The sequence below is a fragment of the Centrocercus urophasianus genome, unplaced genomic scaffold, assembly GCF_019232065.1.
Source record: "Centrocercus urophasianus isolate 14NV4802_14NV808 unplaced genomic scaffold, USGS_Curo_1.0 seq_15, whole genome shotgun sequence".
In the NCBI taxonomy this organism is placed as follows: domain Eukaryota; kingdom Metazoa; phylum Chordata; class Aves; order Galliformes; family Phasianidae; genus Centrocercus; species Centrocercus urophasianus.
In genome coordinates this window covers 13224940-13295923 of record NW_024884697.1, presented here as the reverse complement: position 1 = coordinate 13295923, position 70984 = coordinate 13224940, and the positions used below count along the sequence as shown (strand labels likewise).

Sequence of the window (70984 nt, the reverse complement as noted above, 5' to 3'; positions counted from 1 at the left end):
CCCTGAGCACTGAGCTATAGGTTGGCTGGGTTCTACAGCTGTCCCGCACCTGGTGCTGTTAGATACATTGCGGTCTGAAGTAAAGGCAGTGCAGGCTCATGCTTTGGGTACAGCGTGTTTTTGCATGCACAATAATCCCATGCATAATGCAGTCTTCAGCAGGTCCATAATGTCTCCTTGTAACTCATTAATGCACTATATCCCTTTTTGATGTTAGAGTCAAGTGGCAAAGAATAGAATCCCAGTGTCACCAGAGCACAGAGTCTTGGTGAAGTATTGATGCAGAGGCTGCCAAGTGTCCTTCCTTGCTGCACAGTCCCTTTTCTCTGCTCTTGCAGGTCTGGAGAATGTGACAATCCAGCTGAACCTGGAGGCTGAGTTTCATTTCACTCATCTCATCATGACCTTCAAGGTAAGGATGCTGCAGCCTTACCTGTGGTGTGAGCTCTGCACAAAGCCCCATGCGTCTCCTAAAGACAGGGACAAGAGAGTCGTCACAGTCTTTTGGTATTTGGGACATGGGCTCCGTGTGAGTTGGTTAGCCTGATTTTCAGATCTGTCAACCATTAACTAACTCCTGAAGTTGCTCAGCTATGACTGTGTGGCTTGTGTTGTGCTTAAACATCAAGTGTGTGAGGCTGCAGAAGGAGTTATACAAAATCCAGGTTATTTGTCTCTATGGTGGTTGTGTGTACAGATATTAGCTAGATCATTTAGAAGTGAGGATTTTTCTTTAAAAAAAATTGGCTGTTATCAGCTTTCATTTGGCAAATGGGAAGGTCTTCAGGAAGAAGAAACATCTGTACACAGAGTGTCTTTGTTTCTCGCCAAACAGATGTCTTGGAATGGCAGATTATGTCCTGTACATCCTAAATCACAGGCAAGTGCTAGCAGCAGCCTTCAGCTCAGTTTAGGGGCTGCAGCTCCTGCAAGGCTAAATCCATGCTCTCTACATGTAGACAAATCTCTTAATTTATGCGGAATTGTAGGGGTTGGAGGGAGATCTAGTCTGACCTCCCTGCTATAGCAGGTCCCCTATGGTAGGCTGCACAGAAAAGTGCCCATATGGGTTTTAATGATCTTCAAGGAAGGAGAATCCACAATCTCTCTAGGCAGCTTGTTCAACTACCTCTGCTGGACTCTCTCTAGAACATCCCTGTCTTTCTTGCACTGAGTAGCCCAGAACTGGGCACAGCACTCCAGCTGTGGCCTCAGCAAGGCAGAGCAGGGGGGGAGGATCACCTCCCTTGACCTGCTTGCTGTGCTGCTTTTAACGCACCTCAGGAAATCATTGGCCTTCTTGGCTGCAAGGGCACACTGCTGGCTCATGGCCAACCTGTTGTTCACCCAGGTCCTTTCCTGCAGGGATTGGCTTTCCAGGAGAGGCGGTTAGTTTTTCTTGTGAAATCTGCTTGTTTTTCTGACAAGTGGTGGCTGAGGTGGTCTCTTCTGGTCACACTGCATGTCCCTGGCAGTGAGGGTTCCCTGAGGAGCCCTGGCCTGGTGCTGGTGGTGCTGGGCTCACTGGGTGCTTGGTCAGGAGGAAGGCTAGGGGGAAAAACAATTTTAGTGGTGACTAGTTGTCTTTGTGTGGAAGGCTCTTGAGCTGCATTACCTCTGGTTGGCTTCATTTTCTGTTGGGTGAGATACCAGTTTGTAAGGAGGGTGATATTTTCAGCTAGGAACCAGAAAAAAAATTTGGTTCTAAACATGACTGAGATGTTTTTGTGCTTGGCTCCTTGATGGCTTTCTCTGAATCCATGCTGTTAATGATGCGACTTGTGGCTCTTCTTGATGCAAGTCAGGTATTCATATCTGCGTTCTGAAATGCAATTGATTGAAACATTATTATCACAGGCCCATGAGGTCTCCCTGCAGAAGATGGGAGGAGGTATGGCAAGGCAGAAGACTGTGCTGCTTTTCACAAGCAGTGGAAAAAATCCCTTTGTCTCTGGAGCCCTGCTTTAATCTCTAGTTTTGAGATAGGATTTGAAATCTGAGAAACTTTAAGTTTGGGCACTTAACTGCTTGATCACTGAATGCAGTCTTTTCTAAAGATAGATGATCTTTGATTTGATGTGCGTTGCGTTGAAGATCTGCTTCTGAACAGAAAGTAGGATATCAGCAGTAAAGGGTGAAAGGGCAAATACTCTCTACAGAGAGAGGAGAGATGAAAATCCAGACGTGTTGATTCCTCACAGTTAGAAGTGTTCCATGTAAATGTGAGTAATAGCTAACAAAATACAACCTCCTTTGGTTTTCTCATTACTAGACATTCCGCCCCGCTGCAATGCTGATAGAAAGATCATCTGACTTTGGAAAAACATGGCAAGTATATAGGTATTTTGCATATGACTGTGAGAGCTCATTTCCTGGGATTTCAACTGGACCCATGAAGAAGGTGGACGATATCATCTGTGATTCCCGATACTCCGACATTGAGCCTTCAACTGAGGGAGAGGTCAGATGTTTCTTTTTTCAAACGCTTGTTGCGTAAACGTCTTCCACACAAATTCAGCTTCCCTGAGCCTTCTTTTGTACTGTTTTTCCCCAGGTCATATATCGTGTTTTAGATCCTGCTTTCAGGATTGAAGATCCATACAGTCCAAGAATTCAAAGTATGTATGCACTTATCTTCTAGGCTCATTTGGAAGTATTTCTGTACTTATAGCAGCAATCCACAGTCAATGTCAAACATTAGCCCTCATGATAATTTTGAAGTCATATGAATGCGTTCCTGGTGTGACTTCTTTTCCTGACTCAGTGATCTACTGGGAAATAGCTGTCGGTGTCATCAGCTCATGTGGTCAGTCTTACCACCTTTGTTGTAGTTGGTTCTTTCCGTATTGGTTGAGGAAAAGAGTTTAGTTTAAAGATCCTTCTCTGCAAAATACATGCAATCACCAAGAGAAGCCTTGGAGTGTTATCCTGTAATTGTACAGTTTTCAGAAAGCAAAGAATCGGAACTAGAAATGGACTTTGATCATTTTGTGTTTTGAGATAAAATCAAGGGTGTTGTGATCTATATTTTAGAATTTAGAACATCTGAATCATGAACATCTGAATCATTTGAGTGACTGGCCTTAGTAAATCTGTGTAGCTGGTCCACACAGACATGACCATAAACCAAAAATGCCTGTAGCAGGTGTGTAGAGTCATTGCAAGCAAGGGAAGCGGAGATATGTGCAGACCTGTTGCTTAGTGTGGTCAAAGTTTAACCTCTTTTGGCATTTGGTTTGAGTAGGGAATGGTTGTGCTTGGCCTTAAAGTTGACCTCTAATTTCGTTTTCCTTCTTAGCTTCAGTTCACATCCTTCTGTGCAAAGTTAACTGTAGTAGAAGAAAATATCTGAAGTAGGAGAGCGTCTGCTAGTTGCTAGATTGGTTGAATGTTTTAACCCAAATTTTTAAAAGAGAGAGAGGCTGCTTTCATCAGCTTATTAAATTTGCTGGGAAAGTTGGATGTATAAGAAAGAAGAATATATTTGTGTCTTATTTCCATCTTAGATTTTTATTCAAAAGACTCTTAAAGCTCAAAGTCAGCAGTTGCTTAATATTGATCCCCTCCCTTTCTCCTGCTGTCCACATCTTACACTTGGAACTCCAGAGTGTCTAGAGAGAACCGCTGTCTCATCTGGTGGGGACTGGTGTACGTGCCTTTAATATTTGTGCTCTTGCCTGTGTATGCCTATAGTAAAACAAGCTAGTATTTTTAATTAAGCTTAAACTGGCTTACACAGTATCAGCCTGCAGTAAGTTAGTGTAATTTTTAGAAGTGGGGAGTATGAAGTGATGTGATATGATATGTAGCATGTAAGAGCTGAAATTAAACCTGATCTAATCTGCCCAAAGGAAGTGTGTTTGGGAAGTCACTGCTGGCTTCCTCCCATTCAGTACAGTATCTGGTAAATAACTCCAAAACATGTTTTTCTGGTGTCCCCTGCAGACCTGTTGAAGATCACAAATCTAAGAGTCAAGTTCACCAAGCTGCACACGCTGGGAGATAACCTCCTGGATTCGAGGATGGAGATCAGGGAGAAGTACTATTATGCCATTTACGACATGGTGGTGCGCGGGAACTGCTTCTGCTATGGCCACGCCAGTGAGTGCGCGCCGGTAGAGGGCTTCAACGAAGAAGTGGAAGGAATGGTGAATATTCCCACTTTTCTCCACATAGCTATTCCTGATCGTGGGTTTCAGTTGCAATATGGAAACAGTGAGGTGAAAATGTGATAGGAGAAATTTGAGTTCCTCTCCACTCTTTCCTTACCAACAAGAAAACCATTGAAGTCATTCTTTAACAGCAAAGCTATTATCTGTCCTTACTGACATTAATCAAGCACAGAGAGCTTAGATTCAGTGAAATGTTTTAGCATTCATTTTCTAATGATGTTAAAGAACTGATGGAATTAAAAGGCAGGAAGGTAGAAAGGGAATATTTCTGTAAGGAGCAGGAGATAAGTGTGTGCTGACATCCTTGCCCTAAAATTGAAGGAAAGAGTGGCCTTAGGGAAAGAAAGTTTCATGAATCAAACAAGATCTGCATTTGTATCAGTCCTTATCAGCTGAGAAGCAATTTGCATAGTTGCAGCCCTGATTAATTAACAGCAAGCTCTGCAGGAAAATTCTGATGCCTGCCTTGTGTGCCGTTGTGTGTGTCCCATCCCTTCTTGGTTCTGGGTTTCCCCATGATTTTTGTCTAACGAGCAATAATAGCAGGAGTGTTAATGAGTGAGTTATTAACTAGATGAAAATGTGGAGGCATAGGGGAAAGCTGTGTGCTTGCCTCAGGGGCTGCAGGATATGGGTATTCTCCATTGCTCCTTGTTCTCTGCCAGGGTCTCCACCTGACAGCAGCCCTTTGCCTTAGAATTGTGGCTCCAGTGCTGGTAGTTCCCATCACCAAAGGCAGTGGCTGTCACACCAACACTGTCTGCTCAGTGCTCGTGTGTTGATGACAAAGCCTTGGCCTGATGGATGAGACCCATCCAAAATGTGGTTATCTTTCCTTTGAGAAGGTATGGCAGCAGTGGGCTAGAGCTGACATGCTGATATGACTTGATGCATGTTAATATTTAATTAACAGCTAATAAATAGCTAATTACTAGCTCTAAGAGGCTTCTGTGACTATTTAGGTGGAACTGTGTTCCCCTTGTTTGTGCCTAAAAGCATTTATTCATGCATGAGTTCCAGTAAGTCTAGGACAGGTTTGTTATGAGGGCATTCTTAATGTAAGCAGGCAAGAGATACTTCTGTGGCCCTTCATTTCCACTTACCTGCATTATATGCTTTATAATGCAAAGACTCCAGAAGTATTTCCACTAGTTGTATTTTGAGTGAATTGGAGAAGCCTGTTTTTTTTCTCCACCCTCCCTGAATTGATTATTAAATCAACTATTTTTTCAATTTTATATATATATATATATGTTTTTATTTTAATGACAGGTCCACGGGCACTGCATGTGCAGGCATAATACCAAGGGCTTGAATTGTGAGCAGTGTTTGGATTTCTACCATGACTTACCTTGGCGACCTGCCGAAGGCCGCAATAGTAACGCATGCAAAAGTGAGTTTGGGTCAAACGCAAATCTAAAGCCTGGTGTTGCTCGCTTGTAGCATTATGCATTGTTGTGTGAGCGACTCGTGGAATCTGTGACGGTGTGTAAAGTTCTGCATGTTCTTCAGTTGACTCGTCTCCTCTGAGGCTACTCTCGATGTTCATCTTTGTCACAGAGTGTAATTGCAATGGCCACTCTGCACAGTGCCACTTCGACATGGCCGTGTACATGGCGACAGGGAACACCAGCGGGGGGGTGTGCGACGACTGCCAGCACAACACGGTGGGGCGCAACTGCGAGCAGTGCAAGCCCTTCTACTTCCAGCACCCAGAGAGAGACCTGCGGGACCCCGACGTCTGCGAGCGTAAGGATGGCCCTGTGCCTGGTGGGATGGATGAGGGGTCTGGGTTGTGGTCCTCAGGGCTTGCTGTCGGAGATTTGGGATTTATCATAGCTGCTGCTCTCTTTCCCCCCCCTCCCTTCATCGCAAAGATCTGGAGGGGAGCTTGGAGGTTAGCTTGGAGGAGTTGAGTGAGCCTAGCTTTGTTTTGTTTTCTTCAAGAATCTGCAAATGTATTTGGTGGTTTCATGCTCAACTTGTGTCATCTCTACTCCTTGGGATAACTGTACTCTATGCAGCAGCTGAGTTTATGTTACTCAGTGTGAGACTTGGCCTTTTCTGTTGTAGCAGTCAACAAAATGTGTGCAATGCTTCCTTCTTAGCTTGTAATTGTGACCCAGCTGGCTCCCAAAATGGTGGCATATGTGATCGCTACACAGACTTCTCTACGGGCCTCATTGCTGGCCAGTGCCGCTGTAAATTATTCGTCGAGGGGGAACGTTGTGATCTCTGCAAAGAAGGTTTCTATGGACTCAGTGCCGATGACCCAGCGGGCTGTCAATGTGAGTAAAAACATATGTTCCTTTATGTGGGATCAAAAGCTCTTTGAGGTGCTGCTAGCCCTGGGAGAGGGTAGTTTTGTGGGGTTGTTTTTCTTCTCCTTTGTTTCATGTTTTGCTAAAGAAAAAAATCATTCTTGTAGATCTGCTGCAGCTTGGAGTCCACTCTCTTCTGAAACTCATCTCCCCAGCTGGTCCTGGGGAATACATGCAGTGGAAGTAGCGGAATTGTATTTCTTTTTAAGTCTCTAAGCCAGAGGAGTTTTACTGGGATGGGTGGTAGGCAAAGTGTGCAATTAATCTCTGACCTGGGAAATTAGGGGAAGCTTTAATATAAATGTTTAAATTGGATACTGTAGCTGAAATCCTGTGTTTTGACCTGCCTGTTTGTATTTCCCAATCCAGCTTGTGCATGTAATCCTCTGGGTACCCATCCTGGAGGGAATCCTTGTGATTCAGAGACAGGAAACTGCTATTGTAAGCGCCTGGTGACAGGAAAGCAATGCAATCAGTGCCTGGTAAGTAGATTACTGTAAGAATAATGACGAGACACTGGTGTGAGGGATGCTAGCAGGCAGGCGTCTGGCATGTGGGCTGGTGTCGGGAGCCGTGAAGCTATGTTACAGGGAGGGAGTTGTGTGCTGGGGGTGAGTTGAGGCAGGTGAGAGCATCTGGAAATTAATTCCTGTTACTTCATTGTGTTCAAGGAGTGAGATGTTAGGATAACTGTTGTGGTTCCTTTGCGATAATGTGGGTCTGGGGCAGTTCTGCCTGAGCCCTTGTTGGGGTGAAAGGCAAAATGGACTGAGAAGCAAAATATGAGATTTTCTATACTGGCCATTTCTTAGACAGGGATTAATTGCTACACATACATTTCCATACAATGTTTGTGTGCGCTGGAGTGTTATAGAAACACGCTGTCTAATAAAGGGATATGTTTGTATAAACACTGACAGGCTCTCTTATCTGACAATAAACTATGGAAAAGCTAAACAAGGCTGTCTGTCTGCCTTTCTGCTGAGCAAGCCGTGGAGGAACAGCCCTACAAAGACATAGCCCAGCACAAAGCCCTGCTGGCCCTTATGCTACTCTCTGCTTGGGTGCAGTGAGCTGGGCTGCAGTTCTGAAGCCCTTTGTGGGTCAGTAGCCTGCACCCAAACTGGTTTAAATGATGCGGTAGGAGTGAAGTAAAGGGGATTGAGTCCTTTGGAAGTTATTTTTTAAAGTTTGGTGGAAAAGGATTTTATTTCTCAAGCCTCTGGGCCACTTGGAAGATTGGAGGAGAGCAGATGGAGAAGTTTTGTTGATGGTTGTGGCTTTTCAAGGGGCCAACCAGGAGTGGCTCACATTGTGCGCTGCAGAACGTGGCTGTGGGCTGGATGTGATTACATCAGTGATATCTCTTCCTGCAGCCTGAGCACTGGGGCCTGAGCAATGACATGGATGGATGTCGACCCTGTGACTGCGACCAGGGAGGAGCACTGCATAACAAGTGAGTTCCACCCCCAGTTCTCTCTTTTAATCACTCACCCCAGCGAGGTTTGCCCCATTTGCAATCACAACACCTTCATATTTTCTAGAGGGCAGTGCTTGGGATCATCTTTCTGCTCCTGTGTGCAGAAAGTGGCAGATCTTGATTGCTGCAGGGGGTGGTAGAGGCATCTGTGCTGAGCTGGCTCTTGGTCTGGCCTGCACGTTGGCCCTTTAGCCAGTCTGTCTGTCCATCAGCACCGGAGAAGCATGCCAGCAGTACAGCATGCCAGCAGTACAGTACTGCTGCACTGCTCCTGCAGCACTGCATGGGGCAAGTAGGTCTGCACATGTCCATTGGGAAAGTGGGGGTTGTTCAGAAACTTGGGTTTTGGAGATGCATCCATTAGTAAGAGTATGGGAAGCCCTGGCTTATATACCTGTCAGTGCAGGGATTTCAGGTAATCAGACCAGTACTTTCATCAGAGCAGCTTTCCCTGCATTGGGTGCATGGCTTTTCTACAGTGACATACTTCTGTGCTCTCTTTTATCTTTCCTTCCCTCCACAAACCCTTTGAAATAGTTTGCTTTTGTCTGAAACCACAGCAGTTTCCCAAGGGGGTGGATTGATGCCACTCTCATGGGCTTTTTTCCCTCTGCTGCCTGCAGCACCTGGGCAACCACACCTTGCCCCAAACTCCTTTCCACACAAAGCACAGAGGTTGCAGCTTGGGCATGGGAGTTATTAACATCCCCAGAGGGGAAACTTTCTTGCTCCCCTTCTGGAGCACTTTGGCATCTGAAAGCAAACACTGTTGAAATGTATGTCCATAGTTTCAAAACTGATTTCAGGTACAAACTACTTTCAGTCTTAAAAAAGCCTGGAGATTTTCCATGGAAACACAGAAGGTTTTGATTTCAAAAAGGTTTCTATATTAAATTGAAATGTAAGGAAAGGAACATTTTTATTGGACCAAGAAACTTTCCTATGAAAAAGTATGACCAGACCCCATCAAAAATAAAGAACCCCCAAGTTCTTCATAATGCGGAGCAGACACTGGGAGCAGTGAAGCTACAAAAGGTCATTTTGAAATAAAGCTATACAGAGAAAATGTCTTGTTACAAAGGGAATGGACAGACCTTCTCCATCCCTCCAGCAGTGTCTCAGTCTGTCCCACATCTTTTTGTCCACCCAAATCTGAATAAGCTGTGTGTGGTTCTGCCCTGAGCAGAGCTGCCTATGGGCAGCCTTTTGGGATGTGCTTTGCTAAGTACAAGAGCAGCTCAGCATCCCAGGCATGCAGAGTCGTGCATGTTCTTGCTCTGCCCAAGCCCAGATGAGCAGATAGCTGCATGCATGGCCTGCGAGCCTGGAGTTGAAGGACAGACTTGCCTTTTGGCTGTGTTTGGCTTTGTAAGCAAGCAAAGCAAAGCACTCCCAGAACCGCTGTGTGGCCCCAGGGATCTGTAACATTCAATCCTCTCAATATCTAAACAGAGGAAACCACATGCAAGCTGTCTGTTGGAAATGGTCCTGGCCTGTTCTCACTCCTCGCCTGTACCCAGGAGCACAGCTGGAGTGAACCATGGCTGTGCCTGGGACCAGGCTGATGTTCTGTCAGTGCAGATGAGCCAGCTCAGTCTGTCTTAGCCAAGCTGTGCTGTGCATTCACTGCTTTTCTGTTTTAGCTGCTCAAGTGAATCTGGTCAATGTGAGTGCCGGCCCCACATGTTTGGACGTCAGTGCAACCAAGTGGAGCCTGGATATTACTTCATCTCGCTTGACCACTACATCTACGAGGCTGAGGAAGCCAACCTGGGTCCTGTGAGTAGCAGCTGGAGTGTGCTGGTCTGTGGGAAAGCTCTGTTTCGCAATTTGGGTGTTGGAAAGAGGCTGTTTTATAATGTCAGTGTTGCGCAAAGACACTGTGGAGTTGTGCCAGATGGAGCACTGCCTGCTCCTCCTTGTTTAGTCGTATCGATAAATTATGTAGTGTTTTAGGCAGGAAACTCCCATTTTCCTTTTTTGATCTGTTTCTTTGATCATGACTATATAGTTCATTTTCTGTCTGCACCCTTCTTACCCACTGCATATGCACCCACCTCTCTTTGCCCTCTTACCTCGAGTGTGGTGGAATACCAATGCTGGATTTTCCTCTCGGTATCACTGACACCTGGATGGAGCAGCATACACATTCAAGCACTTTGCTGTGTGATTTAGAGTTCCTGTACATTAGAGAAATTTTTTTAATTAATGACTAAATAAGTGGTTAATTGTGCAAAACATTGATTTGTAAGTGATGTTATGTCCAGTTTGTTTTAGTCACTCGTGAGGTACATCAGGCTCTCTGGCTCCTTCCAATTCCTGAGCACACAGCCTTGCTTTTAATTCATTTACAGAGGCCAGATGATTACATTGATTACTTTTGCCTCCAGCAAGGACAAGGGACTTCTCCTCCTCAGATAATGAGTGCTCTGAGGCACCAGATCCTAGTCTGCCTGGGGCACTGTTTCCTAATTTATTTGTTTCAGGCAGAATGTCAGGTTTCAAGCCAGGGCAGAGCATTTTGCCTGCTAGATATCTGTGCTAGATAGCATCAAGCACAACTTGGCCAGCAGCAGGGTGTGCTTGCTGGCACGTGTTTGGGTGCATTTGTCTTTCCAGCTGGAGGGGCGGTGCTGGAGGTCCCAGGTATTTGGGGCAAGGAGCTCAGCCTGAAGAGCTGCCTCACCAAGCTGGGAAGTGAGCTGTTGCTTGGCTTTGCAAACCTGCAGAACAAACCATTTTAAACAGTGCTGATATTGGGCAAATAAAACTTTGTTATTAATCTGCTGGCAGAATAAGATCTGAATGCTCAGGTACGGCCCCAGCACAAGATGAAACAAAATGGCATGGAGTTTTAGGGGTTTTCAGGCAGTCACAAGTCCCTGTGCACAATCCCTGCACACTCTCACTTATGTTCCTCCTGCAGTCCTTTGTGGGAGCTCCGTCCCTTTGTTCAAAGCCAAAGGGTAATAATTTATAGCTTGGCTCACTTCAAAGGGTGTGAGAATACATGAGGGGGCAAGCTGGAGTGACAGATATATTGACATTTCCTTTCATTTTGTCCCTTTCTACTGAAGCAGCTTTCATACGAATGCTCAGGATGTTGTTTTATAGCAAGAACTATTCATGGATGCAGATATATTTGAAACAGGAAATTTGAACATCACAGCTTTCCCCTTTCTGTTAACTTTTTCCTCTTTCTTGCTTAATATAAAGAGAAACTTAAAAAACTGACATCTCAGACTGAAAGGAGTAGCCAGCATCAACTTGGATGTTTAATGTCTAGAGGTGTTTAGGATCTCTTACTTAGTGACACCTTGTTAATGACAGCTGTGACTTGCTTTCAGATGTTATGCTAGGCAGTGGTTTGGTTTGGCCTGGCCCAATGTAATCAGGAAGCAATTAGCACTCAGACTGGGAGTCAGCAGAGCAGTTCTGTGCCACTGCAGTAAATTCTACTGCTACAAATGTGGTGAGAAAGTTATTACAGCAGTCCAGTTACATCCTGCATTGGTGCAAATCATACATCTGTGTAGGGTGAACTAGATGCTGTAGGTGGTCAGTGAGTTACTCCCAGCAAGATTTTAGATTTTATTTCCCACAGTAACAGGTAAGTGGGTGAAGAGTTGTGCAGAGTTGTTCTATCTTTCTTTCTCTCAATACACAGACGTATGGAAGGTGTCCCTGCCCATGGTAGGGAGTTGGAACTAGATGATCTTTAGGGCCCCTTCCAACTCCAACCATTTTTTGAATGGGTAGGCAGTGGTGTTCGTACACACGTGTTTAAGGGAGAGAGTTCGTATTCTCTGGGATGCAGATGAAGTGGCAATCCAGAAGTAATCCATCCATAGAACTTCATGTCCTCCAGTGGAGCTCACAAAATCCGTGCATTGGTACTAAAAGCTCTCTTTCCTGTTTCTGTAGGGAGTAAACATAATTGAGCGCCAGTCCACACAGGACCGCACACCGTCGTGGACAGGCGTAGGATTTGTGAGGGTCCCTGAGGGGGCATACCTGGAATTCTACATCGACAACATCCCCTACTCCATGGAGTACGACATCGTGATCCGCTACGAGCCCCAGGTGGGTCGCTGCTCTCTGGCACCTGCTTGGTATCCCAGTGTATGGCCAATGGGAGCCCAGGGCTTCCTGGAAGCATCAAGACACGCAGACAAGGATGGCAGCTTAGTTAAGTGTTCGAGATGCACAACAATACAGAAGGATTTTTACTGTCTCTGCTGTTATTTACTTTACAATTTTAAAAAGCGTCATTATTGTGTGTTGAGACAGCTGTTTATAAGCAAATTAAAAATGACAAATCCCCTCAGAACAGATTAGAATATGAATTTGATATCAGTCAGACAGACTTGCAATGAGTAGAAATGCTGTTACACAGCTTAGGAGACAAATTGTCCATCTTGGATGTTGAACACCTGCTGCTAAGAGTTTGTGAATAGTTATTTTTGACTGTGGTGTTTCACAGCAGAGGGAGGTCAAGAGAAATACCCACAATAAAAGATGTTCCTTACCTAAAGTTTGGCAGCAGCTGACTGTGGAGAAAAGCTGACTCAGATCTGGTATACAGATGTGAGGAGAGCAGAGGCTAAACCCCTCCCTCCCACTGATATCATGATTTGAGTTGTGTTTTTTAGGATAGAGGAGGAAGCTGGAGCTCCTGCCTCTCCCTGTCTCAGCCCAAGCCCACTGCCGGCAGATGCCCCAGTGGTGCTGGAGCTTCTGCCTCTTCCTCTCTGCAGCTGTTCCTTGCCTCAGTGCTGGATGCTTCCAGGACTGCTTAACTTTGCTTAACTTTGCTTAACGTTGATCAGCCTTTCTTTTTGACTTCACCAGTTGCCAGATCAGTGGGAAAAAGCTGTGATCACTGTGTCGCGCCCAGGCAAGATTCCCGCAGGTAGCCGGTGTGGCAACACGGTTCCTGATGACGATAATCAGGTTGTCTCATTGCCACCTGGCTCCAGGTTAGTATAACTGAGTAGACCAAAACCAGAAAAAAGGCCAGGTTGCAACTTGACCAAAAGCAGGATGCTGTGAGGCATCTGTATCTTCATACCTTCCCCTGCAGTTTGGAATGAGTTTGTCAAAGTGGTCTCAGTATAGCTGAAATAGAGTTGTCATGTTATCAGCTTGCGTTGGCCTCTATGAAAACGAAATTTAATTTCCAGTGGGTTATAAAAAATGAATTTAGTATTGTGTCTGCAGTCAAAAGCTTTTAAGTTTACTCTTGTTGTCTGAAAAAAAAACGTGTTTGTACAGCCTGCAAGTGGACATCACTGTTACTCTTTACCTTGCCGATAAGTTTTTCTGGTTCTGACTTGCACAAGCTTCCAAAACAGCTCCTTCACATTGTAGCTTTTGTTCTGCTCATTCTTGGCTGCTCGCCATTATCTCAATTGCTTTATGGGGGCCACCTGAGATGCCTTACAGTGCTGGTTGTTTCAAGTGAGAAATGTTTCCTGTTCTCAATCCAGATATGTTGTTCTCCCACGGCCGGTCTGCTTTGAGAAGGGGCTGAACTACACCATCCGCCTGGAGCTGTCCCAGTACTCCTTGGTGGAATCTGAGATGGAGAACCCCTACACACTCATTGACTCTGTAAGCAGAAATTTCCTAGGGGATGCTCTGAAGGAAAAGTGTTTTTAAAATCCTGAAAGTTTGTGTTTCTTTTGGGATGCATCTGTGTAAATTCAGAATGCTACCTTATGAAGTTGTTGCTTAAGGCTGAATCCAGATTTCAAACAGATTTCTTCAGGAACAAAGTGTGTATATTGCCCTTCTGTGTACAAAGGCTTTGGTTGTCTTTTACTGGACCACAGATCCGGACTTTCACAGTGCATCCAACTCTTTCTTCTGAATGAATAGAATTGGTAATAGGAAAACTGTGCCACGAAGAAAGTGCAGTAGTTCTCTATAATTGTTCATTGCTTCCAATTTCTGTCTACCTGTTTGGTTTCTGGGCTAAAAAGCATAATGGGAAGTGGGATACTAGCATGTTTTTGCAGTTTTGGTGGAGGCTATTTATAAAAAATGACACAGTGCCTCTATGAAATACTTCTATAGCTTGTCCTCATGCCGTACTGCAAATCACTGGAAATATTCACCGTGGGAGGCTCAGGTGAAGATGTGGTCACCAACAGCGCTTGGGAAACGTTCCAGAGATACCGGTGTCTGGAAAACAGCAGGAGCGTTGTGAAAACTCCAATGACAGATGTCTGCAAGAACATCATCTTCAGCATTTCTGCGCTATTGCACGAGACTGCCTTGTGTATGTAACTACCTGCTTAATAGAGCAGACTGCACCTGGAAGCTTGATGGTGCTTCCAAGTGTGCACAGGGAGTGTGGGGTGTGTGTCCTGTGCCATGATACTCACTGCCCTTGGTGCTTCTTTTCTTTCTGCCCAGCCTGCCAATGTGACCCCCAGGGCTCACTGAGTTCAGTGTGTGACCCCAACGGAGGACAGTGCCAGTGCCGTCCCAATGTGGTTGGAAGACAGTGCAACAGATGTGCACCCGGCACCTTTGGATTTGGGCCGAGCGGATGCAGGCGTACGTGAGACGTCGTGCCCTGGGCTGGGCTGCTGATGGTAGAGCGCTGGCCACCAAAACGCACCAAAACCCTTTCATGCTCTCCTTGCAGCTTGTGAGTGCCACCTACGAGGCTCATACAACTCATTCTGTGATGCGGAGACGGGCCAGTGCCACTGCTTCCCTGGTGTGTATGGACGGCAGTGTGACCGCTGCCTGCCTGGATTCTGGGGCTTCCCCAGCTGCCAGCCCTGCCACTGCAATGGCCACGCCGATGACTGCAGCCCCTACACCGGGGAGTGTCTGCACTGCCGGGACCACACGGCTGGCCCCAACTGTGAGAGGTACTTGTGGCCTTACAGCAGTCAAAGCCAGCAATGCCTTTGCTGTGAAATGCAGAATATGCGGGGGGAAGTGAGTCCTCATGCCAGAGGAGGAATGGAGGGGGGGACCACACTGCCCATAGCTTCCCATTTCACACCAGGCTTTCCCAATTGAAACCCTCCTGAGAATCGTAGAATCATTAAGGTTGGAAAAGACCTCAAAGATCATCTAGTCCAACTATCAACCCATCACCACCATGCCCACTAAAACGTGTCCTTAATTGCCTCATAGAATTATAGAATGGTTTGGGTTGGAAGGGACCTTTAAGATCTAGTTCCAGCCCCCCCACTTATAGGCAGGTACACCTCCCTCTAGACGAGGCTGCTCACCTTTGAATGCCTCTAGGGTGGGAGCATCCATAACTTCTTTGAGCAACCTGTTCCAGTGTCTCACCACCTTCACAGTAAAGAATTTTATCCTAATATCTTGTCTAAATCTGCCCTCTTCCAATTTAAAGCCATTTCCCCTTAGTTTAAAGCCATCTACCCATTTTTTGAAAACCTCTGGGGATGATGACTCCACTGCCTCCCTGGGCAACCTGTTCCAATATCTCACTACTATTTCTGAGAAGAAATGTCTCCTAATATCCAACCTGAACCTCCCCTAGTGCAACTTGAGGCCATTCCCTCTCATCCTATTCTGTTACCTGAGACCCCCACCTCGCCAGTCTCCTTTCAGCTGTAGAGAGCAATAAGGTCTCCCCTGAGCCTCCTCTTCTCCAGACTGAAGCATCCCAGTTCCCTCAGCCGCTCCCCATCAGACCTCTGCTCCAGCCCCTTCAGTTCTGTTGCCCTTCTCTGGACATGCTCCAAGACCTCAATGTCTTTCTTGTAGTGGAAGCATCTGCCACGCGTCTCCTGTTCTTAGCCTGGCATGAGACAGCTGCTCAGAGTGTGCATGGCACAGGAGGATTGCAAGGGTCTGTTTGCCCTTGGGGTCTTCACCTTCTTTCAGTGTTTGAGCTTAATTTATCCATCCATCTGCCTGTGGTCCCATGTATGCTGTCTACCCCATCACACAGGTGCGAGGCTGGCTACTACGGAGACCCCATCCTGGGCTCAGGTGACCACTGCCGCCCCTGTCCTTGCCCCGACGGCCCTGAGAGTGGACGCCAGTTTGCCAGTGGCTGTTACCAGGACCCGGTCACCCTGCAGGTCGTGTGTGTCTGTAGCACAGGCTATATAGGTAGGCTGCCTGTGTCTTGAGCGCAATCCAGTGAGCGTCTCCCCATCTAACAGCCCTTATTGCCATTTATGGGGCTGTGTGCTCTTGAGCCGTGATGGTAATTCATGTCGTGCTGCTTGTTCAAACAGGCAGTCGCTGTGATGAATGTGCGTCTGGCTTCTTTGGCAGCCCCGACGAGGTCGGTGGTGCCTGCCAGCCCTGCCAGTGCAACAACAACATTGACACCACCGATCCTGAGGCCTGCGACAAGAGGACAGGGACGTGTGTCAAGTGCCTGTACCACACAGAGGGTGAAAACTGCCATCTCTGTAGGCAGGGCTACTATGGGAGTGCCCTGCAGCAGGACTGCAGAAGTGAGTGGGGAGATGTACCAAACAATGACAGAGCTCTTTATAATTGACCAAGACCCTTGTGGGGGGTGGGAAAATGGAATTACCTCCTGCTGGGCTTGTGTGCAGCTGTGTGTTCAGAAAGGGGAGAAGGGGCAGTGGTTGCATGTGCTGAAAGGATAGGGCTTTGGACAGAGGAGCATTCCTTGCCCTCTTGTTAGTGCTCTTTGTTTTCCTCTTATCTGCAGATCATCCCTGGTGGGGTGAGATTTGGCTTTTGTTTACACAAAGATTTCTGCAGATGTGACTGATTAGCAGGAGCCTGCCTCGGAAGCTCTCTCTGCTCCCCTGGTGGCCCAGCACAGCCCTGCCTGCTCCTCTTCATAGCAGGAGTGGGGTGGGTACAGTTTGCTGCTTCTCCCCATCCAGCACAGCACGCAGGTCCTGCTCTGCTGCATGTGTCACTGGTTGCTCTGAGCAGATCTGACTTGCATCAAGCTGATAGGAGCCAGGAAGATCTGGGCCTCGTTTGTAAAGGAAGAGATGAGAAGAGTAGGAGGCTGGAGGCCACAGTGACCCGTTACAGGCCTCCAGCCACAACACATGCACTGGGGCAGTGGCTGTAGAAGTGGCCATCTTGGGACCCAGGGGGGCTGAGGGGTGCACACCGCCCTGCTGTGCCACACACCCAAGCTGGCACCTCTTCTCTTGGCAGAGTGCGTCTGCAACTACCTGGGCACTGTGCGAGAGGACTGCGATGACACAGAGAACTGCCGCTGTGAGGCGGCCACAGGGCAGTGCCGCTGCCTGCCCGGCGTGGTGGGGCAGACCTGCGACCGCTGTGCACCCCACACCTGGAGGCTGGCCAGCGGCACCGGCTGCGAGCCCTGCGACTGCGACGCTGCCCGCTCCCTTGGGCCGGCCTGCAATGAGGTGAGAAGGCTGCAGGGAGCCGTGAGGGGATGTTTTTGCCAAATGCTGGTCCTGGGCTATGAGGTGTTGGAGCCATGGGTCGCCCCGCTTGCATGGCAACCAGGGGCTGTGGGATGAGGTGTGAGGGAGATAGGGGATAAAGTTACCTTAGATAGTTGCAGCATGTTGGCCATCGCCACAGCCTGCTGCCCAAAACCACCAGGAGCTTGGTCAGAGGGCTGGGGCAGCTCTCCTGTGAGAAGCGTCTGAGAGGGCTGGGGCTGTTCAACCTGGAGAGAAGAAAGCTCCGGGGAGACACTATTGTGATCTTTCAGTACTTAAAGAAGGCCTGTGGGGGAGATGGAGAGAGACTTTTTGCCAGGGCCTGTAGTGACAGGGCAGCAGGCAAAGATTTTAAGCTAAAGGATAGAATTAGATTAGACAGAAAGAAGAAATTCTTTACTTAGAGGGTGGTGAGGCCCTGGCACAGCTGCCCAGAGAAGCTATGGGCGCCCCATCCCTGGAGGTGTTCAAGGCCAGGTGGGACGGGGTCCTGGGAAGCCTGGTCTAGGGGAAGTGTTGCTGCCTATGGCAAGTGAGCTGGACTCAGTGATCTTAAAGGTCCCTTCTCTGGCTCTGCTAGTGATGTCCATGTATGCTACAGGTGCTGGGTTGGGGAGGGTAAGAACCTTTGGGCTGTGGTGACGACGCTGAGGCGGCTGTATCCCTGTTTCCGGCAGTTCACAGGGCAGTGCCATTGCATGCCGGGCTTCGGAGGCCGGAGCTGCCGGGAGTGCCAGGAGCACTTCTGGGGCGATCCAAATGTGGAGTGCCAAGGTGAGTCCAGTACCCTGTAGTTTTCCCACCTCAGGAGAGAGGGAGTTTAATGGGGTCCACCTCAATGCTTTGATGCCTTCCTGGCGATGTGGCAGGAGCCTGGGGCGCTATTTATGTGGGTTTTTGTGTGTCTTATTGGACTCTTCCGTAGAAACAGACATCTCTGTTAAGAAAGGAATTATTCTCTGACCTTTACTTTGCAGTGCTGGTAGGTAGACTAGCCTGGTTAGAAAACCCTCGTTTGGGTTTGAAGATTGATCTGGAAGTATGTTTCTTTGTGTTTTGATTTTACTTAGTAGAAGACTCCTGTCCCTGTTTGTGCTGTGTGAGGGAGACTGGCTGACAAAGTAAGGTTTTTGACTTGGGAGATTTTCCTTTTATTTCAGGTTAAAACAGAAGAGAGAGTGGAGACCATATAGCTAGTTAGCTGTAGCTGCATATGCGAAAACAAAGTGCAGTGAAGTCGGTTGTTTAGAAAACTGGATTCTCTCTGTCCTTTCATTATAAACAAGTCTGTTCATTAGCTGAAAAAGAAATTTCAAACATTGTCCAGACCAGAACAAACTTGTATCTCTGATGTGTTCAAATAGGAGTCTTTGCCAGGAGGGTTTGCAATTGATTAAGGTATTTTTTCCTGCAGGGAAGAATGTGTTTGCTGTGGTCTTAATAAATCCTTTACAATAGGGTCACCTCAGCACCCATTATCTGAGCACTTAGGAGGGTCACAGGCACCTGGTTAATGCTGCAGATGAAAGAGCTGGGGAATTGTCCTGGTTCCTGAGTGCATATTAGGTTTCTCTGTTCAGAGGCTGCGTGTGTTCTGGCAGTGCTGGCTGCCTCATGATGCTGCAGAGTAGTGGTTGTCTCCTGGTATCAGCTGTCTCCATCAGAGTTTATTGATGGAGTCCATCTGCATACCTTATCAGCATGATTTTGCTGCATATCAACATTTCTGACCTCTCATCAACTTTCTGCTGCCTTTTGAGCATGTGGAAACCTGCTTTTAACCTTTGTGAAATAGAAAGAGGATGTATTCCTTGGAACCTAATTTTTTCCACGAAAGCACTACAATTTCCTTCAAATCCATTGCCCTGTTTGCTTCCAAGTGATGGCCTCTGAGGGAGCAGAATAACTTCTTAGCCCTTGTTCAGCCCCAGCTGGTGGAACACTGGCAGAAATGCAACCGCTGTGTGGGAAGGTCGCAGCTTTCTGAGATAAGTTGTTTGTAGGAGACCTGAACAACTGTGCTGTTAAAGGAATTACAGAGCAGTGCCCTTAGAAAATAATTTCAGTGAGGCCTGTAGCCAGAATGAAGGTGGAATTGAGGTAGAAGGGGATTTGTGACAAAGATGAGCCCTTGCTCAGTCCAGGCAGCCAGAATGGCCATGTTCTGTACAACATTTGGGAAGAAGACACTAATGTGGACTGAGAGCTGTCAGAGCTCTGAACCGTGAGTGAGTGAGTACTAACAAGCTTCAGTGCAGGCACCAGGCTTATGTGGAGTGTGAGCATGATCTCCACAGTGGGATCCTCCACTGGCCTGGGAAAGTAGCCTCTGCTGAAGGATGGAAATCTCAAGGTACATGGCTCGAGAGGTGGTAATGTGTGACCTCTTCACAAGCTGGCGCCAGTAGATAGCAGATCCTGCTGAGAAATCAGGGCTGTTCTGCCCTGTGACACCCTTCTTTGTAAAGCAGGTGATGGTGAAAGGGGAGATGGGAGAGGCTGGAGGTATCCAGTGCTGCAGTCAGGCAAGAGGTTTTTGCTCTTGGTCTGGGTACTTGGATTTGCAGCCTGTGCTCCCTGTAGTGGATGTAAAGCATCTCCTGGTGTCTCCCCTCTGTCATGCCACTGATGGCAGTAGGGCCAGACCACTGGGTGCATGCCTCCATTTGGGCAGCACTGCAACCCCCCTTTACTAGGTTTGGTGCCACCACCCATGGGGAACACACACTGCAGAGAGCACCCTCAAGTCTGTAGGACTGCTTCTCTGCAAACTCCTTACTCCATACTTCAAAAAAAAGCACAATGATTTTTCGTTTATTTTAACATAACACCTGAAAATAGCATAAGAGAGGTGTAGAAGATGAGGAAAATCCCAGTGCATCTCCCAGCCTTGTGCAGATCCCTGTGAGGAGTGCAGTGAGCAGAAGCTGGGCTGAGGGTTGGAGCCAGCCCATTTGCTCTGGCAGTTGTTTCAGCTGTAGGCTGTGTGCAGCTGTGCAAGTGTGCACGTGAGTGTTTGTGTGCATATAATTCTTGCTAAGGTAGTAAATAGTAGGATTACAAAGATTACAAACGAAACTCAAGTCTCTGGAGAATTCTGCTGGAACTTTTCCAAATATCTGAGCCTTAAACTAGGCAACCTGTTCCAGTGCCTCATCACCCTCGCTGCAAAAGACTTTTTCTTTATATCCAATCTTAACGTACCCTCTTTAAGCTTGAAACCACTTCTTGTTCTGTCACCTCAGATTCTGCTAAAGAGTCTGTCCCCTTCTTTTCTGTAGTTCTCCTTTAGATACTGAAAGGCTGCTCTCAGGTCTCCCTGCAGCCTTCTCTTCTGCAAGCTGAACAGCTCCAGCTCTCAGCCTGTTCCTGTAGGGGAGGTATTCCATCCCTTGGATCATTCCTGTGGCCCTCCTCTGGATGTGGTCCAGCAGGTCCATATCTGTCCTGTACTGAGGGGCAGGATCACCTCCCTTACCCTGCTGGCCATGCTACTTTAGATGCAGCCCAGGATACGGTTGGCTTTCTGGGCACACTGCTGGCTCAGGTCCAGCTGCCATCCACAAGTACCTTCAGGTCTTTTTTGGCAGGGAGATGAGCAGGTATTTCATCTCCTTTTCTCTAAAGGAAGTCAGGTGAACGCTAAAGGAAATACGACTTTGCATTTTTTCAATTTAAATTGACCTGTGGTCAAAATACTGTAATTTATGTTGGTGGTTTGCAGCAAATTGCCCTTTTGGCCCAGTCTGCTAGTGTGCTAAAAGTGTGCACAAGTCTGTTAATTCTGAGCTGGGATCTTATCTTAACATACTGAGAATCATAATGCTGAGGAGTTGGCAATATGCTTGCAGTGTAATTAGAGTCAATAGGCAATGATTCAGAAGAAATTTGCTAGCTCTGCAAAATTTTCAACCTTACAAATTGCTGAATGGTTTTATCATAATGCTTCAGTACCACCAGGAAATGATGCCAGGAAATCACATTTGAACAAACCCATTGTTTTTTTTGCCATGGAGGAGTTGCCATTTCATGCTCTCCATCCCTCACCTCAAGCAGTAACAAAAATATGTCTACAGAAATGATTTCTCATCAGTTTTGTGTAGGATCGCTTATGATACTTGCTTGTTCCTATCATCCTGTTCTAAGGCATTAAACGCCTTGACTTCCCTTTGTCCACCCCTTTCATTATCTATTAGAACATCCTGGCTATAGCAGCAATAAACTGATTCACTGCAGTTGAAATGGAAGTGAATTGCAAATACTTAAATCAGTGGAAAAGGTAGCAGAGCTGCTGTTTGATTTTGGGATTTCTTCTCTATGTTTCTACAAGGCCACGGTGAAATGTGTGAGTGCTAATTTTGTCTTGGAGATCAGGAAAAAAATTACTTGAAATGTGTCCATGAAGATACTATGAAAATTATGGATCCTCTGTGTGTTCAGTGTGCACATATTTGTGAGTAGACGCCATACAGTGTTTTTAGTCAGAAATTGCTTATCAGCAGATCTGAGTGAAGAATTTGGCTAGAAAATTTTCCTGCTAAAAATGTGACTTTGTTTAAATTGGAGAATGCCACAGCAGAATGTATGACTGAGTTAAACACTCCATTAAAGAAAACAATACATCCAGTTCCAAAATGACATTTCAGAACAGAAAGCTATTGTTTGATTTAGTAAATGCTTCTTTGAAAACCCTCAAATCCTTGGCTAGTGATTTCAAAAGCTTCTTTTACTCCCCTCTATTTTCCATGGGAGGTACTTAAGTTTCCTGCTCTGCTTACCAGGGGACAGATTTGATCCGTGCCCAACACTGATCTTCAAAGCAAGCAGCCAGTCTGCATTAACTTTCAGACCTTCACCCCGACCCTCTTCCACTCCTGTCAGCAAAAGGAGAATAGTCAGCTGTTTGTCTTGGAGGCTGTTTCCAACCCAAATTGGTTAGGGCATCTTAATCTCTTGTAATAAACTCTGCATCTGTGTGGTTTTATAGGACAAAATGAATTACTTTTTCCCGTTTCTAGTTGCTGAAGTACTCTAGTAGATACGGCATTTAAAAGGAGTTTACAGGTTTAGTTTGTTTTTCCCTATTCCAAATGAATAACATGAAATAAAGCCATGTAAAGCCATCCATCACTCGCAACTAAATAATACCTAAAAGACACATGCATCCCTAGATGTACCTGTGTGTTCCTCATTTTTCTAGGGAAAAACTTAAGATATCAAAAAAGATAACCAAGCATGTGCTAAAATTAGCTGTGGTGAAGCTACTCAAGTGCTATGTCAGAGTAATGAGAGTGCTGGTTAAGTCAAACTCTCCAGAGCCCAGCTGTACTCTGGAGGGTTTGACTTCACCTGCTGGAGTACGTGAGAAGCGAAACTTCTGTAGCAGAGAGAATCCTTCTCAGGGAGCCATGTAGGAGACAGGCCACACGGTGGCCATATCTGGACATTAATGAGCAAGGTGGTCGAAAAGCAAGATCTGCTGTGGCTACAGGTGATGGTAGGGTATTTTCACCAAAACATAGGCTGGACGTGGTATGCTGGATCATTCTGTCATGGCATTCACTTCATATCTAGGAATTGAGGGGTTTTCTGTTTTGATTTCAGCGATGATGGTGGTCAAATGTCACACGAATCTTTTGGTGGATCAACATGTGGAATAGCCAGGGTCCAGGAGACAGGCTTGTTTAGCTTGGAGAGGAGAAGGCTCCAGGGAGGCCTCATTGTGGCCTTCTAGTATAAATAGGTGTATAAACAGGATGGGGGAATGGCTGTTTATGTGAGTGGATAGCGGTAGGACAAGGGGGAATGGCTTTAAACTGAGACAGGGCAGGTTTAGGTGTTAGACATTAGGAAGAAGTTTTTCACACAGAGGGTGGTGACGCACTGGAACAGGCTGCCCAAGGAGGTTGTGGATGCCCCATCCCTGGAGGCATTCAAGGCCGGATGGATGTGGCTCTGGGCAGCCTGGTCTGGTGGTTGGTGACCCTGCACACAGCAGGGGGTTGGAACTGGATGATCACTGTGGTCCTTTTCAACCCAGGCCATTCTGTGATTCTATGCAAGCGGAGCTGGAGGTGGTAGAGGTACTGTTCCATGGGGCCTTGGAGAGCAGAGCAGCTCTCATGGATTTCTGACTGGCTAAATATCATTAGTAATGCAGTATCTAGAAATAGGGCTCCAATGTCTGATAGAAGTCCCCAGAGTCTGGCTGGTGAGGAACAGAGGTGGTTCCAGCAGTGGCTGGACACTTCACTAAGGCCATCCAGACTCTGAAAGAGTCACTTGGTGAGAATCTCAGAAATGTTGCAGTCAGTGCCACAGTATGAAGCTGTCCATAGGCTGTAGCTGTAGACCATACCACAAATGTAGAAACACATCCAAAATGTACAAAGTGGCAAGAAAATAACATACCAGAATCTCCCTATTCCAGTGCTGAGGGAGATTTTTCTTGTTTCCCTTTACCTGACAGTTTTACTTTTATTTTCAAAGCTGGTGTGGTCCTGTGCATGGATAGTGTACTGGGTAGATGGTAAAAAAGGGGAAGTCCAACGCTTTTGAAAGCTATTTAATACATGTCACAGTCATACAGCTGAACTCAGGCAAAGCCAGCAGTGCCCACTTCTAACCTTGGTGCGGAATCCTAAATGGAGAAGTAGCCCATAGTTGTGTTTCTGTTCACCTTGTACGGTTTTCTTTGTGTCCCACAAAGCTCAGTTTGGACATTTCATAGAATTCAGGAAATGTGATGACCTTCCAAGTGCTGCGCTGTATTTAGAACAAATGACTCTTTGCTATTTATTGTCTCCTTTCCCAACAGGCAGTTGTAGAGTTTGAGCTGTAGCTTTGTGAATGTGTTAGTGCTTAATATCTTCCTCCTCACTCTCAGCTTATTCTGGCTCCAGAGTTTTTGTAATCCACATTACCAGGTAAACATTACTAAAGCTGTATCAACCACCTTTCCTGAACATGCAGGTATTCAGAAGTAGAATTACCAACATTAATTAATTAATTCCTCTTTAAGCGTTTTAAATCCAGATGTAAATACAGTGATCTGATTTTCCAGCAGCACGTATTTGGGTAACTTGATCAGATCCCTGAGAAAAGCCACATGCCGTTTTGCCTCTTTTCTGTGCAGAGGAATGTGGACAATTCATCATTCTACCCAGAGCCTTATTAGCTGTCACAAGGGTTAACTGACCTCCTGCAAACAGGAACTCGCCAGTTTGCCTGCAGGGAAGATATCCCATGGCAGGCTGACTGCTTAAGCACTTTCAATGTAAAGTAAAAACAATCTCTTGTGTCAGGGTATAATTCAAAGAACAAAGGCCCGTTTTGCTCAATTGTGCAGGCAGCAGAAGTTATTTTTGTCTCTTGCCTATCATATTCACATTGTACAAGAAAGTCATTTTGCTGAGGACTGATTTGTTCGGCTGAGGCTCTTTGTGCAGTTCTTGAACTGAAGACCACCACTGTGTTTTGAGTTGGAGCAAACAATGCCCAATCTTGAAAACAGCTTTGTTTTGCCCTTCTTCAAAGGGGTGTGTGCTTGGGGTGCGTGAATTCATTTATGGACCATTTTGAGCCAAGAACCTCCTTCAGGGATGCTTGGTAAATGGATGTTTAAGTGAAGGCTTTTATCAAGTATTGCAGTCCCTGAACTTGTGCTTGACCTGCTCCAGCTTTACAAGTGACATGATGGCAGGTAGATGACCTGTATATTTTCAGAGCCTCTTTTTATTCTTTGTGGCATCCCTTTGCTGAGAGCTTTGCAGGCTGATAGTTTCCTCTGCAATTGAGGAGAGGGAAAGCAGCAGCTCTGCTGCATGGAAACTGCCTCTGCTCTGCGTGCAGAGTGTGCTTTCAGAAATGACCATGCATCAAAAAGTGAGCAGATTAACTCCTCTTCGCACAGGTTAGTGCTGAAGAAGTGCATTTATTCTTCTAAAAGCTTGTTAGAAAGGGTGTTGCCCAAATCTCATCACTTGAATTTATCACTCATCATGTGAATTAATTTGCAGAAAATCAGTTAATGGGCCTGATTCCACCCGGAGGGTGACGAGCAGTGTGCAGCAGGCTGGCAGCACCCATGCTGGAGCAGGCTCCTTTCCTCCCCTTGGGCAGGGCTGCCCACAACAACATATATCATTTTGCATCTCCCTGCTCTGTTTCTCACTGCCTGATTTTTACCCATCTTTTGTGTAGGCAGAACATCAGTGCTGTGCCAGGCCCTCAGTGCTGCATCCCAATCCCTACACATCCCACCCCCCAAATATTTCCAAGTGTCTGGGAAGGCACCCAAGGCCAGGCCCAGCCTTTGTGCTCTATGCTGTCAGTCCATGGATTGGTTTTGGTCTTCTCTGGAGTCACTTCAGCTTTTAGGACCTGCAGTGTCTTGTGGAAGGGAGCTCTGCAGTTTAGCTCACCACTGTAACCAGCTATCTGCTGGTGTTTTCTGTGGGAGGTGCAGGGGAGGCTGTTTGTTTCTCAGTGTGTGTTGCATTCCTCAGTTACTCCCTGTGGCTGTGCTGGGAGAGACAGTGACCGGTTGTTCCTTGTTCACCTTTTCCATTTCAGTCATGTCTTTCTCTTAAGCCTTCTGCTGGGTGCCTGTCTGACATGTCTTTTCCCATCGGGGCAGCCTTGCTCCGCTTACCCTGGTATTAGTGAAACAGGATCTTTTGGTGGCTGTCAGACGGATGCCCAGCACTGCAGGATGTGCCCTCCCTCACCCCACTGTTGGGCCATTTCTGATGTGTGCAGATGGGGTGCTCCCATCCTGTCCTGGGGCTTCTGCCCTCCTGTCACTGCCTCCAGCTCAGCCCCGGTTCCCCATACCCAAGCAGACACAGCCACAGTCAGCTGCTAATAATCCACAGACCACCTCCGTCCTCATTTCACCATTCCATTCCATCTGCTTTTATGTTCCTCAGCTCTCACAGTACCCTTTTCTCCTTCCAGCTTGCGACTGCAACCCCCGCGGCATCCAGACCCCGCAGTGTGACCGTGCCACAGGGCGGTGCATCTGCAACGAGGGAGTGGAAGGGCCGCGCTGCGACAAGTGCTCCCGGGGCTACTCGGGCTTCTTCCCTGACTGTGTGCCCTGCCACCAGTGCTTCGCCCTCTGGGATGTCATCGTCGGTGAGCTGACCAACCGCACCCAGCAGTTCCTGGATAGGGCAAATGCTCTGAAAATCACAGGGGTCGTCGGCCCCTACCAGCAGACGCTCAGCACCCTGGAAGAGAAGCTGGGTGAAATCAAAGCCATCATCGCTCAAAATCCGGCCGCTGAGCCACTGAAGAACATTGGGAATCTCTTTGAGGAAGCAGAGTGAGTACGGTTGCGGTTAGGTGGATAAATTTAGCTTGGGGAGGAGTGGGAATGCTGCCGGGCTGGGGCTGAGGGAGCAGGTGTAGGCCGCACACTGGCTTAGAAGGCACCCTGGCAGTGCACGGCATGGCCCTGTTGGAGCGTCTCAGCGTGGTACCAAAACCGCATCCCATAAGTAGAAACCTGGCCAGGAGGGCAGGAGCAGCACAGGCTGCATGGGGCAGCTAATTACCGGCTGCTAATTAGCACCCAGCTGCTCACGCTTGCTTTGCGATCTCTCCGGGGCAAAGGACAACCACTGCTATTGTGTGAGAGAATGAAGAGAGGAGAGATTAAATTCCTGGATTTCCGCCTGTAGCCGATGGGTTGGAAACTTCTTCAGGCTTTCTTTCTGCACTCTGAGCTTGGGGTGGAGGGAGCAGCTGCTCGGTCACAGCACTTGTTTCCATGCTGCTTGGGGTCAGAGCCTGTATTTTGTTTTAGAGCTGAGCATACTGAAAAAGGGGGTTTGTGCTTTCACAGATGGGACAGTTGTGCAACTGCTAGAGCTTTGTTTGTGCATTGTCAGGGGACTGCACAAAGCAAGTGGGCGAGGATCAAAGCACAAATATCTCAATTAAGAATGGGCTTGTGCCCTGCAACCCCCTCTTCAGCTGGAAAGCCCCTGTGCTGCTGTTGCTGTGTTGGCTCTGTGTACTGAGGGAGCACCTGTGTAGCTGATCTTCTCTAACTGGTGTGTTAGAGCTCATCTCTGGCTGTACAGAGAAGGAAGTATTGGATTTTGAAGGGCTGCTGGCAAACAGCAGCCTGCTGAGCTGTTGGGGGAGATGGAAACTGATCACAGAGATTAAATGCTGCCCAGTTCTCACAGCGTGAGGAATTGCTGGGTGTGGTGGGATTGCCATGGATGGGAAGTTTCCTGTGCCCAGCTCTGTTCTGCAACAGCTCTGCCTTGTATCGTGCAGTTGTCTTTCCTTTTAGGGTTATCCCAGCAGCTGAAGCCTGCTCCTGGGTGCACTAAGGCCATGCAGGAGGTTCTCCTTAGCCCCAGAGAATGGATGATGGGAAGAGATCTTTACAGAGGAGCTAAAAGAATCCATTGTATTAAAACCAAACCATCAAACTATTCCAATCCCCTCCCCCCCTCCCCCCTTCCTGAAGTTCAGATCTGTCCCATGAGTTCATAGTAATCAAAACTGCATTTGTAGCTGTGGTGGGGGGGGGGGAGCAAATTATGTATGGATCATAGTAGTCAGCTCTGACCTATGCAGTTGCCATGGTACAAGAGCATTACACCAGTCCTCTGGAATCTGCCTCCAGTTAATCTTACACAAAGCAGCTGTTTTCTGAGTAATTTGGTGCTTTGAGTTTATAAACGTGCTGTAGATTAAAAAGTAGTTTTGTGTGATAAAGGAAACAAAGCAGCATTCTAGGTAGGCATGTTGTTACAAATCACAGCTCTGCCGAGGGAGGCTGAGCCCTGCCGTGGGAGCAGCATGGCACAGCTCTAACCATTGCTGAGCTGAACTGAGCTTAGAGCTCTTCTTCTGCCCCCACTAAGTGCTCCTCCTCTGTTCTGCAGCAAGCTGACAGCTGACGTTACCGTTAAGACAGCGGATATAGAAGCAAGCCTCTCAACCTTAGCAGAGAAGAGCAATAGCACCGATGCTGACCTGAGCGCGCTGGAGACAGATGCTAAAAGCCTGGATCGTGTCGTGAAGGAGCTGGCAGAACAGCTAGAGTTCATCAAGATCTCTGATGTTCGGGGTGAGTGTCACACGGAGGGGGAGAAAGCAGTGGGGTGGTTGAAGATTTAATTAGTGCATGGTTTAAAATCCCAGGTTAATCTTCTAACTTGTAATGAAACTCAGTTCTTAGAGGCAGCTTCTCACTGTGCATTAGTGGAGTTGCTGATGCAGCAGAAGTTCTGTTTTGCCCCCTCACCCCTTCCTCTCTCCCTCTGTGCATTGCAATGCTGGCTCAAGTTCCTGGGGCATGAGAACTTCAGAGACTTTAAGATTTCAATTAAATACATTTTAGATGGGGGCACAACAGTTGGAAGCGAAGCAGATTCCAGGATACATCTGCACCTTTCGGTTGCTCTTGCCAGGCTGTTAAATTGTGTTTGAAAAACTCCCTGTCCCTTTGTGACAGGAGCATACCACAAGAGCCCAGTTCTTCCCAGGAGAGCAAACCTTTGTGCCCACTGGAGTGGTGCCGTGCCAGGCTTCTGTCACGGTCAGAGTTTGCTGAGAGAGGCAGGCCGCCGAATTCTGGGGAAGTTTTGAAAGCTGACCTAATTCCAACTTAAAGTATTTATTTATTTTTTAATTTCCTGCTTTGCAGGAAGTCTGAGGTCGTTTCCAATGAATGTAGGGTTTCACAGAATGAGGCAAAAAGGTTGTAGGAACTGGGGAGTCCCTGGCTTGTGGCACTGTGTGGAGGAGAGCTGCTCCGAGGTGCAGAGTGTGGCTGCTTCTGCGGGGGTCCCTTGACCCTCCTGGGGCCTCTCCAGTAGTTATCCAAAATGAATGCTTCCATAAATCAGAGCCTTTCATCAGAAAGTTGTTTCCTGGGAGAACTCTGACCAGTTTCCAAGCAGTTACTCCACTGCTACTACACCAGACATCTATGCAGCAACAAGAAATAACGGCACGTGCAAATCCTTAGAAAATAGAACGTTGCCCTGTGAACCTGAAAGGTTGGGTCTCGATTCACTGTCAGGGCCTAAGTCAGTTCTTGTGTCAGAGAACTGCTTAACTTTAAAACCAGCAAACCTGACACACTTTCAACCAAAAAAAAAAAATTGAGTATTCAAACAACAGGACAAATTTTGTCATCCTTACAGCAGGACGGAGTGCAGCTAAAGAGGCTGTTGTTTGCTTTGACTTGATGCTAACCCAGATTTGCCATCCGCCAGCCTCCGCGATTTAAATTACTCCATGTTACTTAACGGATTTCTGAGCGGCTCTGTCTGATTTCTGTCTGATTTCTGCAGGAGCCCTGGACAGCATCACCAAGTATTTCCAGATGTCCCTGGAGGCAGAGGAAAGGGTCAATGCTTCCACTGTCCACCCTGAGAGCGCCGTGGAGCTGTCAGCACAGACACGGCAGGAAGTGGAAGACTTAATCAATGAGAAGGAGGCCCAGTTCAAGGCTAAGCAAGAGGAGCAGTCGCGCCTCCTGGATGAACTCGCCGGCAAGCTGCAAAGCCTGGATCTCGCCGAAGCATCAGCAAAGGTATTTGGCTGAGAACTGCTGGGATAAAACCTACAGCAAAAAGTTGGGCTTGTGAAGAAGCAGCAGGCAGGAAGAAGCTGTTTAGCTGGACAGTGGGCAGTACAGTTTTTTCCTTAAAAAAACAGATTTCATTGATGATGGGGAATTGCATGAGCTCCAAGACACCTATAGGTCTTCAGGCATCAGTCCTTTATGTTGTTCTCCCTCTTGCTTTTAGAAGCTCAGCCCTGACAGAGCACCTTTTCAAAACATCCTAAACCAAATCTCTTTGCTGCAGGCAGAGCTCTCAAGTGCAGCAAAGTTTAGTGAGTCCATTGGACCAAGAGCCGACCTCTTAAATCTCAGTTAACATGCTTGCTTTTCCTGGGCTGCCTTGTTTTTGCAGCATTTCAGAGTACACGCCATGCCTGTGCAGTGCTGGTGCTCATGCTGCCCTCCTTGGTATTGCCACACTCCCACCATTCTGCTTTAAACAAAGCAGAATTTACGGGGAGCTGGAGTCAAAAGGGCACAGTCCCTGTTGAAGCTGCCTGCTCATCTGTAAATATGATCAAGAGTGGTTTTCTCTGGGGTGAGGCAGGGTGTTCCTTCAGCTTCCCTTTGAAGGCAGCCGACTGCATTCAGAGAACAATCCCACTTGAAGTCCCACAGAAGGGAGAGCTCATTAACTCCTCTGGGCAGGGCTGGGCCTTCGTGAGAGGATGAGGTCTTCACACAGTGAATTGTCCTGGTCCTTTACAATGACAACCACCCACCCCAGTCCTGTCTCCTTTTTCTTGGGAAGAGAAGAAAAGGAATCTTTTTGTTTAGTTTCCCTGCCCCTACATTCCTGCCTAATGTGTTCTTGAGGACTGAAAATCCTGGTTAGATGTTATCAAAGTAGTAAACACTGAGTTAGTTGCTTGGAGGTGTAATCATGGGATGCAGAAACAAAATCTTTTTGCTTTCTAGCTACTGCTGGGTTGCGTGCCAAACAGGTAAGAGGGAATCCATTACACTTCACAGGAGCCAGCTGCAGCTAACTTGGCACAGCCCCTCAGTGTTCCCAGAGAGATTCTTGGCTGAAAGTACATCAGTTTGTGACGATCCTTTGGCATAAGGAGTGGGGTGGAACGGGAAGAGAGCCTCACAGGAGTAAAGGATTTTCCATCTGGCTAAAACAACTTCTGATGATTTCATTGTCCAGTTGGCCACAATAGTGGATAAGCTTAGTAAAAACTGCCAATTAGAGTAGTTTTACTTTAAAAAAACAACAAAGTTGGTCTCTTCTGATTTCATTATCGCAAATTGGAAAGCACTGTGATAGAACAAACATTTGACGGAAGGGAATGGGACAGCTTTTCAAGAGAGGTGAAGAAGTTTCCTGTTTGGTATTTTATTTATTTTCCTTTGCTCTCCCCAAGGTAGCAAAGGAAAAGAGCCTATCCTGTACAGAACACATTCTTCTTTTTTAAAAAAGCTGCTTGGATTAGCCACTGTTTCCTCCAATGTTAGTAAGACTGGTATCAAACAGAAGGCGTACAGGCAGTAGTAGCTTCCAGCCTGTAAAAGAGCCTGAAGGCACCTTTCTGGTTAGGCTGACAGGAAAAGCGGACAATGAAGGCACAGCTGCCCTCAAGCTACTCCAGCAGCAGGGAGCTGGCTAGCTGAAATCAAGTTAAAGGCAGAGAGTTGTGGAAAGGGTGCAGAAGGACTGACATCATGCTGATACGGACTGATGCAGGAACCATCTGCTCTACTTCAGCCTCATTTGCTATCATAGAATATCCCAAGTTGGAAGGGACCCATAAAGATGGCCATATGTATTTCGTTGTGCTGTGGTATTTAGGATGCCATCCCCTCACGCCTCAGCAATAAAAACAAGGCTGTAATCCTGCCCTTGTCTCATTCACAGATGTGTGGCACACCAGTGGGAGCCTCTTGTGCTGAGTCAGAATGTGGGGGGCTGCACTGCCGGACTGCTGCAGGGCAGAGGAAGTGTGGAGGACCTGGCTGTGATGGGCTGGTCACTGTCGCTCACAACGCATGGCAGAAGGCCATGGACTTTGACAGAGACATCCTCAGTGCGTTGGCAGAAGTTGAGCAACTCTCCAGAATGGTAATACATAAATCATTTGTTGCAATAAAAAAGAAAACAGAAATCTTACAGTGGTAACCCAAGTTTAGACACTAATTGACAAAGTATGTGCCTGGTTTACTTCACAGTCTTTCTTTCTAGTTGCGTAACATCATCAAACTTGTAAAAATACTCAGACTTCAGCTTGCTGAAGTAAAGTTTCATGCGTTACTCCAAACATCACCATGAGTTGTTTAAACTAACACTGGTGATGTGGATCACAGCCAGCTCTTGAAAGTGTTCTGTGAGTTTTATGAGAAGAAGTATTTCTCATTATTGTTACCTCTGACTCCAACTGAATTTTTGTTGTAAATCAGGCCTGAATGCATACACAAATATGCAGTCAAGCCCTCTACTTTCTTCTCTTCAGGTTTCTGAAGCAAAGCAGAGAGCTGATGAAGCCAAACAGAATGCACAAGAAGTTCTGCTCAAAACCAATGCTACAAAGGAACAAGTGGACAGAAGCAATGAAGATCTGAGAAATCTTATTAAGCAGATCAGAGACTTCCTCATGCGTAAAAACCTTACACTCACATTATCTCTTGTTTCTACGTCTGTGAAAACTCTTTTTCTTTCTTTGGCATCATTCTCCAAGGGGTAACACAATAGTCATCATCCTCCCCTGGCTGTTTTCAGCCAGATTTACTGAGTATGATGAAATCTGGGAGTGAGAAAACCAAAACAATAGGAGAAAGACTGATCTGTAGCCCATTGTTTCGTTCCTTTCAGCTGAGACCATTGTACTTCTCTAACTTGCCAAGTGTGTTCCTAATTTCTGGCCAGAACTTAGGCCAGAACTAATAGCACAGTGCTATTAAAGGGGAGGACAGCCATGGTTAGAAACTCTGACGTTTTCTCCACGTGAGATAACGGGTAAAGGATAAATGAGGGCCACTTTTCATTGTTGAGTGGCAGCATGGCAAACCCATTCCTTCTGTTAGCACAAGGCTGAGTATACTGTTAGCACCAATACATTTACATGTAGCTGTTGGCTTCCCTTCTGCTGCGTTTGCAGCCCACCGCAGCCATGGCATGAGGTAGCTGATCACTGACATCAGCAAAAGGCTTCCAAGAGAATGATGCTAGGAGGAGGGCCTTTGTGCCTGCTGGGCCTCTCCTTAGAGAGAAGTGTCACCCTAAGGAAGCCTTTTTAATGCCCTGATGTACTGCAGTCTGGAGGAGGAAGCTTTTTCCATGATTTTGCTTCTTGAGGGAGCACGTGGACAGAAATGTTGAATACTGAGACCTGACAGCAGGAAGCTTTGACTCACACCTGTGTCATTTCTGCCTATCTGTAGAAGACAGTGCTGACCTGGATAGCATTGAGGCAGTGGCTAATGAAGTGCTGAACATGGAGATGCCCAGCACCCCCCAGCAGCTACAAGCCCTGACAGAAGACATCCGTGAACGTGTGGAAAGCCTTTCTGATGTCGAGGTCATTCTGCAGCAGAGTGCTGGAGACATTGCAAGAGCAGAAATGCTACTGGAGGAAGCTAAGAAAGCAAGGTATACAACCCCATTTTGCATTTGGTAGTTACTGTCACCAGGAACTGGAATGAGACTTCCATCTCACTCTACCAGGGAACGCAGAGTTTATCTTACCCCAAAGCAGACTTCCCATTCATTGACTGTGGGGCAAAAACGGCCCTTTGCAGCGTATGGCACTGCAAAGTAAAAGCAGTTTTCATGCTAACCTAGTTTTGCTCCACAGCAAAGGTGCAACAGATGTTAAAGTCACTGCAGACATGGTGAAAGCAGCACTAGAGGAAGCTGAAAAGGCTCAAAATGCAGCTGAAAAAGCAATAAAACAAGCTGATGAAGATATTAAAGGAACTCAAGACCTGCTGACCTCAGTAAGTTATTTCCAAGTATGCTTTAAGATGCACTAACAGGAACATTTCTGATATTCAGAAACCAATGTAGGGATGTCTAAGGAAGGCAAATCAAAGACTGCACTTAGAATGAGTCTAAACCATTCTGGCCTTTACTATATAAACATCTGAGTCAGAATATGAGATAACATGAGGCCTACAAGCTCTTAAAGAAAAAAGGCTTTTCTCACCCCATATCATGCACCACTAAAGTTACACAAGTAGTATTGTAGCAGGTGTGCCAAGATCCCTATGAAGTCATACATGTCAGGCCCTTGGCAGCAGTGTATTGGCATAACCACGCTGTCTAAAAGTGCCATTCATTGCAACAGGAGAAAACTGATGCTAGATTGAAGTGGTAATTGCTGTAATTGTTAGATAATGGATTTTCAGGCTTTAACTCACAGCTCTCACGAGACCATAGTGCTAACTCTGCCCATTCAGTTTGGCCAGCTTAAGAGATGGACAACTTCAGACACTTAGCACTATCATTTGATAATGAACTTGTGAAGTTCTGTTTGCAGATGAAGCAACTCTTAAGCATGTGCAATGCAATCAAGTGATTCCTAATGAAACTCTTAATGCTTCCGGAGATTTCAGTGTACTTCATCTTAAAGCAGTGGGCTCTTTCACCCCAATTGCAATTGTCCATTTTTAACAAAATAAAACACTTAAGTATTAGATCTATTGTTGTGACCTAATGAGTGGATCAGAACTTACAAGAAAGCTTATATGATACTCAGAGTCTTTTGAAAGTGTATCTTTGTTCCTCTTCCTGTTAGATTCAGTCTGAAAACGCCGCATCTGAAGAAACACTGAACAATGCCACTTTACGTCTGTTTGCACTTGAGAGGAGCGTTGAAGACCTTAAGCAAAAGGCTGCTACAAATTCAGAAAATGTGGGCAACATAGAAGAAAAAATTGTTTCTGCAAAACAGAATGCTGAAGAAGTTAAACAGGTGAGAAGTTTGGGAAAGACAGTAAAGACAACAAAACTCACCCCGGGGTTGGGTAGGTGCTGAATTCATTTGATCTACTTTGTTTATCAGCCAAGGGCTGGTGATTAAAAAAAAAAAAAAAAAAAAAAAAAAGTGCTTAATGCACTTACTGAGGTGTTTGTTTACTTTTTTTTAAATGTAAAGAGAGAAGCATTAGGAAGTTGTCAGGTTCAAAAATAGTTGCAGGAAATATGCCTCATTACCACTTATCAGCCTTTCACAGATCTGTTTCTGTCCCTCAGCTTCACTGTCTGCTACAGGTCAACTGGCAAACGTAGATGAAAAATAAAACTGTTTCTACAATGATGTTCAGGCCAAAGAAACCCTAGTTGGGCATATACGGAATCAAGTGGCAAGAATAAATCCTTAGCTCACTATGAAACCAGTCTCATTTCTAAATATCAGAGATGCAGAATTCACTCTGACCATATGGCATAATTTCCAGTGTCTGCTATACACCTTCGTAATACCAAAAGAATGTTCATTAACAAAACACTTGACAAATCTGCCAAAGGAAGTTTTCATTTCTCCAGTCCTTTGGCTGGAATTAACCCATCAGTCTCGAGAGACATTTTCTGTTAAGAGGAATGCATTATCCACCAAACAATTATTTCCAAACACTAAGTAGTATTTCAGGTGGTCATCAGACCCCAGAGGGTTCTAGTACTGCTGCAGACTTGCTTACTAGTTGAATTCATTTGTGGTGTAGTACTCCTTAACCTCACAGGGAAAAAGCACAGCTGAGAAGTGAACCTGATGTCATCTCCAGTACCCTCACTTTTGAGAGCCAGGCAGCTGTTCTTACTGAAAAGGCAGCAATGCTGTTCCTCCCCCACTGCCCCAGTGTGTCAGGGGCTCTGACTTCCCCGAGCTCCAGAACTGTGTAACTGCAGTCCATGCTGTGTTAGTGTTGGAGCTGTAGAACAGCCACAGATGTGCAAGAGACATTGATGAGTCTTCGCACGGACTCTTTAAGTCTTGCATATTTAACAGGAAATCCCTCGACCCTGTTGCTGTTTTTGTTACCTGAGCTGACACTGCTCTCCTTAGCCCGGACATTGGGCAGCTCCCTCTGCATTGTCTTTTGAGTGGCTCCATCTTGTGTTTGTGCCTGGAACAACAGGTCCTCGACACCGAGCTGAACAGCAAGTACAAAACCGTGGAGGATCTCATCACCAAAAAGACAGAGGAGTCGGCTGACGCGAGGAGGAAAGCCGGCATGTTGCAAGAGGAAGCAAAGGCATTGCTGGCTCAAGCCAACAGCAAGCTGCAGCTGCTCAAAGGTAAGGCTGTTCTGAGGAGGTAAGGTATTCTGTAGAATACAAAGCACTATCGTGCTGTTCAACCAAGTGTTCACCAGCAGCAGGAAAAGAAAAAAAGTTAATTCTTTGGTGCTGAAGTTCAAACAGCTTTTCTTATTTTGGACAAATATGATCATGAATCCTTGTATCAAAGAGAGCAAAAACTTAAGAGACACAAACTTCTGCAGTGGCACCTACACTGCTCAGAGAAACACTACACAGAAGAATTACAACATAAGTAACCACAATTGGTCAGCAACACCAAAAGCAGTCAAACTCCTGACAGACAACCCAGAATACCATCTGCAATTCCCCTCACACACCCTGGAACGTATTTAAATCAAAGAGTAATGAGGATACAACAGTTCCAGCTTACAGATGAATCTAACACAATGGCCAGTTAAAGCTGACTGAAACAGAGGGGGCAGTCAGCCCATCAGAGAGGAAGGAAGGTTTTCCTTCTGTTTTTGCCAGGCTGGGAACTCATGCTTCCTCTCACTTGTTCCTGCACAGCTACAATCACTCACTGAATATTTTGACTGTAACAGGCCAAAACTTTTCACATCAACAGAAGATCCTCTAACAGTAGGGAATAGCAGTTATTGTCAACATGAATCAAAGCACAGTTTTTGCACTTACAGAAAATTACTTCTGTTGTTTTATGTCCCAGTACAAAAGAAACAGAAGGTGCCATGACAGCCTTTGCTACTGTAGATCAGTTTTTCTTCCACAAGATAATAAGTTTGAATGGTAGTTTTTTCGTAAGTTACGTTTGATATTTTATCACACTAAAACATACCTAATTAAGCTGTTCTTCCTCTTCCTTTGCTGACAGAATTGGAAAATACATATGAAAACAATCAGAAAGTTCTGGAAGACAAAGCCAAGCAGCTGGTGGAGCTGGAAGAGACAGTTCGCTCCCTCTTACAGACAATCAGCCAGAAAGTTGCTGTGTACAGCACCTGCTTATAAATGGGAGCAGGAAACAGTTGTGTTCAGGATGGGTTTATACAAGTATTATACTAGTTGTTTTTGACAGTACACTAAGACCTGATAAAGTGAGCAGGTTTGATACTGACTTCTAAGTCACAGAACCAAAGAGAATTAACTTTTTGACACTGAAAATAAACAGTACTTTTGTATCACTGTATGTACTTAGTATGACTCATTAAGTTCCATGTTATTTTCAGTAGGTGAAACTAATCCATGAATTTCTGCAAGTCTTGTTTTTAAACTAGCTAGAGATCTCCTAATAAAATACTGGCTCCAACTACAACATTCTAAATAAGAGCTCTGATTACTGTGAAGTATAGGATGATAACTCAGAACAAAGTTAGCAGTAAAAGAAGAAATACCTCCCCTCTCATGGTTAGCTGGCAATTACATCGTTTACAAGGGATGTGTACTCTCTGCATGAAAGTGGTGTAAGCAAGTTTCATTTCACTGAAACACTTCTGATTTATGAGGTAGGAATAGAGGTTAGCACTGAGGACATAAGTGTGGTGTACATTTCAAGAACCAAATTTGCATAGTAAGCCATGGTTGAAGGGAGAAAAGTTCATAGAGCACTGAACATGAATCAGTTAGGGAGCTGTACACACACGTTACTGAAGCAGCACACTGAGGCTCCCTATCAACAGCTTGTACTGAACAAAACACACATTGGACTTAAAAAAGGCGAGTGATACCATAAATTGCATTAATTTTAAGCTCCAAGTTTCCATAGAACAGTGCACCTTCAGCTAACTGCTCAGTCCTGCAGAAATTGTTCTGCAGTATTCACCAGTGATGTATGCATAAGTCAGCGTCCCCAGTGGCAGCGTGCATTTACACCCACTGACTGCTCACTGACATGAGAAATATGTTTGGGTAAATACTTCTTGATCAGTAATTAACCTCACCTTCACCAAGGATAGCAGAAGTTGGTCTGGGCAACTACAGCACTACATAGCACCACCTGTGTAAACTGAAGAGCAACACATTTAAGTAATTTTGCTCTAGGTTACAAATGCTAGAGCAAAAAATCCAGAGACAGTGATTACCACAGCAGCATCATGCACTGTTTCACTGCCAGTATGCTCAACAGCTTTTTACATCTTCAAACTTTGAAGCATTCAAACAATTGCCATCAGCTCATTTACAGGGAGCTTAGTGATATTTCTATCTTTACAAGCTCTCAACTAGAAAAGAAATTGCCAAATCATAGAGGGGTTTGGGTTGCAAGGGACTTCAAAGCTCATCCAGACCCAACTCCTGCCGTGGGCTGGCTGCCACCCCACCAGCTCAGGCTGCCAGGTCCCCATCCAACCTCCAGGGATGGGGCACCCACAGCTCTATGGGCAGCTGTGCCAGGGCCTCACTCTGAAAGTGAAGAATTTCCTCATAATATCCCATCTGTATATTTCCTCTTTTGGTTTAAAACAATTCTCCTTCTGCCCGTGAGCCACTGGCATAATGAAAAAGGACAATACTAGCACACACTAAGATTCTCATGAAAGCAGAGATTCTAATAAAATAAAGTGGCATCCTGCAAAACAAGAGAGCTACTGGCATTGGGCACATTCCCTTTACCTGCTATTTGTTTGCTAGTCTTCTTCTATCCACCTAGACTAACTGTTGGACACTAACAAGTCAGCAAACAAAACCCAAGACGATCCTCCAGCAACATTAAATATTTATTAAGCTCTCTCGAAACAGAAGAGGCACAAAGAGAGCATAAAATAAAAAACAGGAGAGAAAGAAGTATGTCTGAACTGTATGGAGAGCTGACAGTGCAGCCCTTATGTGTGGAAGGTGCAGAATAACCCTCACATCATCACACTTAACAGCAAGCGAGGCTTCACTGCCCAGTTTTATCACTTCAAGGTCAAAGAGTTGGACAATGGAAGCTTTACAAACAGGAAGTTAAATAACAGTAAGAGTAGTTTTCCTTCAGTCTTTCATTTCTCCATCAACACTTGATTTTTTCCCCAGTGAGTTTTCAATATGAAAACAAGATGTGTGGAGAATCACACATAGAGTGATTTTTATCTTAAAAAAGTCAACATAGTATTAATCAATTTACACAAGTCCCTCTTTTCCCCAAATGCTAACATTACTAGACCAAAACTAACTCTGGTACTCATATGTAAGTAGGTTAAATACTTAGTTAATCCTTTCACAAGGAAATACATTTTTGTGCGGAAGTGACAGTGGCATTTTAAGTGCCAGTGGCATGTTAAGTGCCAGCATTCAACTGCTTTAGTCTATCACTACTTCAAAGAAGAACACACCAGGTATCTGGACACCTGTACAGAGCTGTGACCAGCACACCTGATTATCCCATGCAGCAGCAAAATGTTTGGTTTTGAACAAAAGAGTTCTGTCAGGCTGTTTTTCTGCAACATTCATGATGCAAATAAACATGGAATAGTAAGTATTTAATTTACAGAGACTGGATAATTCCACTTGTTCCAAACTCTACTTGTTTAAATATCTGATGTCTAAAATGAAAAGATTCGTTTAATTCAATCCTAAAGTCCTCAAACTCGCCTTCCACAAGGGCTCGCAGTCCGTTTTCAGACGTACTACGGATGTTCAAAGAACTGCTCTTTCACTTTAGAAGTTGATAGCTTTGCCAAAAGATGCTGCTAGGTTAGCTTCCCTGAAGGCTTCTGACACCGTCTGCAGAGAACAAACCAAAGGTACAAGTCATTAATACCTACATGCAGTCACAGCACGTCTGTGTAACCCCCGTGTTCAACAATTGCTTCAGAAAAACTTACTGGATGGGCATGGCAAACTCTGGCCACATCTTCACACGATGCTCCGTACTCCATAGCAAGGGCTGCTTCGTTAACCATCTCGCCAGCACCCTGCAGTTTAATGTTTGTAATTAGAACAGATCTTTATGCAATTGTCTTGCTTCCTCTGAATTGCTAATTAAGAAATACCCAGCTTTAAATAAGCATCTTCTGCTAAGAAGAAAACCTTACTATGATGTGCTTCAGCTGTGTTCTTGTGTCAGTCCTAAGTACTCTGTCAATTTGGTGGCTCAGCTGAGCTGAGCTTAAAACTGAACACAGTGCTAGAACAGAGTACTTGCTCTCTCATTGCTGAGGTCTGTGCAAAATCTGGGCTTTGTTCCACATGGGATTGGTCAGACGCTACCTATGTTCTGATCCAAGGTACTGTACATTATCACTGCAGGGAAGGAAAAAAACAACCAAAAAACCCCAAAACTTTAATGCTCTTTAAAGCCCTCCTAGAAAATTAATCAGATAACCAAACAAACTGAGGTACACTGCTATATCTGCAGCCTCATTTTCATTAAATATTAGTTGTATTTGTGGGGACTTAGCCAGAGAAAAATATCTGGATAGTTGAAAATAAAACAGTGAATAAGTAATTATATTTTCAGAATTAAGATCACAATCTGAAGATTTCTTGCCTGCCCCTTCCATTTACCAATTAAAACTACTGCCTGGCTCACACTGATAAAGCTGAGCTGTGCTTTCTTTAGAGAATGTGGATCTTCATCAGTGACTGAGTCCACACTCAGTGACTGCAGCACAAGACTACCAACTCTGCAGGAGTAGAGAAAACCAGAGAAAAAAAGAAAAGCAATGGAAGAAAACCGCAATCTGTCCAGCTACTCCAACATCCAGAACTTGAGTCCATTTCTGCTGCTCTCTTAAATATTTGGCAATATTCATAAAGATGAAACTGTAAGAGACTGCGTAACCCTCGCATTTTCAGGGAATAGAAAAGAAGGAAAAAGCTGTGTCCATTGCCAAAATAACAGTAAAACAGGGATGTGAGCAGGAGGGCTGTAAAAGAGAAAAATCAGTAAAATCCATGGAATTCTGTGAGACAAATCTACCTTTTTACAAGCACCATGTGGCAAAATGAACCACCCTTAATGCTACCAAGACAGCAACACACTTTACAATACTTACTGCGCCTAAGATGTGTGCGCCCAACATCCTGTCTGTTGACTTCTGACTAAGAATCTTCACCATGCCATCTGTGTCAGCATTTGTCTTTGCTCTACTGTTTGCAGCAAATGGAAATTTCCCAATTTTGTACTCTACTCCCTACAAAACAGGTATTTGTTACTGACACTGAGTTAACGATCGGAAGCTCAACAGGAATGATGCAGCCAGTCGGATAGCGATAAAAATAGGTCTAATACAGAACTAGAAGGAGACGTGCACAGAACAACGTGTGAGAATAACAGGCAGAAAGAAGTACCAGAAAAAATAGCATAGAAATGGTATGAACTTCACAAAACAGAAGTTATTAAAGAGGACTGTGATCCTTTGTGAGAGTAGCATGCAGGAAGGAATCATTCAGCCATACACGCTACGCAATAAATTCAGAAAGAAATTCTCCCATGAGAAGCAGCTAAATAAAGCAACAGCCATTATCACACTATGAAACCACATCCAAGACAGAAAAACAGTTTTGTCCAGGAAGAAAACAGTACCTCTTCTTTCAGCTGTTCTTCTGATTTGCCAACCCAGGCCACTTCGGGGTGAGTGTAAATGACAGAGGGGACGCAGTTATAATCAATGTGAACTGCACCTCCAGCCATCCCTTCAACACACAGAATGCCTTCGTCCTCAGCTTTGTGGGCCAGCATAGGTCCAGCAACTACATCACCAATAGCATAGATGCTATCAGATCAATGAAACACAATTAGATGCTGTTTAAAGATGTACTAGCACACCTCAGCTACTACATATAATAGTTTAAAACATGACAGGAGTTTTCTGCAAAATCAGATTAAACAACTAATATGCAGAAGAAATCTGGAGATTACATGAACAGCTTCCACTGAATGAACACACTTAAGAACCACTGCCAGCACATCCTGACTTTCAAATTACAGAACATTAAAAGGTTGACTAAAAAATCCTGAATTGCTGAAATAAACATAAATTGAGCTTCTCTTTCAGGAAAAAAAAACTATATTAAGCAATTTTTAAAGTGTCTTAAGATAAACTTTTAAAAACAAGAGTCCTGGTCTGAAGAAAGTAAAAAATCACTAAATATTACTTACTTTGGAATTTTGGTTTGGAATCTGTTATTGACTGGGATTCTCCCTCTCTTATCAAGTTCAATTCCAATGTCTTCAAGTCCTAGATTTTTTGTGAACGGACGCCTGCCAATGCACACCAGGAGCACATCGCAAGTTATGACTTCTGCCTTTCCACCAGCAGCAGCTTCAACACTACATAAAAACAAGAATGCTAAGCTGTAAACCTGCAGTACTGCATTTTGCTGATTAGTGATTAATACGATCCAGATGGTGACCTAGTGGCTGAACCTGGCATCCCAACACTTGCCTCTGGCCTATCCCCCTCTTCTTCTTTGCAAGACTTGATGAGTAGGAGAGGAAGCAAGGGCTAGCAACTCTTACTACATTTGTAAACAACTCCTGGATACAGAAATTCAGGTTATGCATCTGTTAACAAGTAGCACAACCTGCTAGGAGCAAATCTGTACAGCAAAGCAATCGGTGCTGAGTACACATCATCCAAGTTATTTATATTTCAGAGTGAGGCAGAGTCACGCACTCTGTGCGAACTTTCTCCTGGCCCCACACAGAAGAACTGTTAGCAGTTGCCTTCCATAAAGTGCATCCCTCAAGGGCATCTAGAACAAGTTTAGTTTGCATCCAGAGTGCAAGAATGAACCAAGGAATAAGCAGGGTTAATTAGGACACTTGCTTCAAAAGCATAGTTCTGAACCAGAATGAAACTCTAAGCAGAGACTACAGGAGAAATCTAGGCAGTATCAGTACAGCAGTTCACAGAGGCCCAAATCTAGGACTTCTCCAGTGGTGGAGGACAGACTACCCTGAGCTATGGACATGCAGCAGATACAATTCCTTGTACTGAGATTCCAATGAAAAAGGCACTTAAGCTTATGTTCATTAAGAAACACTACATATTTTCTTACGACTCAAGCTACAGCTTATGCTACCAGTCTGCACAGAGAATAAGTTGACAAGAAAAGCAGCAGCATATAGGTATGGACATTTACAAGGAAAATTTGCTTTATGCTTTTCAGTATTAGTTGTTCACTTAAATCTTCAATAGGCTCTAATCTGGCCATTAAAAAACAGTCTGAGACAGCTTCATTTATTTCTAATTAGAAGTAATCAATCTTTACCATGCTTATTTAGAGACAGGGAAGAAAGGACAACATAACTCTCCCAATAAGCACCAAAGTACTAATAATGATATGAATAACTGCATTTATGTTAATTATACCAAAAACAAAGAACTTTCACAAACAGCACAATTTAGGTTTCTCACTAAAAATCCACTGGCTTTACACTAGCACACCAACCCAAGCCAGTGGAACCTCTCCTATATACGCAAGCTTGATTTCAATAAAGCCAAAGTTATGAACACACTAAGTTACAATACAGGATAAAAACTTCACTGAAGATTAAGTTTCATTTCTTCCCGTTTCAATAATAACATCAGAATATTTTAGAATAGGTTTGAAGGACTGAGCAGGACAAATACAACCTGTGTCCCACTGGTTCTAAGGGAAATACTTACGCTACATCAATTTTCCCATCCGGTTTCTTGGTAGCACCCGTAACTTTGGTGTTTAGCTTAAACTTGAGTCCCTGCTTCTGAAGAATACGTTGGAAGTTTTTGGAGATCTCCATGTCAATTCCCATTCCACCAACATGGCCCATGAACTCAACAGCCGTCACATCCGCACCGAGGCGCTGCCAAACTGAACCCTGTGGTCACAACAATATACTTAAAGGAAAAGTTTTTTGAAGGAAAACTTCAGGTTTCCTTACTGCAATATTTACCACTGAGACTGGAAACTGCAAAAGAGGGACAACAGATAATAGCAAACTGATCAACGTTTACAAACCATTAGAGTGTAGGACATAACATGTCTGTTCCCAACAGCCTTACTGAAAAGATGGATTTATCACTGCTTGTTTGCATCCCTAATGCTTTAGTGATTTAACTTATGGAATTAAGCTTTTAAATAAATAGTTAAGAAAACAATTAGGTACATATATATTTACACACACAGGCATAGAAAAATTAAAAATCAAATCAATTGGAACGTAGCTCAGAAAACTCAAACTAAGAATTCTATAGTGCCCTAATACCAAACTAAAGCAAAACAATAATGAGTTATAGAAATTTTCTGCAATAGAATATAACTACTGCTGCTTTTGCATTTATTTACAACCATAACCACTATCATCACCTTCCCTAAAACCACATACATTCCATTTAATTCCATTTACCTCGAAAGTTACCCACACCCATCTCAACAGTATTTATCTTCACTTACACTTGCCCTGCTCAGTGGCCAGCAGGCAGCTGACCAGTGGCAGCTAAGGCAACCACTACGCAGGTCTGCAGATTTTCAGGCAGTTGCAGACCAGCAAATAGATGTTCTTAATACTATGCAGGTATGAGGCAAAAGGACTCAGACCTTCAGACCTAGGCAGAATACAAAGTCTTCACTCCTTTTATTATTAGACACAGTGCTTGCAATTGTATCACAAAATATTTGGGGGATTAACTGCTACACGCAGGTATTTAGCATGGTTTCAAGTTTATTTACATTATAAGAGGAAGTTCTCTTATCTATATACAGAACAAACTTCAGTGGAAGTTAAACAAAAAACCAAACCCAAAACTACACACAAGGCCTACACATTCCTCTCTATTTTCTCCCCTTAGTTAACCAGCTGCAAGAACACTGACCCAAACACTTCCTAGCTTCTAAGGTAAGAACAACAACAAAAAAAAGCTAGCATGCCATTAAGTGGGAGAGTTCAACAACACAGGCTAAATCACAGCAACAACATCAAATGCAGTGAAAAAATAACAGTTACCTCATAAATAAAGGATTAAGAGCTTTAGATAATCTCTTACCAGTTCCACACCAATGACTCCTGCACCAATGACAACCATCTTCTCAGGGACTTTTTTCAGGGACAGAGCACCAGTGGACGACACAATATTATCTTCATCAATCTAACAGCAAAGAAAGCCACAAAGGGAAATTTACAATCTCTTTTGTACATCACATGAATTCCAAACAGATGCAAAAGTATTATACATTAAGTTACGCAGTTGTTTCACAATGAAAGAAAGTAGCACCAAGATTTCAAATACGTACAGTGATTCCAGGGAAGGGAGCAACTTCTGAGCCTGTAGCTATGAGTATGTTCTTTGTATTGATAACTTGTGTGCTGCCATCATCTTTGGTTGCAGTGACTTGGTTTTTGCCAGTTATTTTCCCAAACCCAGATACATGTACAACCTTTAATAACCAAGAACACAGTAAGTTAAGGTTCAAATTACGTAAGTTATGCTATATTTAGAAGCATAGAATCACTCAGGTTGAAAAAGACCTTAAAGATCATCGAGTCCACTTAATATGAATCTCACCAGAGAGAAGCTGCTAATGCAAACCTTTGCATTGGCATCCAGAACAAATCACAAAGTCAGCACTGTTGTTTTAAGTAGACCCAAGAACAAGCTGTTCATTTAAAATATCTTACAAGTGAAGCACTCAGTCTGCCCTTGCCAAATCCCTTGATCAAATAAGTTTACGTGGCAAGAATGTGAGAATGCAAGAAGTGACATAAGCGAGAAAAAAATACATACATTTACTTCAGTAAATAATCCAAACTGACCTTGTTCTGTTTAAATAAATGAGCAATTCCACCCGTTAAGGCCTTCACCGCACCGCTCTTCTGTTCCATCATCTTCTCCAGATTCAAGCGGATTCCTGTAACTGAAATTGAAAAGCTTCAATGGAGCATTCCACTTTTACTTACAGGAACCAACCTACAGAGAACAGCTCTGACAGGGAGATGCCCCAAACGACCCATTAAACATTAAAGGTTATGTTTAACAATTGATATGTCACAAAGCAGTATTATTCTTTTCAAGTGTAACTTTCCCAGCCAGCAATCACATTCCTAAATCTCTAGCTGGCAGAGAAAGAATACTGGTTGCAAGTCAACAAAGCTTTATGACCAACTTTCCTACAATTATAGTAGTCAGACCTGAACCATTAACATTAGTTTCTTGACGGAAGCCATTTAGTTCAATAGGCACCAACAAGTTGCTCTGCACACTCACTTTCAATTCCTCTGCTAGCAAAGTCTTTTCCATGGGCCAAATGATACAGATGTGAGTTGTTCAGCAAGGCCTAAAAGATACATACAAAAATGTAAACTGAGACACACAGATGCAACTGGATTTTTTACCACAATATTAAAAAAAAAAAAGAAGTTATTTGGAAAACAATAAATCTAATAAATCTGACATTTGTATTTTAAAAGGTGCATCTCAAATGTACCAATTACATGCAGAGAGTAGTTAAGATCACTCCTACACTTTTTGCCCTTTTCACTAGAGAAACTGGAAATGATATCACTGAGAATAAAGAGGTAGGAACATACTTTAAGCAAAGGAAAACAATAGATGGCTATGACTCAGTAGAACTTCCTTATCAACTCGGAAGAGAAAATGTCAACAAAAATACAGAAAGAAAGATACAGAAAAGCTGGAGGAGGAGAAAATCCACTGAAATCGCTGTTAAATTTTAGCCTGTGTAAACATCAGTTTAAATTGTGTAGCTGAGTTACACTGAAGTCATTATAACTGTACAGCTGGCAGAGCTGAAACTACATGGTTTAGAGCCAGTTCAGATCACAGGGTTATCGCAATTCAAAAATAAAATTAGCACAGTTCCTTTCTAAGTGCATTTAAAGACGAGCAGCTTGAAATACAGAGTCTCCAAAGTGTAATTTGATTAGAAACTGCAATATAAGAAGGGTCTTGGGAAGAAAAATTTACACCTTTTACTACAATCATCTCTGCAACCATGAAACTGCCAACATCCTTCTACAGGACCAAGATAATTTCATTTTTGTCAATAAGAACAACCAACTGTCACCCTTAAATTTATTTGCCCGTTTTATCTGTCACAGCCCTGAATCTGTGATAATCCAAAACATCAACCAAAGACAGAGCCCTGCAAAGGCCTTCAGCAACTACCAAGGAAAAAAGAAATCCACGTTCAATGTATTTTGAGTGGCTTTTTTGGAAAGGAATATCTGAATATTTGTTATTGCTTCAGCACATGTACCCTACATAACCACTTCATAAGAAGTTTACTGCCACTGGAAAAAGTTCTGAATAGCACTCAGGTTTAGCCAGGGCTTCAGAACTGCTTTCAAAAGAACTTCAATGGCATAAAACTAATCAAAGGTTCGAGAAGAAAAGTCACTTCAATGGATACCAGCAGAATGCCAAACTTGCACAGTCGTGCTGTGCTGATCTACAACTCATTTTTGAGTTTTTTCTTCAGTATAAGTTCTGAGTTTCATCAGATACACTACTGAAATGTCTAGGCAAAGTGACACACTACTTTTCAGAACTTTGCACTCCTTCTGTACTCTACAGTGTTTTCTGCTGAGCTGCTAACAGAACCTCTATCAGCAAACAGATTAGAAAAGCAATACCGTTACGAGGAACCTTCACAAAAAAGCTGTGTGTTACTATAGGCAGCACAAAGCTGATTACCAATACCTTCCTTCATCTGCTGGGTATTAATGAGGAACACTCCACCTAGCAATAGCACAGTTCTTATAAAGCTCTCATTTTGAAGTTGCTTAAAACATGACTGACAACATCCAACTTAACATCCAACACTTGGTACTCAGGAATTTCTTATTCCTCCTTTCTTTCAGAGCACACACCCTTTTCTCTCCCCACTGGCATTACTCCACACAAGCACCACCAGCCTCACTTTTCAAGACATCTTTTGGAGGCAGTGAGAATACTATTTTTAACTTACATGACTATTACAAGAGTTACTATTGGTGGAGTGAGACAGTCATGTTCAGAGCACAGCACATCCCATCAAAAAACTGTTATTTTTCATTGGTGTCTCCATCCCTACAATTTAGATTCACATTCTGTACCTCTAGTGACTGAATAAGCAGCAACGAATCATTCCTTTACTCTAAGTGCAACATTCTAGACAAAACTACAAGTATATTGAAAATAAAAGACTTGAAAGGATTGAGAATTGCACGCAGCAGACTTTAAGACAAAACCACTTTAAACTGTTTTTAAAAGGCATTTAAATGCTGTATTTAGTTAGTGGTTACCACACAGACTGACCAGCTCACCAGAGAGCAGATGCACCTGCATACACCTCTGTTTTTATCCCTCTTCCTCTCATTTAGAAACCCCACAAAACAGTTTGTAAGTAGAACATTCCTACTGAATTAGTAAGTATTGCAGTCCTTATTATTACTTTTATTCATGCAAATCATTTGGTTGCAAGTTATTTTTTTAAACAATGTATGTCAATCTTGGAAAAAGATAAGTAGAGGTTTTAAAGAGATGAATGTAGGAGCTGTGGATTTTACTGAAGTTATGATAAACAATGCACCCTTACCTTTGAAGGAATACATCCAACATTCAGACAGGTTCCACCCAAGGTTTCATTTTTTTCTACACAGACAGTCTGAGGAAAAAAAGGAGGGAAGAGAATTGTAACCTTTTTGCAGGAGCAAAAAGAAATGTCCCTTCCTTCTTTGATGAGCATGGAACATATGCACAAAATAACAAATCTCTTGGTTTACACTCCAAGGAAATAAATTTGCAGAGAAGTGACTCCACAGAGGAAAGCCTGTCATCATTTAACTTGCTGCTTTTGTGGGAAGCAGCAGTGACAGTACCACGAAAAAGAGGACTTGCGTCAAATCAAAGAACCACATGGAGATCTTCTCCTGTTCCTGTTTTAAGCAGACAAACACAAAATGATCCAAGTGCTTTAACAGCTGCACTGTGGATCAAACAACACTAGACCACTCTCACCTTTACCTGATAGGGCTTTGCCTCATCCACTTTAAATTAACTTCACTGACAAGGCCAAGCAAAGCTGTTCCAAAGCCAACACCCAAGGAACCTTGTTGGCAATAACACGGGATGCTGTAGTGGTGATACAAGGTTTTAGCTTGTGCTAGTTGAAGCAGCAGTACTGAAGGTTCAAATTCAGGAAGTCAATAGAGCAGCTTCAGGTTATTCCATGGATGACATAACTACAGAATTCATCTACTTGCCAGTCTCACGAAAGCATCTTATGTTCCTTGGGGGCAGCATAAACATGTGAGTTTCTTTAGTGCTACAGGTGATGCATGCAAGCCTGCCCAACCAACTCTAAAGAAAGAATAAAAGCTGTTTGCCAGGATGAAAAAGCAGAAAACAAAGCACTGTTTGTTTTTTTTTAAACATTCTGCTATATGGTGACCTATTGTAGGCAAATACGTGAAGGTCTTGAGTAAAGTGTTGCTCCAGGAAAAGCAGGCTTCTAGCTACCAAAAAAAAAATCTTAGGAGAAATAAATACGAAACATTATGGCAGATCGTATAAAACTTAACTGGAACCTGTAGCAATGACCATCTTTTCTCCAGGTCCTAATAGCCCAGTGACAACATATGTATATATATGTGTATATATATATATATATATATATATACACACACACACACACACACACACACACACGAAAGAATATTTATTAAACCAAGACCAAAAAAAAAAGTCTGACATTTTAATTACCTGCACTAGGGTCAAAAGCAGATGTAAAACTTAACTGACTCTTAAAAAATCCTATTTTGGTACTGTTACACATTAGGCTAAAACATACTCAGAGACATCACTGAAATTCAGCTGTTGGAAGAATGAGGGACAATGAGGGACAACACTAAGAACTACAAAGAATTGAGGCTGAAGAGACCTTCCCCAGAAGCCACGCAGCCAAGCTTCCTTCTCCAAACACAGTTAACATCAAAGCTGTCTCAGGTTGCTCAAGGCCTTAATAAGCCAAGCCCTGAAAATCTCTAAGGACGAAGGCTACATGCAATCTGGACCTGCTCCAACATTTCACTGAACTCTTCTTGTAAACAGGAGCTCCTGTCCTTGCCAGATGGTCTCATCACCTTGGTTTTTTCATGAAGTCCTGCTGCCTTACTTCAGAGGCACTGGGATACACCAGCCAACAGAACATGCACAAGTACACTTAGCAATGCCTTCTCAGATTCTGAAGTACTTCAGAAAAGAAAGGTGCAGTGCCAGAAGAGTAAATTGGTCTTGGGTTAAGGAGTCAAGAGAAACAGCAATCCTGCTGATGTCACATTCATGAATGAAAGTAAAACCTACCAGCACGCTGATTTTCACTTCTAAACTCCCAAATGGCCATCAAATTCCTCCAGTGGCATTAGGAAATCACATCAGCTGAGTACTCTTTGGTACCTCCCCTCCCCCTAACAGAATCACTGCATGTTTTATGTTGTGGAGTGGTTGAAGAGTGATCAGAAGGTCTCAAAAGGTCTGCTCTTACCTTAAACCCAAGCTGAGCAGCTTTGATTGCAGCAACATAACCTCCCGGACCAGAACCAATAACTGTGACATCCGCATCAACTGCAACAGGGAACATTAGACTTATTTTTTCAATAATTAAGGCTTCATTGCAGGACCAATTTGTTCTTGAAATTATTCATATTTGGAAATGCCAAATAATGGAAAAAAAATAAAAATTGCTATTAAAAAGTATGCAATTTAATACACTGGGAAAATTACACTTCACAAAATGACTTTCCAGACAAAAGGAAAAGTTGTGTGGAAGTATTTTACAAATAAAGAAAAAGCTTTAAACTTCACAGGGAAAATAATGTAAAATGAAATTAAACAGCCAGGATGCATCCAACCCATCCTTCCTGTTATAAAATCTTTAACTCCAGCTGTCTGAACAGTTCATTTAAACATTTTAACAATGCAGTTTCTTCTGTTGTTTGGCACAAAAGATACATGAGCAGTACATGCTGCACTATTATTAGATTATACTGCAGAAAATATGGCTGAGGTAAACTTCTGTGCAAGCCCTATTGATTATGAACACAGAAGATACTATGAACTTTGTACCTCATTTGTTTCTAGTAATAACTTCCTCTGCAATATTAAATTACTGTCACTGTTCTTACATTAAAGCTCAGCTTCTATTTATGCCTTTAGTTTGACAGTAAATATGACAAATAAGCTTTTCTCATAGAAATGGCTCAGGTTGTAAGGAACTTCAAAGCCCATTCAGTTCCAGGCTCCTGCTGTGGGCTGACTGTTCTGACTTTTCTTAGAAATGTCTACTGCATATATGTTTGTTCAGCTTATTTTTAAGACTACCTCTAACAGTGTTTCAAAATGGATAAGCAAATAAAAGCGTGCTCTGATGGGCTTTAAAGAGGAAATGGGGAACAGTATCTGGGGCTTGCTTGGGAAACAAGTACTGGCACCTGTTTGCAGAAGGCCAACACCAGGCATTGTGTTGGCCATTTCTGATTGCTGCTTGGTGCTGGATTTGCTTTCATGCCAGTCTGACTTTGCTCTTATTTTACAGGTACTATTTGTCATCAATAATTGAAACATGAGTGATCACTGCTTTGCTCTTTAAGGCTCAGAATCATAGAATCACAGAATGGTTTGGGTTGCAAGGAACGTTAAAGCTCCAACCCCTGCCGTGGGCTGGCTGCCCCCCACCAGCTCAGGCTGCTCAGAGCCCCATCCAACCCGGCCCTGAGCGCCTGCAGGGATGGGTCACACACAGCTCTATGGCAGCTGTGCCAGGGCCTTGCCACTCTTTCCGAGAATAAATTGTTCCTAATATCCAACCTGAGCCTCCCGCGGAGCAGCCTGAGGCCGTTCCCTCTCGCCTATCGCCTTTAGCTGGGAGCAGGGCCAGCCCCCACCTCACCACAGACAGCAGCGCACAGCGATCTCCACCTGCCCGCAGCAGCAGCTCCCGTTACCGCCTGCAGCGCCGGGCCAACCAGCGGGCCGCAGCTCAGCTTTCCGTTCTGAGAGCGGCTTTACCCGCGGTGAATTACCTTGATCGGCGTAGCTCCTCTGCGGCACGGCACAAACTCCCTGGAGACCGCGATGAACTCGATCAAAATGGCTCCTCTGGAAGAGAACAAGCCACGGCTTTAAAGCTGAAGTTCGACCTCGAAGAAAAACAAACGTTGAGCCACGCACGGAACGCGGCCCCGCGGCGAGGCCACGACGTGAAAGCGGAGAAGCGCGGCCGAGCCCAAGCGCTCCGCCCGCCCGCCCAGCGGCAGGAGGTGGCGTGAGGAAAGCTGAAGCCAAAGCCGAGCCCGAGCACTGAGGTTCCTCCCCACCCGTCTCCCGCCGCCCGCCCCACAGTACCACCGCCAACGCCGTACCCGAGCGAGCGCACAGGACACACGGCCCCAGCGCTGCATTATTATTATTATTATCGTTCCTGCTGCTGCTGCTGCTGCTGCTGCTGGCCCAGCCCGCGCCCGCCGCCACCCCAAGGACTCCGCGGACTCGCGCAGGCGCACCGGGAACGGGCGGCTGTACGGGAGCCGCGAGGGGCCGACTGGAGGAGGCGGCCAGCGGTGCGGCCAGGGAGGCGTGGTCACTGGACTGTAGGCGGGGATATGCAAATGAGACGCAAGAAGCGGCAGGGGGCGCTGTGTAATTGCCTGCTGGAGGGGAGACATCGTGTCCAGAAATGCTAGGCTTCTGGTTATAGGCTTAAATTATTTAGAAGAACCTACAGGGAGAAGAGCAATCGTCCTTTTAACAATATATAGTTGGTTCTGTGGAAAATAGTTTAGGAAGTACACGCACTTTCGCCCAGCAACGCTGTGTGGAAGCAGCTGGTTCAAAGCAAAAGGCTGCCAGCAGTGGGCAGAACTCCTCTGTCTTTGTGCAGGATTTCTCTGCTTGCCCTCCATCGGCCCTGAGGTCTGAACACATCTGATCTCTCAGCATTTAAATCCCTTATCTCTTAGGCCAGCTAATGAGAAAGCACCCTGCAGTCAGCAGAGCTTGTCAGGGTCCCATTGCTCCCCCCATCCTCATTAACGAGCAGACCAAGGAGAGCACAATGCAAGAACTGTCCTCACTGGCGGCTCCCAACCCAGAGATTTTATGTCACCATGGCCATCTCACTGTTTCTGTGTCTCCATGGCCTTCTCTGCCCATGCACAGAGGATCCCAGACCATGCACAGGGCTACAAAAAAAAATGTCTGTGGGAAAATTCACTTCTTTTTCAGACATACGTCAAAATGAAACAAGCACATTGCTAATGCAAGCACTGAGCAAGGTGAGAAGCTGGAGTGGACAGCTGCAGGTTCACCTTGTGCTGTGAATTTTTTTTGGGTCACCAAAGGGATGGGCATCCTTTGGCCGTTCCTTCAGAGTCCAAAAAGAGTATAGGAGTCAAGAGAAGTATAGAAAGCAGCAGAACATGACTTGATGGATGAGAAAAACAGGGAGGTGAAGGAGTATGGGGCTTGGCAGTTGCCTCTGAGCATCCTTGCCCATTGCCCGCATGTTCGTAGAATCATGGAACCATAGAATGGCTTGTGTTGGAAGGGACATCAAGGATCACTTTCCAATCCCCCTGCCACAGGCAGAGTTGGCAGCCACTAGGTCAAGTACTAGATCAGATTGCCCAGGTCCCCATGCAGCCTGACCTTAAACACTCCTCTGACATCTTGCTTGGGTTCATAGTGGCTGGCATCACTTTCCTTAAGGTTCCTGGTGGTTTTGACAGAATTTATGTCATGATTTTATGATTTTTGGTCATCAGTATTCCACACCATAACATCATGTAATGCACTGGGGGTGGGGTTTGATATCTGCCGAATGTTCGTCCGTCGGAGAAGAACTACATTTCCCCAGGAGGCTTTGCGGTCAGCAAGGGGATATAACTCCATGCAAGGTCACCTGATCCTTCTTCTTCGCCTGCGCTTCTCTATCTGCGCTTCGCCGCCTGCGCTTCACCATCTGCACTTCACCGTCTGTACTTCAGTCACTCAACTGGACTGCACTTCTCACCCCAGCATTGTGGTGAGGTCTATACAATTCAAACAGACTCTCTCTCCCTCTCATTGTATTTTACTAATACTATATTTAGTAAAATCATTTGTTCCACCTCAGATCAGTGCTGTTGTTTTCAAGTATTTTGGGGTCCCCTGCTTCCCCTTTCCCAGAGGCGCGGATCCGCAGATCCCTCCACCCTGCTGGTCACGGAACTGGGCCGGACCAGCCCATAAACCGTTGACAATTTAGATGTTAAAATTGTTTACTGAAGTTTCATATTCCTGAGTAATGTACAAATCAAATCCCTAGTGCATCGCTTTTACAGTCAGGTTCATTATAAAACAAAATGCTTTTTGTTCTGTTGCTCCTGGAATATGACTCTGCCTCACCTTTCCTCCATTGTGACTATCCTTTCCTCAGTACTGAAGTTATGGTACATGCTCCCGATTTTTACTGCATCCCAATTTCATAACTCCTGATTTGTATTGTATTAGCATGTGTGAAATGCAGCCTTTCTGCAAAGCTGGATGAACGTATCCTGAACAACAAGCAATGCCAGCAGGCCAAGGAAGTGATTCTTCCCTTTGCACCATGCTGCTGAGAACACAGCTGGAGTACCACGTCCAGTTGTCAGCTCCCTGGTGTGAGAAATATGTGGAAATGCTGGAATGAGACCAACAAAGGGCTACAAAGATCATCAAGAAATGGGAACACCTCATATAAGAAAGTCTGAGAAAGCTAGGACTATTCAGCCTGGAGAAGAGAAGGCTCAGGGGGATCTCATCAGTGTCAAAAAGTACCTGAAGAGAGAGGGCAAAGAGGATGGAGCCAAGCTCTTTTCAGGGTTCCCAGTGCCAGGACAAGAGGCCATGATCACAAACTGGAACACAGGAGGTTTCCTCTGAACATCAGGCAGCACTTCTGTGCTGTGAGGGTGGCTGAGCACTGGCACAGCTGCCTCAAGACTGTGGATCTCCTCTTTGGAGATCTTCAGAAGCCACCTGGCTGTGGCCCTGGGCATCCTGGTCTGGATGACCCTGCTGGGGTCCTGCTGGGGGAGGGGTTGGGCAGAGGGACACAGAGGGCCCTGCCAGCTCAGCCATGCTGTGATTTTGGGTCAGAAAAATAAACTGGAGCATACTCTGACAAGAATCGGCTCTGACTCGGAGCTGGAGGAGGAAAGCTGCAGGCACATGCTGAAGTCAACAGAGGGCATCATGACCACATACACTAATGACGATCTGCAAGGATGCCTTTAGGCGATGTTCACATAAAAACTTAGATGATTATATATATTTTTTGAAATACCAAGTACCATATTGCATTACAAATAATATTTTTATATGTGCTTATGCACACATGGGTTTGTCACACAGATATCAATATGATTAAACTATCTATCTAGTCAGAGTATTCCACTAACTCGGGAAAGCAGAACTGAAAGAACTATTGCTGCACTCAAGTGATCTCTATCAGTGTCCTATGTTTTGAAAAACCATATTTAACACTAAATATGTTTTCAAGTGATTCCTACCATCTTTGATAAATCCTTTTGTTGTACTCTTCTTTCTGGCAAGAGTGAGCACCGTAGCATGGTAAGGTATGTCCAGAAAGAAACAAAGGTGGGATTTTGTTTTACAGCTTTGCCCAAAGCAAGATACTGTATTGCTTTTTGGACTGTTTCACCTATTGATCTGCTTAGAACTTCCTGTCACTGGAGAATTAAAGCAAGGCAACAAGTAAGAAAGCTACAGCAAGTCCACAGCCACAGTGAGTTGCTCTATGTGAGGTTCTGCACCAAGCAAAGAGATGACAATATGTGGGCAATATGGGAGAAATAGGGTGGAGGAAGACAAGTGAGACAGGTCCAGATGCAAAATAGCAGCATACCTCAGTTTCAAAGAGGATGCAGGACAACTGTCTGAAAAGCATACCAGGAATCCTGGAATGTACTCTGCTCTGTTGGTATTTTACAGAGATCTGTAGCTTCCAACTGCTTGCAGAATAGTTAAGTGTTTGGGACATTCCTTTGTTGCTGGAGCTTAGGGGAACACACGTAGAGGAGCAGGCATCAGGTGCACAGAATTGCTGCGTTTTTGAGTTGGAGGGAAGCTAAATGGGAGTCTCAGTCTCCCCATAGAGCTCCAGATCTGGACCTTCTGGCAGGACCCATTTGGGTTCTCTCACACCAGGTGATGCTTGCACAAAAGGGCATCATTCCAAGCTGTAACCTTGACATACATATGAGCTCCTCGCATACCGTGCCTAAACACGCAGCACCCTGCCTCTGGCAGAGTCTTGTGACGGAAGCTGCAATCCAGCTGCCTCACCTGAGGGAGTGACACTTTGCATTTAAATGTTAGCCACCTAGTGAAGCCATCTTCCTAAAACGAGTACCCAAATTCCCTGCACGGTCAGCAGGTGTCTTAGAAAATAAGTCCCCAGGAGATACTGTCTGCTTAACTCATATGCATGCACTAAGGCCAACACAACCTTGCTTGGGGCCTTCAAACATTCCTGTCTCTGCTTTTATTATATTGCAAAAGCAAACAATCAGGGTAGGATGTGTTTCGCCTCACTGTAGTTATCAAGAAGTCAGACACCTGTTTTGACAAGTCTTCTGGGCACCTATGGGAAGTACAGGAAGATTTATGTTTTGAGAGGGTTATTCATCTCACCCCAAGGTGAGAGTCAAGGATTGTCATGCTAAGGCTGGCCACAGCTGTGCTCTTTGCTGAGCACAGAAGGAACACAGATCACCTACATTAAACATCTGACTTCGAGGTAGAGAAAGCTAGCAGGAAAAAACTTATCTCATTTGTGAGGGAATGCTTCCACAGCCATGGAAAACTTGGGAGCTAGGTGGACATCTTGAGTTGTAAGGCTGGGCCCTTCCCTGCAGCATCACAGGTATACAACCCTGCTACCACTCTGCAAACAGGAAGAGGTAGTGCCAACCTTCATATCAGTTTGCTTCACTTTTATTAGATCTGTGCTTCAGGAAGAAAGTGGGAGCTGTCTCTGAAGTCCTTTCCTATGATTTCTTTCTGTCTTACTTCCTCTTGGGGATTATTTTGCAACATCAGTGGATAGCTTTGCATATCAGTAAGTTCATGTACCTTGTGATGTTTGGTTCTCCATGCTTTACTCAGTTCTGAAACTAGTGACTTGATAGCTATGAGCAAAGCCTGCAGATGAGGCCAGATGCATCATATGGAAGCTGCATCTGAACATGACCAAAAGCCTGTGATATTTCTATTAGGTTATGTAGGAGAAATAAATGATTCTCTGCAGTACAGAATTGTGCAGTCGCTGTAATTCAAAGATTTGAAATGGGAATTAGGATGAGATGAATATATCAATGATTCTTTTCATTTCCTGTGCTGAATTTGTCATTGCCCATTTAAACTTCCCCACAGACTGATCATACGAGAGCTGATCATCAAGTGCCAGTTAGTTTTCATATTAAAAGGAATAAAGAAAAAGTACTTTCATATGTTTTAAGCTCTCATTTCATTTTTCAAGACTTTAATAAAAATGAAACTAGGAGCAGTTTGTATTTTTAAATACTTGTAAAATTCACTGGTTTTATTACCAATGGAAAATGCAAATTTAAACCGAGGTGGAAAGTTTTCACAAAAGTTCTCGTGTTCACTAAAATCTCACTTCTGTGCCATAAAATAGCCATTTAAAAATGCAGTGACTATGCAGTATTTCACTTCCTTTGATTCCAAATGCTCCAGTAAATGTGGTAATTCAAATATATATGAAACCTAAATAACAAGGCTGGTAGCTTGCAGATGCCCTTCAAGAGATATATATTACATCAAAGAAATGGCAAGCTTCAGTCCAGGGAATGGCTTTGCTTTTGTTCTGATCTCCCAATACTTCTAATCTACAGAGAGAAGAGATTTTGTGATTCTCAGGAAGTTTTACCCCAGGAGTCAGAGGTATTTTTTTGCAGGAAAATAGAAAATCTCTGAAGTAATAAATTTCCATTTTTAGATAATCTTTCCTTTATGAAAGTCAAAGTTCTTTCTGAAGTACAGTATTACCATTCATCTTCAGGCTTTCTCAGTGATAACAGTGTGATAAATGTAGTGCATTTCCTGCACCTAAGATCACTGTTCCTTTTACGCTGTAAGTGCTGTATTGCACCTGGACTAGGGAAAACCCTGATCTAGCTCCACAAACAAACTCACATTGTGAAAATCAAGGTGCATGCTCTGCCTTAAAATGCAGTTTGCCCTTTAAAAGCCATAATTGATAGAGATTAGATATGTTAACATTGCTTTTTGCAATACTGTGTGGCAGTCTGTTAATACAGAACATTATAACATTTATAACATGGTCATGCTCCTGGGAGGCACTGACTCTTTGCTGCAGTGTAGGCTGGGCTATGCCAGAGACAGCTCTGGGGGTCCTGGTGGACATCAAACTGGCCATGAGCCGGCAACGTGCCCTGGCAGCCAAGAAGGCCAACAGCCTCCTGGGCTGCAATAGCAAGGTCAAGAGAGCTGATTATTTCCCTCTGTTTGGTGCTTGTGGGACTACATCTGCAGAACTCAATCCAATTTTCTCTTCCCAGTGCAAGAAAATATGGTGACAGAGGCAAGTGACATGCAGGAAATTCCTGCTAGATATTAGGCAAAAATGTGGTCCAACACTAGAACTGGGAACGAAGGAGTCGGTGGGGTCTCCACTTGGAGAGATATCCTGAATTCAGCTAGGCAGCGCCCTGAGATCTTCCTGACCCCACCTAGACCATCTGAATCAGATCACCTCCAGAGGCCCCTTCTAACCTCTACCACTCCATGATTTTATGTTTGGATTTTGGATAAAGTTCTCTACTATATTATCATGAACGGAAAGCAAATCCTTTCTAATGAGCAAAGTTATGCCTACTTAAAAGAAAGTATGTTTGGGATCTTAACGGGAGCAGTGCTGATAGCAGTACCTAACAATTTAATACTGCAAGATACAAAGCACTTCCTGAAATCTCCCAGCTGCCAACAATGACAAATGACCTACATGGGGATGCAGATAGGACTGCATTTAACTCTTAGTAGAGCTTGGTTCTACTTACACACAGCTTTGTAGTAAATACAAGAACATTGAGCAAAAATATTTATAGAAATAGAGGTAGGTACTGTGCCTTGGGCACCTGTGTCTCTGTCCTCAGAGTTATCCAACCTGCTCTTGAGGAGCTCCAAGAAGGAGAGTTCTCACACTGTTGAAGGTCTATTCCTTGCCTCTTGTATAATTATTGTGGGAAAGTTTCATCTCTACCATATGACTACCCCAAGCTGGTTTATCTATCAAAGAGAATGTTTTATCAGTTTGACACGATTTGTTCTTTAAAAAAGTCTGTTCGTAGTTTCTTATCTCTTTATTACCTCCAAGGTGCTAAAATGTGCATAAAAGTGCTAAAACAGCCTAGAATTCCTGTTCCTCATTTCTCCTGTTAAAAATGAAATGCTTCAGCACCGCCACCATCTCAGTCCTTCTCCAGGTTTCTGAAGACCACCAAAATTTGCTTCTCTGATTCCTTAAGTAGTCCAGGGTGTATTCCAGCAAGTCCTGACAGCTTTTACTTGCAGTCTCAAAGCAAAAGTCTGAAAGTAAAACTTTAGATATACATCTTATATTTATTGTTAGGTTACAGAGAATAAAGAAAAGCAATAACATTTAAGCAGTGTAGAATGATACGTGACAAGTCTATGCACTGAGGTTGGTGTTTCAACAGTACAGAAAATTGCACTATGATCCTGATAGACAAATCACTCATACTGAAACAAAAAGGAAAGACTGCCAATAAATACTTAATCCTTCTAAAATAGCTGTGGGGCTATCTTTAGGGATTTCTAGGTAACTAATGTTAATTTTTCTTTCTCCCCAGATAGACTTATCAAACACTGAACCCAAAAATGTGAACTTCCACATCTTAACTTAAAGTCTCATTGTTTTTAACATACTAACATGGAGATGGGATAGGAGCTGTCTGAAAAGCTCTTTTTCCCCTCTGTTGTGGCTTCCAGTGCAGTCAGTGCTGTGATGGCAGGAATGATGAGCAGGAAACAGGTCCCAGCCCTGTGGCAGGTGAAGACCTTGGCCACACAGTCTGAGTACTGCATGCACCTGCCTGCAGCAGGGCTGTGCTTACTTCTGGCAGTTTAGTTTGCTGTTATCAGCATCTGAATTAACCAGTTTTAGCCAGTTCAAGAATGTCTACGTGAGTGGGATTGAAGTGCAGCCATACCCCTAAACTTTGCTTCAGGGTGATGGGAGTGCCTGGATCAAACTTGACTTCTTTGGGAAAATGATATCTGTGGATCTGCAAGGCTGCTTTCAAGCACAAAGAATGGTAATGCACTGCTAGGTCACTAGATGCTCCAAGATCCCAAATCACAAAATAGTAGCCTAAAGTACAACAGTGCTATCTCTGCAGGAATAAGGAACATCCATTTCACAGATTTACACTCACTCTAAGCGATGCACTACTTCTGCATGCAGAGCCCAGCCTGGCAGCTCATTCTGCTCAGGTGCTGCAGGGATTTGCTGTGCCCACAGCTCTGTGGCTCTGGCTCAGTGTCATGCTGGGAGTCGTAGATGTGGCTGAATCAGGGTTGGAGCGAGTGAGCAGCATGGGGAATTTGTGCTAAACACAGAACATGTAGGACAACAAAACATGTTTTCACTTCAGCACGTACCTCTGGTTTTACGGTACTCCCTCGATGTCCTTCTTCATACAACTTGGGCATATTTAGACACTGATTCAACAACATTCAAAAGAATGAGTTAATACACATTTACTTCCCCTATCAATTTGTTCTGAAGAGATGGTTTCATGATTTGTCAGAGATATTCTTACATTGATTTCTCTTATAGATGCAGGCGTCTGAACCAGTTTACCTCTTGATGCACTTAGTATTAAATTCACAGTAACTATGCTCTAGCTCAGCTCCAGTATCCCCAAGACCATGGTTCAAGCATATTTATTCTTCCCAACTCCAGAGGGAGCTGAGGGAACTTGAAAAGTCGTGACGACAAGGGGGCTGGGGAAGGATTGGGACTGTGCACTGTGCAGTGTGTTACCACCACAAAACTTGCTCAGAGTGCTTTTAGGGCAAACCTAGTTGCAGAGATTAATTTCAAAGTTTTTGCTTTGCCATTGTTCTTCTGATGTGATTTATGCCATAAAACTCCGATCTGACTATGCTTGAGGAATTGTATGGTAACTAAACTAATCATATTGTGACTAAAATTGCAGAGCAGTCTCACAGCGTCTCTTCACTGTTAGTTTTGATTGATCTTTCACCACTCCTTTTGTATCTGTTCCTTTGTTGAGCTACACATCAGCACATTTTTGTGGCAGGACAAAGTACACATCAGCACTGCACAATGCAGGTGTCAGGGTGTAGGAGAGGGAGCAGGACCTCCTCATTAGCATCCACAACCCCTAAGATGTGCTCAGCTCACTTGACACCAGGCTGAGTGATGCAACTGACATGCTAGAGGTAAGGGGTGCCATTCAGAGGACCTTGGCAGGCATCAGAAATCCATGCAAACATCACGAGGTTCAGTGTGGCCAAGTGCAAGGTTCTGCACCTGGATTGAAGTAATCCCAAACATCAGCACCGACTAGGTGATGGTCTCCCACATCTGGGAGACTCCTCTGGAGTGTATCTGCAGTCAGTGGGATACTGTGACAGATACTCACAAGACACAATTCAGACTACCTCCTGCTGCCAGCCACTGCAGGAAAATGGACTAATCACACCTTGGAAGTGACCATCTCTCTATAAAAGAGTTGAGCTCACCTCACCAGCCTTCCTCATTGAGCTACCCAACCCATCTGGAAGAGGCAAAGGATCCTGTAGAACACAGCCATGAAATCTAGCAGTTAATGGCTATATACAGTCCAATGGCCTCAATGACATTGTGTGAGTTTCACCCTGAGACGTGCACTGAGAGATGATTTGCCTTATCAGTTTCAATTTTTTTTCTCTCCCTAATTTCATTTAACATTTTCTTTGTCTTGTTTGGAAATCGAGAACACACACTCAGAGCCTTTGCCACAGAGGTACACGTGTCATTTCTCTACCATTCTTGGCATATTTGCGTATTTCACATTACTGTCTGAAAGACTAATATCGAATACCTGTGATGTCCCTCCCAAACAACTCCAAGTGTAGTTACTGTAATTCTGCAATTCCTGCTGGCAACAAGCAGAAATTCCTGCTGGCAATAAGAGAAAACTATAATGGAATAAAGATACATTTGGGAAACAATTAAAGACATCTGGTGAGACATCCTTGTGGGTGGTAGCACACAGACAATAGGACCTGAACACCCAGAACACACAGTGAGGCACAGCCACCTACACAAGGGCATGGCTGCCTACCCTGTATGAACAATTTTGCTACCTAAAGTAACCCAGGGCCTGCTCAGGCTACTGCCAGCCAGCACCCATGACCTCCATCTTCTTGTCACTGCAGCAGGAAAACAAACAAACCTTCAGGCTTTGTTACATGGCTCTCCAAATGCTTGCCCTGTCCAGGCTATTTTTATTCCAGAACAATGAAGAGTATTGATTGCTATGAGCTAATACCTGCCTCTAACAGGAGCTGCTTTGGCCATCATGAGAGATGTCCTTGCAAAGAAAGCTTCCAAAATATCTAGCAGCAAAACAACATTTGATGTGACACTGAGTAATTTTTCCATGCCTCAGTTTATTTTAAATAAAGGAAATCTCATATCTTTATCTATGATGGAAGACTGTTATAAAGTCACATTAATAGTCATAAAGCAATTCAAGTTTTTTGAATGTAAGGTCCTATAAATGACAAGTGATATTATATCATTAATATCTTAATAATGATATAGCTCAGGTAATGTTTAACTGTAGAATAAACCAACAGTCGTGAAAATGACACTTAGACAAGCATTAATTGTTCTTCTAATCAAAACATTGTTCCTCTAATAGAGGAACAATTTCCTCTACAGAGGAAATGGAATTCAATTTCTAAAAACTGAATTGATTCTATGAAGGGCATATTTACAAACACTTTATCTTGAGTGTGTAAGGGTTATTGACGTAGGTTAATAAATTCTACTTGAAACAGTTATACCTTGAATCTCTTTTCAAATGCTAGCCAGGAATGTAAGATTTCAATGGCATTTCAGATGCTTTATTTTTATACCATCAAAGCAAATTAGCATGTATGTGTTGACATCATTATCAATATACATATATAAACATCAATCACAGAATCACAGAATCACAGAATCACCCGGGTTGGAAGGGACCTCAAGGATCATGTAGTTCCAACCCCCCTGCCTAGCAGGGCCACCAAACACACACATTCAGATCAGGTTGCCCAGGACCCTGTCCAACCTGGCCTTAAACACATCCAAGGACGGGGCATCCACAACCTCCCTGGGCAGCCCGTTCCAGGGCCTAACCACTCTCCTTGTATAGAACTTCCCCCTAACATCCAACCTAAATCTTCCCTCCTTCAACTTCGATCCATTTCCCCTAGTCCTGCTGTTGTCAGCCCTTTTGAAGAGTTTACTCCCCTCGTGGGTGTAGGTTCCCTTCAGGTATTGATAGGCTGCAATGAGGTCACCCCGCAGCCTTCTCTTCTCCAGGCTGAACAAGCCCAACTCCCTCAGCCTGTCCTCATAGGGGAGGTGCTCCAGCCCCCTGATCATCTTAGTCGCCCTCCTCTGGACCCTTTCCAAAATCTCAATGTCTTTCTTGTACTGAGGGCTCCACACCTGGACACAGTACTCCAGATGGGGCCTCACAAGAGCCGAGTAGAGAGGGACGATCACCTCCCTGTCCCTGCTGACCACCCCTCTCCTGATGGAGCCCAGGATCCCATTTGCCTTTCAAGCTGCCAGAGCGCACTGCTGGCTCATGTTCAGTCTCTCGTCCATCAGGACCCCCAGGTCCTTCTCTGCCGAGCTGCTCTCAAGGACCGCTCCTCCCAGCCTGTACGGGTGCCTGGGGTTCTTCCGGCCCAAATGCAAAACCTTGCACTTTGCCGTGTTGAACCTCATTAGGTTCACCCGAGCCCAGCCCTCCAGCCTGTCGAGGTCCCTCTGAATGGCAATATTCAGATATATGTATATTCTCAATATACATATATAAAATATTTTATAATGATCAGGAGAGCCCCAATTCATTTTTATATATGACTGAGCTATTCTAATGCTTGTGTTTATATTGCTGTTGATATTCCTCCCTGTTTGTGTTGGAATTATTGTTAGTATACATTTGTCTGGCATCTTATCTGTGCACACTTAGCTACTAATTTTTCCTTGCCTTAAGGAGACACCCATGATCCAGCACATCATTTATTCCTTCTCTGCATTCTGCTTTTACTTTGTTCCTTAGCCACAAACACAATTCACTTTCATCTCCTCCACCCTGTCTTCAAAACACTAAGCCTGTCCAAGCTTTTCGGTGACACATGACACATGAGGTTCGAGGAAGACATGGACAGATTTGCACAGCTTCCATCAAAGCTGCTCTCCTCTGTGCAAGTTTCTGGTCCCCTGTATTACCCTCACTGATCCCTAATCAGTGTAATGAAGGCAAACAGGATAAAGATACAGTACGGCCTGTGCTAGGCTTCCTGTTGTCATACCAGGACACGACTCTCCTGACTCGCCTAGGACCTGTACAGGTCACCCAGGATGGTGGGGCACTGAACCATATCCCAACAGAAGCTGCAGATATGGTTCTCCTTTCAGGACTGTGCTAGTTGACCTATTTGCCCCAAGTAATAAAATCTAAAGGTATAAGGTGGGAGATCTGCCTGAGACTACTCTGCTACATAGGGAAAAAAAGGCAAGAAGCCACAGAACAACTTTGAAGAGAAAAAAAAAGGCATTCTGGTTCTTGCAGCACCCCAAAGAACAGAATCCTTAGTTTATCCTTCTACCTGGCTACTTGAAGGTAAGGCAAAACTTTCATTTCAGACACCAGAAGCATCTCTATTATGTGTGCATGTGCATCTGGCTGCCACGGAGATGGAGGAGCATGTGAACAGAGGACAATGGGTTGCCAAAGCTCACATGTGATAACTTCCACAGCAGTACCACTCCCTACCCCCTGCAAGGACTGCCCTGCTTACATAACCCCGCTTGAATCACAATTGCTTACCACAGCTTCTGGGATAAGAGTCAAAAGATTGAGTTTAAATATTAACAAAATGCTCTATGGGGTACAGTGCAGTCAAGGCTGAGCAGGATGTTCTGCAACTGGGTCATACCTTTGGTGAAAAATCTTAGATTTCAATTACCTGCTCACGTATACACAATACAATTTTGTTTTCCACCACTAGGTGTTTGGTAAGAGAAGACATGATTTGTTGTCCTCAAGAAATGCATCTTTACCTCATTTTGTTAAATTAAATCCAGAATTCTCTTTTTTCAGCCCAGAGTGAATGATCACAACTTTCTGCTTCCCTGCCCAATTCCAGTGGAGCACCCATAACTTCAAACTCCATCTGAGGAGGGAAGAAAATGGGAAGGAATGGGTTCACAGGAGGAGGAGAAGGACCAGAGCAGGGTGATGGAAACATCTCTGCTCCTCCACAGCCTGGGACAGACTTCATCTTGCCAGAGGTGGGTGGTCCAGCTGCAGGGCTGGCTACCACAGGACCCCAAATGGGTTGATGTCATGGCGAGGCTCTGGATATGGGATTACAGAAACAGTGTCTCTATTTTTGTTATGTCTCGTTATAAAGAGTTATGTTTTAATCAATAATTGAAAGGGCAGATAAAAACCAAGTGCATAAGAATAACTGAGACTTGTCTTGAAGTGGACCTGAAGAACCCTAGAAGCTTCAGGAACTTCCTATAATGCTCAAGAAAGGCAGAAGGCTTTTTGCAGAGAGGAATATCCTTTCGAGAAAGCACCCAGGAAAAAAGACAGGAAGGTTTTGGGGCAGGCCTCTCTGAAAGCTGGATGGCTCTTCCTATTTGTGGGCTCACCAGGACTCTTTAAGATATTACAAACTACATAAAAAGCTTTGGGTATATCGTTTATTTATTTTGATTGCTAATTAAGAGCTGACACCAATGGGAACAACAGCGACATATTATATCTTGCACCTTACAGCTCAGGTGGCAATCCACGTGCACCTTCTCCTGATGGTGAAACACTGCCATCCAAAACCAATTGCAGTCTGACTCCTCAGTGCCTATTAAAACAGGCCCTGAGGCTGTAGTTCAGAAAATAAAGGGCTAGACTGGCTAGAATAGAAAACAGAATGACTAACTAAAATGAAGGAATATATGAGTATGTGTGGATGTTTTTCCACAGACACATCACAGGACAGAGGGTATTTAATCAGGGCTGGTATTGATAGTGACATTAGACGACAAACTACTCACATTTATCAGGTATGCTTATACACATGTTTTTTACGTGGGGCCCATCCTGAGTCATAAATGAAAATTTATTTCCAGGAGACCTTGGAAAGTGTTACATCATCCAAGTACAGATAGCAATATAAAGCTGAGGCTTTTGATCATAAAGGTAGCTAATAAAAAGAATGCAAATATTTGCATGTTTTTTTTTTTAATCAAAGTTATTATCATATAAAAAGCTGCTACTACATTTATAGTAACAAATCCTAGAAAGTTAGTCATAATTAAAGCTTTTATAAGGGATATAACTGACTGGGGTAAGGGATGCGACATGAATAAAGCATCTCCTCAAACTCTGGCCCTTTTGAATATGTGTTTCAGGATTGAGCTTCAGGCCTCAGAAACCCATGGTTTTGTGGCATTTCAAAGAGCAGGCATTCGGTGCCCACTGACACTCAGATTTGATGACCCAAGCATACTCACTCCAAGAGCATGGTCTGTGTAACCATTTTTTCGTATGTTTGTATGAAGGAGAGTCTGAAGGCTCTCTTTGGAGGATCACCTTGCAGGCCTTCAGCTGTAGGTTTCCAGCCCGCTGATTCAGTGCTCCCCACTTTCCCTTGCCTCTAACCACCCAGTGTCGCCTGCAGAGGCTCCCAGGTGCTGTTTCCCATTTCCCAGGATCCCATTCCGAGGAGCATTTGCTTTCTCAGCCCTGTGGGGAGAGCTCCACTGGAAAACCTGTTCTATTCCATAGTCTTTCTGTCTATTGTGAATGCCCTTATTTGTAGACCTTACTAGCTCTTGATTCCTGTGCTGTTTAGTGACTCACATGTGCTCCTTCTTAAGGGACTTGTATCCAGGATTACAGTTGTTTTTTTCCAGACCCTCTGCTGCCCTTCAGGCAGTTCCAATTCTTAATGCCTTATTTCCAGGTCCTTTTGCAAGAAGCTCAGCATATGGCAGATTCCCATTTTACTTTCGCCCTGAAGACAAGTCTCCACAGTCCAGCACCCTGAGCCCCATTGGTGACTCAGTGGGAGTGATGTCAGCTGTTGAGAAAGAAGACAATTTCCTGGAGCAGTTACCTTTTCAGAGAAGGCCTTGATCCTATACTGATTAGAGCCATTATTTTTAACTTGTTCCCTCTGGCATGACTTCAAGCTGAAGCACCGTAGCCAGGAACAAAGGGTAGCGCCAGCCCGAGCTGCAGACGAGTGGCCAGGGTCTGGTCCTCAGAAGCTGCACAGAAGAAGAGCCAGACCAAGGGATTTTCCTGGAGCGCTGGGAATGTTGCTGCTGATGCCTTCCAGTTACAAAAGGACTGGCACACATGGCTTTGAGTCAACAAGGCTGCAGACACAAATGGCAGTAGGGGCCAGCGTGGGATCCAAAGTTGACCACTGGGCTAACCAGAGCCATAGGAGGATGAACTCTAAAAAGGGCTCTTCCTGGAATGGGGCTGGCATGTGCTGTGAGTCCTTATCATGGCAGGAATGGCTCCAAGTCCCCACTCTACACCCAAACCAGAACAGTGAAAAAAGAACTTGTGTTCTTCTGTCCTTTGTGTTGGAACATGAGCTGTTTTCAGAGGATGCCATAGCAACCCACAAAACCATAATACTTCCTTTAAACAGTGCTGTACCTAGTACCACTTCATTGCGTGAGGTATTTTTATTATTTTACTGTGAGAAAATGCCACTCTTGTATATTGCTTCACATAAATAGTGCTAAATGCTGCAGCTGTAGTTACCTCATCAACCTCTATTTAATCTTTCCTGCATCTACCTTCTCCCTGGCAAACTGCACCAGGTCAGGCCACCTGCTGACCTGCACAGAGATACTTGGCCATTTCCATGTAACATCTTGCAAGCAAGCAGATAGGAGAATTATTCAGGGGTGAGAACGCTGCAGAGGTTGCCTGCTTTGTTTGTTTTTTAACATCATGAGAAACATCTCATTTGTAGATGGAGAATGAGAAGGATGAATAAAATGTTTAATTTCAGCTTGCAACTGAATTCAGCTCTTGAAGCTTGTTCTTAATTTGCTCTTCTCATATTTACAATTGTAGTCATTTAAAATTATGTTTAATGCTTTATTTAATATATTTAATGTTCCTTATTATTTTTAAAATATGTGGCATCGATATGATGCAGAACTCAACTTTGAAGAAATGACTGTTGGTGCAAACCTAAAAATTTAATCTAAATTACTTCAACATGCAGTCTTTGAACCTGTTAGTCACTGCTTTGCTTCTAAGGGTCTCTGCAACACAACTCAGAAAAGCAGGCTTCTGGAAATGGTGATGTACAGCTGGGAGACTTGTATGGAAATGTTTGTGGGCCTCCACAGGGAAAAGGTAAAAGCAGTCCCTGCAGTTGTTATTCAACTGACTGCTTATATTAATAGAAAAATGAATATACACACGTATATATCACACGTATATATCAAAGAATTTTAGCGATACTCAACTGCAATGCAGAAGCTGGAAGTTTGTCTCCTAATAATTGCCAAAATAGCCAAGTAAGCAAGGTTCCTTGAACAATCTGCTGCTATCCTGACAGAGGATCAAAACAAAACACACTGCATCCCGTGACCCCCTGGTTCATGCAATCCCAGGGGAAAAGCAAGCTGGTAAAAAGGTGAGCTCAGGTTAAAATGTCCAAATCCAGATGTAATTTATACACTGAACAGCTCTGGGGCAAACAGCTCTGAGCAAACAGCTGGGCTGGTGGTGTAGAGAAGCTCAGACCCCAGATCTGGAAGACCAGGAGCCTGCAAGGGCAGAGAGCTGCAGGTGTACCACAGCAGGGGCACCAGAGGTGGGTATGGCCCTTCTATGGAACAGCACCATTTGTACACAGGCTCAAAAATACCTTATGCAAGATGCTTTCTTCTGTCACAAAATGTACTTTTTGAAGGCTGTAGGCTTGCAGCTGGAAATGGCAGTGCTGTCAGGCTCTGTGACTCACAGCCGTGTTAAAGGTGAAGCATTGTGGCAGGTTAAAGGGAAGATCGTCCCTTCCTGGAGGGAAGAGCCCCTCTACTAGACCAGCACAGCCTTGTTGTTTCCTCAGCAAAACCTCACATCATTTCATTTTGCACATTCTTGCAAAACAAGCCAAAACTGATAGGAATCCAAGAACTGATAAGACACATGGAGAAATATTGGGAAATGCATTCTTCCATGTTGCTCTTACCCAAGGAAAACCTCAGGCTCAATTCAGACCGTTTAAGGAATTGCACAGTCTAAAGTATCTGGAGATAATGGAGGTTTTTATTGCACTGCTATCTGCAAAGGTTTACCACATAGAAAGACCCAGAGCACAAACATAACTACAAGGAGCTGGTTCTGACTTACTTCTTAGAAATGTCTACTGCATATATGTTTGTTCAGCTTATTTTTAAAACTACCTCTAACGGTGTTTCAAAATGGATAAGCAAATAAAAGCGTGCTCTGATGGGCTTTAAAGAGGAAATGGGGAACAGTATCTGGGGCTTGCTTGGGAAACATAGTACTGGCACCTGTTTGCAGAAGGCCAACACCAGGCATTGTGTTGGCCATTTCTGATTGCTGCTTGGTGCTGGATTTGCTTTCATGCCAGTCTGACTTTGCTCTTATTTTACAGGTACTATTTGTCGTCAATAATTGAAACATGAGTGATCACTGCTGTGCTCTTTAAGGCTCAGAATCATAGAATCACAGAATGGTTTGGGTTGCAAGGAACGTTAAAGCTCCAACCCCTGCTGTGGGCTGGCTGCCCCCCACCAGCTCAGGCTGCTCAGAGCCCCATCCAACCCGGCCCTGAGCTGCTCAGAGCCCCATCCAACCCGGCCCTGAGCGCCTGCAGGGATGGGTCACACACAGCTCTATGGCAGCTGTGCCAGGGCCTCATTGCCCTCTGAGTGAAAATTTCCCCCCAGCTTCTAATCCAGTTCTCCTTTCTTTTAGTTCAGAATCATTCCTCTTATCCTACCTTTATCTACCTATGTAAAACGTTGGTTTCCCTTGCTTATAATCTCCTTTTAAATACTGAAAGGCTGCAATGAAGCCTGCCGAGAGCCCTCTCTTCTCCAGCTGAACGAGCCCAGTTTCCTGTCTATTAGAAGAATTCTGGCTGGCCTATGTGAAGGCAAGAACAAAGCTGAGGTCACAGGCATGACTTGGAGCCAGATTCATGGACAAACTGTACTACAGCAGCAACGGTTGGACAAACAGGCCTTTTCTTGTCCACTAACATGGGCGCCAAACCCCTTCCAGCCCTGCACATGTCGTACCTCCTGGGATGCAGCTGACCAACTCCAGGCAGGAAAGGAAGAAACTATTCCTCCTTCTGTCACCTGTTTCTGCATGCTAAGAAGGAGATACCTGCCATGACACCCAGACAGCGCTGGGACTGCCCGCCTTGTTGGCACATACTCACACAGTGGACCTGCC

The 70984-nt window shown here is 44.5% G+C and overlaps 2 protein-coding genes across 2 annotated transcripts in view; one reads left to right on the top strand and one right to left on the bottom strand.

Annotated features, from left to right (window-relative positions):
* LAMB1 (laminin subunit beta 1) overlaps positions 1-37519 on the top strand; it is a 43722-nt gene extending 6203 nt beyond the window's left edge. Inside the window, 30 exon segments of the mRNA XM_042815829.1 lie at positions 339-412; positions 2273-2461; positions 2555-2618; positions 3946-4148; positions 5445-5565; positions 5733-5921; positions 6281-6460; positions 6863-6975; positions 7870-7949; positions 9617-9752; positions 11898-12056; positions 12825-12952; positions 13463-13586; positions 14052-14256; positions 14394-14537; positions 14629-14860; positions 15922-16085; positions 16214-16438; positions 17130-17347; positions 18067-18163; positions 26348-26717; positions 28300-28484; positions 29716-29957; positions 31852-32055; positions 32444-32588; positions 33372-33579; positions 33785-33926; positions 34727-34903; positions 36066-36225; positions 37079-37519. Coding sequence (XP_042671763.1) covers positions 339-412; positions 2273-2461; positions 2555-2618; positions 3946-4148; positions 5445-5565; positions 5733-5921; positions 6281-6460; positions 6863-6975; positions 7870-7949; positions 9617-9752; positions 11898-12056; positions 12825-12952; positions 13463-13586; positions 14052-14256; positions 14394-14537; positions 14629-14860; positions 15922-16085; positions 16214-16438; positions 17130-17347; positions 18067-18163; positions 26348-26717; positions 28300-28484; positions 29716-29957; positions 31852-32055; positions 32444-32588; positions 33372-33579; positions 33785-33926; positions 34727-34903; positions 36066-36225; positions 37079-37215 — 5015 coding nt within the window. The 3' untranslated portion in view covers positions 37216-37519.
* A 1381-nt stretch (positions 37520-38900) lies between these two features.
* Positions 38901-52642, bottom strand: DLD (dihydrolipoamide dehydrogenase). The gene is made up of 14 exons (XM_042816110.1): positions 52529-52642; positions 52190-52265; positions 50653-50732; positions 48706-48774; positions 46374-46443; positions 45923-46023; positions 45403-45546; positions 45156-45257; positions 43800-43990; positions 42287-42457; positions 41711-41900; positions 41181-41318; positions 40008-40097; positions 38901-39906 (listed from the first exon to the last, which is right to left on the bottom strand). Exons 1-14 carry the CDS (start codon positions 52565-52567, stop codon positions 39841-39843), a joined length of 1527 nt encoding a protein of 508 aa, XP_042672044.1. The 5' UTR covers positions 52568-52642; the 3' UTR covers positions 38901-39840.
* Positions 52643-70984: the final 18342 nt, after the last annotated feature.

What these genes read in the sequence shown, in the direction of transcription:
- DLD (XM_042816110.1), bottom strand. Translation starts at nt 52,567, where the DNA reads ATGCAGCGCTGGGGCCGTGTGTCCTGTGCGCTCGCTCGG. An exon ending in GAGGAGCTACGCCGATCAAG is followed by an intron (nt 50,733 to 52,189) that starts GTAATTCACCGC and finishes TCCCTGTTGCAG; the next exon opens with TTGATGCGGATGTCACAGTT. An exon ending in TTGGATGTATTCCTTCAAAG is followed by an intron (nt 46,444 to 48,705) that starts GTAAGGGTGCAT and finishes TGTATCTTTTAG; the next exon opens with GCCTTGCTGAACAACTCACA.